The sequence below is a fragment of the Solanum dulcamara genome, chromosome 6 (assembly GCF_947179165.1).
Source record: "Solanum dulcamara chromosome 6, daSolDulc1.2, whole genome shotgun sequence".
In the NCBI taxonomy this organism is placed as follows: domain Eukaryota; kingdom Viridiplantae; phylum Streptophyta; class Magnoliopsida; order Solanales; family Solanaceae; genus Solanum; species Solanum dulcamara.
Window position 1 is genome coordinate 71,403,282 of NC_077242.1, and position 72,089 is coordinate 71,475,370.

At 33.7% G+C, this 72,089-nt stretch overlaps 3 protein-coding genes across 3 annotated transcripts; 2 read left to right on the forward strand and 1 right to left on the reverse strand.

Moving 5' to 3' along the window:
• Positions 1 to 11,246: 11,246 nt before the first annotated feature.
• Positions 11,247 to 33,582, reverse strand: LOC129891388 (nuclear pore complex protein NUP155). The gene is made up of 13 exons (XM_055966734.1): positions 33,245 to 33,582; positions 30,039 to 30,208; positions 28,961 to 29,087; positions 24,322 to 24,584; positions 22,452 to 24,099; positions 22,163 to 22,375; positions 21,752 to 21,999; positions 21,246 to 21,657; positions 20,834 to 21,039; positions 14,176 to 14,509; positions 12,723 to 12,941; positions 12,264 to 12,592; positions 11,247 to 11,621 (listed from the first exon to the last, which is right to left on the reverse strand). Exons 1-13 carry the CDS (start codon positions 33,401 to 33,403, stop codon positions 11,504 to 11,506), a joined length of 4,446 nt encoding a protein of 1,481 aa, XP_055822709.1. The 5' UTR covers positions 33,404 to 33,582; the 3' UTR covers positions 11,247 to 11,503.
• Positions 33,583 to 49,900: 16,318 nt separating this feature from the next.
• On the forward strand, positions 49,901 to 55,714 carry LOC129891390 (glucan endo-1,3-beta-glucosidase 11-like). The gene is made up of 3 exons (XM_055966735.1): positions 49,901 to 50,403; positions 51,261 to 52,300; positions 55,440 to 55,714. Exons 1-3 carry the CDS (start codon positions 50,349 to 50,351, stop codon positions 55,515 to 55,517), a joined length of 1,173 nt encoding a protein of 390 aa, XP_055822710.1. The 5' UTR covers positions 49,901 to 50,348; the 3' UTR covers positions 55,518 to 55,714.
• A 4,669-nt stretch (positions 55,715 to 60,383) lies between these two features.
• Positions 60,384 to 62,390, forward strand: LOC129891391 (cucumber peeling cupredoxin-like). Its single transcript, XM_055966736.1, has 2 exons — positions 60,384 to 60,679; positions 61,677 to 62,390. Exons 1-2 carry the CDS (start codon positions 60,499 to 60,501, stop codon positions 62,222 to 62,224), a joined length of 729 nt encoding a protein of 242 aa, XP_055822711.1. The 5' UTR covers positions 60,384 to 60,498; the 3' UTR covers positions 62,225 to 62,390.
• The last annotated feature ends 9,699 nt before the right edge of the window (positions 62,391 to 72,089 follow it).

A 72,089-nucleotide genomic window follows, 5' to 3' on the forward strand; every position in this document is an offset into this window, starting at 1 on the left:
TAGTACGTGTATTATTGGCACAATCCATGGCATGTTCACAATATTTAGGAGCCAAACATGTGGAATTAAGTGATTTTTCTCATTTTTCATGTGACATAGCTCATGAATATTTTTGCGATATGGCTTTTGGACAAAAAATTTTCTAAACCTTGTTGGGACCCTCCGTAAGTACCCAAGGGAGCATCACATGTATCCTCAGTACTATACACGGAGTATTCATAACATCTAGGGGTCGTACGTACGAGCGGAATTAAGCGATTATCACATGGGAAAAATAATACGGGCTAGCAAACATATACTAGTTAATTAATATACATAGTTATAGTGTAAGTTAATTCCTACTCGCTGCTAACCTTTTCTTGTAATTAATATACATAGCTATAGTTATCCAGAATTTGTATAATTAAGCTCCCAATTTTATAAATTCAGAATTTGTGTATGTTTACACTAGCATGATATAATTATAATATTGATATATTTAATTTGTATAAGTTCTTAAAAATTCATAAAATATATAAATACTGAATTTATATATACTTACCCTATTTGTATATTCGCAGCGAATTATACAAACATATATGCGAATTATATAAACAGTTGTTATAGCTATAGTATGAAATGTAATTACCTAAACTGTAGTTATTTTGACCTATTAAGTTTTAGGACTAAGCTATTTATGAAAATTCCACTTTTCTCATTATTCGTGTGTGTTAGCCCATTAATTTTTTAGTGATATGACTCTCAGTCAATTTTTTTCGGAACCTTCATGGTACCCTCCGTAAGTACCTGAAGGATCCGTAAGTGGAGCCTCATCATGATTCACAGCATATTCATAGCATTTAGGGACCGCACAAGCGTAATTAGACAATTTTCTCATATTTTGTGTGTGTTAGCTCATGAATATTTAGATGATATGGCTTTCAGATATATTTTTTTGAAACCTTTATTACTCTCAGTAAATATTTGGGGAGCAGGCTGTGTAGCCTCAACATGATCCACAGTATATTCATAACATTTAGGGGATACACAAGCAGAATTACGTGATTTTCTTATTTTTTGTGTTTCTTAGCCCATGAATATTTTGGGGACATGAATTTCGGTTAATTTTTTCCCAAAACTTTTTAAGGATCCTCTGTAAGTACCCCAAAAGAAGAATGTGTAGCCTCGACACGATCTGTGGCCTATGCATAGCATTTAGGGATTGCACAAGCGAAATTAGATGATTTTCTCATTTTTCGTGTGTGTTAGCCCATGAATATACATGTAGCATTGGCACAATCCAGGGTATATTCATAGATTTAGGGGCTGTACAAGGAGAATTAGATGATTTTCTCATTTTTCGTTTGTGATAGTCCCCGAATATTTTGATTATATGACTTTTGGTCTTTTTTTTGAAACATTTATACGACCCTCCATAAGTATCTAGGGGAGCAATAAGTATAGCATCGATATGATCCACGGCGTAATCATAGCATTTAAAGGTCGCCCAAACAAAATTAAGTGTTTTTCTCATTTTTTGTATGATAGCCCATGAATATTTTGGTAATATGAATTTCGGTAAAAAAAATTCCAAAACCATGATGAGACCCTCCGTAAGTACTCGGGGGAGTAGTACATGTAGCATCGACACTATCCACGATATATGCATAACATTTAAGGACCGCACAAGCGAAATTATGCGACTTTCTTATTTTTTTTGTGTTAGCCCATGATTATTTTGGTGATATGAATTTCAGTCAGTTTTTTTTTTCTGAAACCTTTATTGGAACCTACATAAGTACCGGGGTGAACAATACTTGTAGCACTTCACGATCCACAGTATATTCACAATATTTAGAGGCCACACATGTGGAATTAGGAGATTTTTTCATTTTTTGTGTGTGTTAGCCCATGAATATTTTGGTGATATAAATTTCTATAAATTTTATTCTGAAACCTTTATTGAACCCTCCGTAAGTACCTGAGGAGCAGTAAGTGTAGCCCCATCATGATCCATAGCGTTTTCTTACCATTTATGGGGTGCACGAGCGAAATTAGACGATTTTCTCATTTTTCGTGTGTGTTAGCCTATGAATATTTTGGTGATATAGCTTTTGGTCAAAAAAAATTCAAAAACCTTTAAGGGACACTCCATAACTACCCAAGGGAGCAGTGCATGTAGCCTTTACACAATCCACAGTATATTTATAGCATTTAGAGATCGCACAAGCGGAAAAAGATATTTTTTTTAAATTTTCGTGTGTGTTAGCTAATAAATATTTTGATGATATAGTTTTTGATCAATTTTTTTCGAAACCTTTAGGGATCCTATGTAAGTACCCATGGGAGCAGTACGTGTAGCATCGATACGATTCACGACATATTCATAACATTTAGTAGCCGAACAAGCGAAATTAAATGATTTTCTCATTTTTCATATTTGTTAGCTTATGTATATTTTGGTGATATGAATTTTGATCAATTTTTTTTCAAAACCCTTATGGGAACCTCTGTAAGTATTCGGGGAGCAGTGAGTGTAGCCTAGGCATGATCCACGGCGTATTAGTAGCATTTAATGGTCGTACAAGCGTAATTAAGTGATTTTCTCATTTTTTGTGTTTGTTAGCCCAATAATATTTTTGTGATATGACTTTCGATCTATTTTTTTTCAAAATATTCATGGGAACTTTCTTAAGTATCCGAGGGAGAAGTACGTGTAAACTTGACATGATCCATAAAATATTTATAGTATTTAATGATCGCACATGAGAAATTAGGCGATTTTCTCATTTTGCGTGTGTGTTTCCCTATTAATATTTTTGTGATATGACATATGGTCAATTTTTTTCGAAATATTTATGAGACACTCCATAAATACCGGCGGGAGCATTACATATAGCCTTGATATGATCACGGTGTATTCATAGCATTTAGGAGCTTCACAAGCGAAATTAGATAATTTTTTCATTTTTCGTCTGTGTTAGCCCATTAATATTTTGATAATATTACTTTTGGTCAATTTTTTTCTAAACTTTTATGGGACCCTCCATAAGTACCCGGGGGAGCAGTAAGTGTAGCCTCGAAATGATGCACGGTATATTCATAACATTTAGGGGCCGTACACGTGGAATTAGATGATTTTCTCATTTTTCCTGTGTGTTAGCTCATGAATATTTCGGTGATATCATTTAAAATAATTTCGAAATCTTTATGGGACCCTTCGTAAGTATCCGAGGGAGTAGTACGTGTAGCTTTAGTATGGTCCATAGCATATTCATAGCATTTAGGGACGCACAAGCAAAATTATGCAATTTTCTCATTTTTAGTGTGTATAAGCTCATGAATATTTTTGTGATTTGGCTTTCAGTTACTTTTTTTCGTAAAACCTTTATGGAAACTTCCATAAGTATCCGAGAGAGAAGTTCTATTAGCCTTGGCTCGATCAATGGTATATTCATAGCATTTTGGGGCCGCACAAACTGATTTAAGCAATTTTTCTCATTTTTCGTTAGTGTTAGCTTTGAATATTTTGATGATATGACTTTCGATCAATTTTTTCTGAAATATTTATTGGACACTCCGTATGTACCTGAGGGAGAAGTACTTAGTCTTGGCACGATCCACAGTGTATTTATAGCATTTAGAGGTTGCACAAGCGAAATTAGATTATTTTCTCATTTTTCGTTTGCGTTAGCCAATGAATATTTTGTGATATGGCTTTTGATAAATTCTTTTTTAAAATCTTTATGAGACCCTCCATAAGTACCTGAGGTAGAAGTACTTGTAACCTCGGCATAATCCTCGGTGTATTAATACCATTTGGGAGCCGCATAAGAAGAATTAGGCGATTTTCACATTTCTTGTGTATGTTAGCCCAATATTTTGGTTAATTGACTTTCAGTTAATTTTTTTTGAAACATTTATAGGAACCTCTATAAGTACTCGGGGGAGAAGTTCATGCAGGCTCAGTATGGTCCACGACATATTCATAGCATTAAGGTTCGTACAAGCGGAATTATGTGATTTTTCTCATTTTTTGTGTGTGTTGGTTCATGAATATTTTGGTGATATAGCTTTTGGTCAATTTTTTTCTAAACCTTTATGGGACCCTTCGTAAGTATCTAAGGAAGTAGTACTTGTAGCCTCGGCACAATCCACAATGTATTCAAAGCATATATAGGCCGCACAAGCCGAATTAGGAGATTTTCTAAAAAAAATCGTATGTTAACCAATGAATATTTTGATAATATGACTTTCGGTCAATTTTTGCTTGAAACCTGTATGAAACGCTTTGTAAGTACCCGTGGAAGAAGTACGTGTAGCATCGTCATGATCCACGTCTTATTTATAGCATTTAAGAGTCGCACAAGATGAATTAGATAATTTCTCATTTTCCCGTGTGTTAGCCCATAAATATTTTGGTGATGTGGCTTTCGATCATTTTTTTCCAAAACTTTTATCGTACCATTTGTAAGTACTTGACGTAGTAGTAAATGTAGTTTCGGCACGATCCACGACCTATTCATGGCATTAAGGTGACGCACAAGTGGAGTTAAGCAATTTTTCTCATTTTTCGTATGTGTTAGCCCATTAATATTTCGATGATATGACTTTCAGTCATTTTTTTTCAAAACCTTTATGGACCCTCAATAACTAGTGGAGCAGTACATATAGCATCGGAATGATCCATGGTGTATTAATAGCATTTATGGGCCGCATAAGCGAAATTAGGCAATTTTTTCATTATTCGTGTATGTTAGCCCATTAATATTTTGGTAATATAGCTTTCGGTCAAACTTTTTTTGACATCTTTATCAAAACCTCCAAAAGAACCCGAAGGAGCCGTAAGTGTAGTCTCTTCACGATCTACAACTTATTAGGTGATTTTTTTATTTTTTTTGTGTGTTAGCCCGTGAATATTTTGATGATATGACTTTTGATTAATTTTTTTCCAAAATCTTTATAATACCTTTTGTATGTACCGGGGGAGCAGTGTGTGTAACCATGGCACAATCCACGTTGTATTTATATCATTTAGGGGGGCGCACAAGCGTAATTAAGTGTTTTTCTCATTTTTCATGTGTGTTAGCTTACTAATATTTTGGTGATACGACTTTCGGTTAAATTTTTTCTAAAAATTTATTGAACCCTCCATAAATACCTGGGGGAGCAATAAGGATTGCCTCGGCACGATCCAAATCATATTCATAACATTTAGGTGTCGCACAAGAGGGATTAAGCGATTTTCTCATTATTCGTGTATATAAGCCTATGAATATTTCAGTGATATAGCTTTTAGTCAAAAATTTTTGAAATATTTATAAAAATCTTCATAAGAACCCAGAGGAGCAGTAAGTGTAGCATCGGCACGATCCACAGCTTATTCATACCATTTAGGGGCCGCACAAGAAAAATTAGACAATTTTCTCATTTTTCGTGTGTGTTAGCTAATGAATATTTTAGGAATGACTTTGGGTCAAATTTTTCCCAAAATCATTATGAGACCCTTTGTATATACTGGAGGGAGCAGTATGTAGCCATGACACGATCCACGTTGTATTTATATCATTTAGGGGGCTGCACAAGTGGAATTAAGTGATTTCTCATTTTTCGTGTGTGTTTGTCCATGAATATTTTGGTGATATAACTTTTGGTCAATTTTTTTCCTAAACATTTATGGGACCCTGTGTAATTATCTGGGGAGAATTACGGGTAGCCTTGGTATGATCCAAAGAGTATTCATAGCATTTAGGTTTCGCACAAGCTGAATTAGGTAATTTTTTTATTTTTCGTGTGTGTTTAGCCAATGAATATTTCGGTAATATGGCTTTCAGTCAATTTTTTTATAAACTTTTATAGGACCTTCCGTAAGTACGAGGGAACAGTAAGTGTAGCCTTGACACGATTCACGATGTATTCATATCATTTAGGGGGCCGCACAAATGGAATTAGGCGATTTTCTCATTTTTCATGTGTAACGCCTATGAATATTTGTGTGGTATGACTTTCAGTCATTTTTTTCTAGAAACCTTTATGGAACCCTCCATAAGTACACGGAGGAATAATACGTGTAGTATTGACACGTTCCACGATGTATTCATAGCATTTAGGGCCTCACAAGCAAAATTGGGTGATTTTTCTCATTTTTCGTGTATGTTAGACCATGAATATTTTGATGATATGACTTTCGGTTAATTTTTTTAAGATATCTTTATACGATTCTCCGTATGTACCGGGGCAGCAGTATGTGTAGCCACGGCACAATTCACATTATTTTATAGCATTTAAGGGTTGCATGAGAAGAATCAAGTGATTTTCTCATTTTTTCATTTGTGTTAGCCCATGAATATTTTGGTGATATGGCTTTCGGTTAATTTTTTTCCTAAACCTTTATTAGACCCTTCATAGTATGCACGGGAGAAGTATGTGTAGCCACGGTACAATCCACAGTGTATTCATAGAATTCACGGGTCGTACAAGCAGAATTAAGTGATTTTCTCATTTTTTGTCTGTGTTAGCCTATGAATATTTTAGTGATATAGCTTTCGATTATTTTTTTTCAAATCCTTTATGGGACCCTTTGTAAGTACACAGGGAGCAATACGTGTAGTTTTGACATGATCCACAAAATATTCATATCATTTAGGGGTCGCACAAGCGGCATTAGGCCATTTTCTCATTTTTCATGTGTGTTAACCCATTAATATTTTGGTGATATGGCTTTCGGTTAATTTTTTTTCCTAAACCTTTATTAGACCCTTCATAGTAACCATGGGAGAAGTATGTGTAGCCACGGTACAATCCACGGTGTATTCATAGAATTCACGGGTCATACAAGCGAAATTAAGTGATTTTGGTGATATGGATTTCGGTTAATTTTTTTCTAAATCTTTATGGGACCCTACCTAATTACTGGGGTAGAATTACATGTAGCATTGGCATGATCCACGAAATATTCATAGCATTTAGGAGACGCACAAGTGAATTAGGCAATTTAAACATTTTTCGTGTGTTAGCCCATCAATACTTGGTTTTTTTTCCAGAAACCTTTATGACTCTTTGTAATTACCTAGGGGAGCAGTATGTGTAGGCTCGTCATGATCCACGATGTATGTTTAGCATTTAGGGGTCATACAAGTGAAATTAGGCAATTTTCTAATTTTTAGTGTGCGTCCATTAATATTTTGGTGATATGGCTTTAAATTAATTTTATTCCAAAAACTTTGTGAGACCTTCCCTATGTACGGGCGGAGAAATACGTGTAGCCACGACACAATCCACATATTATTCATAGCATTTACGGAATGCACAAGCAAAATTAAGTGATTTTTTAATTTTTCGTGTGTTAGCTCATGAATATTTTTGTGATATCAATTTCAATCAATTTTTTTCCTAAACCTTTATGGGACCCTCCGTAAGTATCTGGGAGAGTAGTTCGTGTAGTTTCGACACGATTCACGATGTATTCATAGTATTTAGGGGCCGCACAAGCGAAATTGGACAATTTTCTTATGTTTTGTGTGTGTTAGCCCATGAATATTTCGGTGATATGACTTTCGATCAATTTTTTCCTAAATTTTTATGGGACCCTCCGTAAGTACACGGGGGAGCAGTAAGTGTAGAGTCGGCATGATGAATGGCATATTCATACATTTAGGGGTCGCACATGTGGAATTAGGAGGTTTTCTAGTTTTTTGTGTATTTTAGCCCGTGAATATTTTGGTGATATGACTTTCGTTTAATTTTTTTTCAAAATATTTATGGGACCCTCTGTAAGTATATGGAGAGCAGTACATGTAATCTCGGCACAATTGACGTCATATTCATAGCATTTAGGGGCAGCTTAAGCAGAATTAGGCGATTTTCTTATTTTTCGTGTGTGTTTTGGTGATATGTCTTTCGGTAAATTTCAATTTGCTTAAAAAGTAACTCTTGAAATTATACTAAATGGAATAGTCCTATTTGTTTACATAACAAACATATCTATTATTATTCTAATACAATGATTGAATTCACTTAATAAGTTATATTTTTTAATATGGAACAAACGAGGAGTTTTATGTTTGATATAATAAAATTATATTTTGAAGGGAGTTCATTCGACTAAACTCCCTTCTCTTACTCTTAAGACTCAAAATTACCAATTTCTTACGCTCTAAATTCTCTCAAGCAGTAAACTAGGATTATTCATCAAGCTTCAGTTCAAGAATTCTAGCAGGATTTAAAAGGGGTCACCCGTCAAATCAGGCTTGACACCTTAGTTGTTTTGGACATCAGTGGATCCGTGTCAGCTAGTGTTCGTACCCTTGGCAAGGTACGAAACTCTCTTTTAACTGGAGTACAAGTTGGACTCCACTTAGCTCAGACAGAGCATGTCGGTTATTAGTATCTCCTATAGTTCAGTCTTAGATATTGCATGACCTTGTATTCAGTTATTTCAATTCAATATTGACCGGTTGCATGCTTATTACTTGGTCATTGCATCAAATTGCTTATTTCAGTTCCTTATTCAGTTTAGCATTTCAGATTTATCATGTTCTACTTATTAGAATGGTAGTGCATATCTCACGAACTCAGTACATTCATAGTACTGACCGCATACCTTCTTGCGTTACATTGTTCATAATATAGGTTCCGATGCTCAACATCCAGCTTGCGTTTAGTACGATTTCCTATCACCTCAGCAGTAAAGTTTGGTGAGTACCATCTTTTGAGGACAGGACCTACTTTTATTTTACTATCTCAGTCATTCAATTTTCAGATAGTTAGAGTTACTTGGGAGCTTGACCTCAAAGGCTTTCAGCGAATCAAATAATAGTTGATCAGCTTTATGGTTTTTTCAAATGATTTCCATTTGACTATTCAGTTGTTTTGAATTTACTCATGTTATTCAGTATTAGCTTCCGCGCAGAAATCATTCAGTTTTATATAGTAATCTTAATGTCATACCAGGCCATGGATTAGTTTGGGGTCACTTGTGACTCTAAGCACCGTGTTACAATTAGGGGGTAGTCTTGAATCATGACAAGTATTTAACGTGAAAAACTCTCTTTCCTTAGGATTCTAAAACCACAATCCAACTCTCCCCTATAATTTAAGGTTTACAACCGCCCTTGTAACACCTAAGGAATTGTTCCCAATAATTTTGTCTTTTCTACCCTTTTTACTTTTATTCACAACTTCTACCTTGTCAAGGAAGTCACTTTACAACTCAATACAACACTACTACAATCTAGAAGAATGTGATCAAGATTTTGTCTCGGAACCTCTCTAAGAAATTAGCTTATTACAAACAAAATAGCTGAATTGATAAAACTTGATAGGAGTAGATTCTTTATTGCGGCAATAACTTCTTCTTCGAGACACTGTGCAAAATTGGGAACACTCTGAGGACTCCTATCTTTGGATGTGGTTGAACTCGCTACCTTCCAATTCTTCAATCTAAGTTAGATTTGATTCAAGACTTACCAAGAATCCATTCTAATTTTACTTAGTCTTCCTCTTGTTGACAAGAATGAGGCTTCTTCATCTCCTTTTTTGAAACTAATTCCATATGCAAATTTATGGTAACTTACCTGTATAGTTTTTCAGATCCCTGTAGAGTTAAAATTCTTCCATGTTGCAACCGTTCAAAGAAATCAGGTGCATACGTGAACAATCTCAATCTTCTATCTTCGAGAGTCTCCTTTTGTGCTCAAAGGAACAGGTTCTCAGATGAGTTACTTTAATAGTGTTGGTTTGTGTGTCTTCTATTTGGAGATCTATGAGGACCTGGTTCTTGATACTTCTATCCTTCTTCTTTAGCATGTGAATATCATCTGCATACAGTTCGTCAATCATCAAAACTTTATCATAAATTTACAAGATTTAGAGTATAGATTCAGAGATCAGTGCATGTGTTTCAACATATACAATTAATAGTATCTATGATATTAAGGGTTTATATATCATAGTCCATAGATACATTTTGTTCATTTATATCCTCTGATATTTCTGCGACTTTGCATCAGTTTTTGTATCTCTTTCGATTGTTGAATAACTTTAACATTTGAGGAATAGTCTGCCAAATTCTATTGAGGTACAAGACACTCTCTGCCCTAGAAATTTGCATATTATTCAATATCATATTGCTCTTATACAACCTGATCTTGACAAGGTAATCTTTTTACTTAATTTCCTACAAAATGGATGATATTATTTGGTCTCTAAAATTCCATTCCCTCCCTCTATATTCTGTATATTAAGCAAAACCTATTTATCAAAATTTTAGTGACACATTAGGTAATTGTTGTGATGTTTGGTTGTCCATGGTTATCTATACATTGGCATTTCTCTAATTTATTAAATAGAATGCATAAATGGTCTGTTAAAATTAGAACTGTCAATGTTGATAATTGTGATGTTTTGTAGCATTACTGTGTCAAGACTCAAGCTGATCATAAACTAATACTCTTACCGCATCATGTTAAGAGTATTTTTGGATTATTTTAGCATAATAATTGATAGAAGAGTCAATAATTCAGCAAGACGAGTATGAAAATGACGGGGTGATATCATGGACTCCAACTTAGTGTTTACAAGCCAATACGCTATTTTACCCATAACTTTGAAGATATATACACACAAGAAAAAAGTCAGTGGGGCTTTAATAGCTATAAATAATCGGTTGATGTGTGTGACATACAATTATTCCCGAGATAAGCTTATAAAATGATAGGTTATGTTGAACTTAGTTCAAAAGGAAGATTGTTGGATTTACGGACAAAGTCCCACATTGATACTGAATCTTTAAAAAAAAAAAGAGAGAGAGAGAGAGAAGGCTACTTATAAAGTGTTTGGATACAATTAATGACACGAGACCTTTTTTAAAAAATCATACAAACTTGACCTAAAACAGACTATATCACACCATGTCAAGATTCAACAATAGCATTTTTCTCCTTTAGGATAATAGTGTCCAACTATGTTATTCTTTTTCCTAATTTTTGTGAAACTTTGCCTTGGAACATGTCCATCCCAATACATCCATTGAAGACTTGGACAAGTTTCAACTCTTCTTTCGGTATCTATGTTGCAGGAACAGTGAATAGGGACAACATGTTTACTTGGAACATGATGTTTTGTGGCATTGTTTATGTCTCATTTGATTGTTATAAACAAAAATATGCAGAAAATTAATTTAATAATTTTGTGTACCAAAAAAAAAAGTAATATATTTGTTAAGCAATTCAACCAAAGAATGTAAATACAGTATAAATGTAAAAAAAAAAGACAAACACCGGTAGTTTTTCTTCGTGTGATACTTCTATCGACCTTTAAATCGATAAAATACCATTTTCCAATTCTAGAGCAACTCCGTCATTGCTGTATTATCACACGCTACAGGAAGTAGTATCAGGGCAATGCTAAAATCAGAACTAATAAAATACAGTTCTAGAGAAAAAATTTATATTGTTCAAATCGGTATGCAGTGAGGGAGAAAGACAAGGCAGGATATTGTACAACCATATGACGATCACAAAAATCAAAATCGTTCAAAAGGGAACGGACTTAACAATGATTCTTCAAGTTCACGAAAACCTCGATAGACAGCTTCAGTCTGATTTTGTGGAAGAGGTAATCTTCGCACTTCTGTCATATATCTGCTTAAACAGGAAGAAAAAAAAACATGAACGGGTTTAGATATGCACAAATGAACATATGTAACCATGAAATGAGATGAGTACACAAATCCTAAGAGACACGTAAGGTGTTACTCGAATTCATGTGAAATATAGACGCCCTAATACACTTATTCTGTAACCAACAAGGTCGTTACCAACCTTTTTCTTCTTCACGCATTTCCAGCTCTCTTCTCTAGTAAACCCCCCTCCCAACACCCACAACATGGCAAGAACAAACAACAAAAAAAGACAAAGGAAGAAAAAACCACTAAAATTACACACTTGAACAAAAAGAACAAGGAAAAAGAACAAGGAAAAAGAACAAACAAAAGAGATTCTCAGTTCCATCATAGCACATACGGTAGGCGCATGTGAATCATAGATTAAGTTAAAAGTAATGATCTAACAACTCCTCTCTCCTAGGCCACCCAGAAAACAGAGAAAAAAGGCACTGTTAACTGGTAAACTGTTAAGCATTTAATAAATTCTAAGCTATAGCAAACCAGCCAGATTGGTAGAACCATAACATGCAGAAGATAACGAAAGAGTAGAAAAGCCTATCTAGGATACAGCTGAAATGAGTAAAAGACATATATTAGTAACCTCCGATGGGAAACTAACCGATTCGCTGCACTTGTTATTTTATCACGAACACCTTGATTAACAACTGCAGTCTGTCCTAATGATAAAGTTCCACCAAGAATCAGAGAGGCTCCAGTAACACTTGTACCCATTCCCAGTGCGAAGACAGAAAGTGCCCATTCACGAAGTAAAGCCAGCACGGAACGCAGGAGACGCAATCTAAGATTTGGAGATGGCAACACTGCCCCACTGGATAACAGCTGGTCATAAGTATTTAATACAGGCTCTACTGCACCCTTGCATGCAGCTAAAAGAGCCCTAGGGATATCTTCATCTCCAACAGATTCAGCACCAGAAACCACTTGCTCCTTCACAGTAATAAAGATTCAATCAAGTTTAAATTCCAAAATGAAGCATTGAAGTAGTTGAAAGAACATGCAAAGGAACTAACAGAATGAAAATAGGCAGGAGCAGCTCAAAAGGGGAAACAGCCCATACCAGTGCAGCCTTCTCAAGGTGAAGACAGAGAGTATCAAATGGTAAAACAGCTCCATCACCGGGATACACATGGGAACCAACCCTCTTCAGTACTGCACAAGCTTCAGCAATCCCACCCCTCTTAAGAGCTTGATCAATGAGCCTAGCCCAAGTCTCTCGCAGTATGCTGCTATCAGCATCACCAGAGTAGCTAGCAAAGTACAACATCTCCAGACATATCTGTAAGTCAGAAACAAGAATAAAGATACTTGGTTTGGTTGCCTGAAATTGGAAAACTTAAAATGACGACAAAATTGATCAATCTCTTAATGTTTGAGAAATGGAAGTAATTCAAAAGTACCAATTTTCGTTAGCTGGGGACTTTATCTTTCTGTTTGATTCTTTTGGGAGGCTACTCAACTATATTCAAATTATAGAGTATTTTTTGCACATTAAGCAATATGCCCTAGCCGATCACTACCAATGGTGTATGAAAGATCATGTTAAAATCCCACATCGGTGTAGGATGGGGGTGTTTGCCTCCTTATATGGTCGGGTGCAACCCTCACCTCATGAAGTAGCTTTAGTGTTGAGTTAGGCTCAAGATCCACTTATTTACGTGGTATCAGAATCAGACCCATCCTAATTATTGGGTTACCCAATGTTGGGTCCCATTCTTATATTGTCCACGTTCCAGATGTCCAGTGCTAAGCATGCTAGGGGGTGTTAGAGCCCCACATCGATGTGAAATGGGATTATTTGCCTCCTCATGTAGTCGTCATCACTCATCAATACTCATGGATGTCCAGTGCAAAGCATGCTAGGGGGTGTTAAGAGTTCCACATCGATGTGGAATGGGATTATTTGCCTCCTTATATAGTCGTCAGCAATACTCATCTCATGAGCTAGTCTTTGGGTTAAGTTAGGTGCAGTATCCATTTCTTTACAAATAGGATGTAAAAAAAAGAATGGCATTGAGCCATTGACAAATCTTTGGCATGATCTTTGGGAAGCATCCACAAGCTGAAATGTCACCCATTTACAAACTGTGATGTTTACATATGAGCTTTGAGTTGTCCTCTGGCACTGCTGCACAGAAACCCCATGTAGTTCCTCTTCTTTTTTTTTGAAATCGAAGAAGTCCATATAGTTGCATAGTGACTCTTATAAACAGGAAATTTGGTATTGAAAAGTTACATATAACAGCAGTCGGCCTATTCTATTGTTCTTATTAGTTTATAATCCAGAAGTCACCTCTATGGTCTCACTTGTTATACAATTCATGAATAAAATCACTTTTTGAAATACACTGATGAAGAATAGACCTCTTCAAGATCTAGAGTTATCTACAAGAGCATTCATGAAAAAAAATAAAAAGAGTACAGCCTATTCTAAGAGTTTCTTTAAGAAAACAAAAAAGATCATCCATACAGTAAAGCATAACAAATAAAAAAATAAGTTGATTATTTCATACCTCCCATATCTCAAATGGAACAGCATAGTCATTATACAACTGTGTAATGCTCTTCAATTCCATCGATAACTCCTTGGCTTTTTCTCGAAGAATGTTACTCATATTAGGTGATGTTTCACCAGAACCAGATTCAGATGTGCTTGTAGATGTCTCTAACCTGGAATACATAGCCTCCAGTTCATCTTTAATTTTTATTTGAAACTGAAGAACAGCAAGCTTTCCTTCGAGCAAATCAAGCAGCCCATTGTCAAGAGCACCCCGGGCAGAACCACTCATACCATCTGTGTCATGGGCACTCTTTGCTTGCAAAACAGCATTACTCAAGTATTGCCGCCTGTCATTACCCAAATTAGACAGCAAACTCTGGTCTCATGACAAATTTCTATTAAATACAAAAAAGTATTTCTTCCATTCAAATATGTATCAACATTCTTTCCATCTTCAATACATCCCAAAAGTGGTACCATTCCACTAACAAGATGATTTCATAAACTTAAAGTCTTTCACAACAACAACCATGCCCCAATCCCAAACACGTAGGGATCGGCTATATGAATCCTTGCTAACCATGTTGCTCTGTTTAGCTCATTTCAATAGCTTTCCCAAATTTCAAGAATTTAATTACATTTTACTAACATATTTAGACTTTGTATTTAAACTCTACCGTGATGTTTTATTTATCAAACAAACTTTTCAACTACTATATATTTTCTTCCAATACTATCAAGAAAAATGTAGTGCAGAATCAAATAGAGTGATACAAGATGGGACAGAAGAAAACAAAATGAGGTCTGTTCTGAGTAACATAAACAGCTAAACAATGAGAAATTAAGAATCCCTCCTTAGAGGAACAGCAGGTCTGGCTTTCTGAGCCAGACCAAAGAGAATAGGCAATTACTTTCTCTCTTTCTATATCTCTATGTTTGAAAGAATCAGTAGTGCTCCCACCCTCAATAAATCTAAAAGTACTTTATCACAAAGTGATAACAGCACCTAAGTTTATGAGAAAGCTTTTAACTTAATGAGCATTTGTTTCATCTTTCCTCTAAAATTTCGTATTTGCAACAACAGGAAACTGCCATGCTAAAAAAAAAAAAGAAATTCTTAGGGCCCTCATTAAATGTTAATATGAATGTGAATATTACTGTTAGAATAGGAATAGGTATATACAATCCTACTTAGAGTAGGAATATTAATATAAATATAAATAGTAAATAGAATCCTACATGGTAAAGAATTGTATTGTAGTGTCTATAAATAGGGTTTCTATGTAATAATGTAGATACACAATTCTATAATATTCTTCTCAAATATTTCTCACACATGGTATCAGAGCGAAGTTAAAAATGGGTGTTCATCTTGGTGGGTTCAGTTTTAGCCGCAACTTTTTTGACAGTAATGAAGATTTTTGTTGGAGAAATTTTTCAGAGAGGTTCTCTGTGTCGAAACATAGATTTGATGGAGGAGATTTTGAAAATAGAGATGCAACCTGTTGAAGATTATGTGGAAAAGGTTGAGCAAATTTATTTTGATAGAAATTCGAGCCAAGGGAGAGAATTGTTGGGTGTTTGCCCTTACTTTCCTAGTATAATTGGATTTTTCTTTTTCTAAAAAAAAAACACAAAGTCTTCAGATTTGGCTAATCCTTTTTCTGATAGGAAAAGGTTTATGATTCTATAAATAAAGGTTCATTCCTTCTAACTTGGTAGCATTTACAATGTAGTCCTAGGGGCTTTGAGAGTTTTGTGTAGGAAGAGAATTTGTGAGACACGAGTGTTACGTTAATACTTGTGTGAACCTCTTTGTAGTCCGGGTGAATTGTATAAGGTTATTTTTCTTGATATTTTTTACTCTCATATTTATAGTGGATTGCTCATCTCCTCTTGTGGATGTAGGTCGGTTGACCGAACCATGTTAAATATTTGTCTCTTTTGGTAGATTTCTCATTTATCTTCTTACTCATGGTCTTTCGAGGTTTGCTTTACTAGCTTCCGCATGACACCTGATTATTTATAGTCTTGACAAGTGGTATTAGAGCCTCTACGATCTTGGTAGAGAATCAAAGAGCTTCCGCTGCCGACTATTACCCATATATGTCCTGTCTGGCTAATGATTATGTTAGTAAAAGTTGGGGTCACCGTATATCTTTCTAGTGACTATTTTCTCATATCTAATTTGTGTAGCACCGTATAGCTTTCTGGTGACTACTTTTTCATATTTAATTTGCCTAGTACCATGCATTTTTTTGTACTACTTTATCATATCTGATTTGTGTAGCACCGTGCATCATTTCGGTGACTACTTTTTCATATATTATTTCTGTAGCACCATGCCATCTTTTTTCTTTCCAGTGACTACTTTCTCATATCCGATTTGTGTAGCATCGTGCCATCTTTTTGGTGACTACTTTTTCATATCTAATTTGCATAGCACCGTGCCATCTTTTCGGTGACTACTTTTTTATTTGTGTAGGGTTGTGCCATCATTCCGACCCTACCCTTATCATTCTCTTTCTCAGTAGGATCATATCATCATTTCGACCCTACCCATATAATTTATTTCTCAGATTATGACCGCTTTCAGCCATCAAATCTAACAATCCAACGCATGAGCATGTTCCGGTCAATTTTACGATGACTTTCTTCTTTAAGATCTACTCATCTCTTGATTTCGAGACGTTCCATAAGTTTTATACCAAATTTCGAGTACTTTCTAGCGACCATTGCATTGTTTCTGAGAGATTTGAGTTTTTCTGCAGTGTTTTCTTTCTGTCTCAGATTTACTTTTGCCCAAAAAAAAGAAGGTATACTCAGATATTTGGCCTGGATTACGGTGATATTTTCCCTCCCGTGGCTAATATAGCATATTTTCGTCTTTTTCTATCTATAGTTGTCGTTCTCCATTGGCATTTTAATCAATTGGATATTAAGAATGTTTTTCTCCACGGTGATCTCTAGGAAGAAGTCTATATGGAGCAACCACCTGATTTTGTAGCTCAGGGGGAGCTTGGTAGCCTTGTATATCGATTGTGTAAATCACTTTATAGTCTGAAACAGTCTTCTCAAACTTGGTTTGGAAAGTTCAACACTGCATTTTAGAAATTTATCACTCTTGTGTCTAATCGACATTATTCCCGAAATTCAGTATTTCATAAGAAGACCAAGTACATTGAGATTGACTGGCATTATGCATCAAATACAATATTTCATGAGAAGACAAAGCACATTGAGATTGACTGTGAATTTTGTGAAGTCAAGTGATCAATTTGCAAATATCTCACCAAGCCCCTCATCAGTCCCCGTATTAATTATATTTGTAACAAGCTAGGGACATATGAATTGTATGCACTAGCTTGAGGGGAAGTGTTCTAATAGGAATAAGTATATAAAATCTTACTTAGAGTAGGAATAAAAATAGAAATAGGAATAGGAATAGGAATAGGAATAGAAATAGTAAATAGTATCCTACTTGATAAAGGATTGTATTGTAGTGTCTATGTTAGAATAGAAATAGGTGTACACAATCCTACTTAGAATAAGAATAGAAATAGGAATAGATTATAATATCTTACTTAGAATAGGAATAGAAATATGAATAGTTTATAGTATTCTACTTAGAAAAGAATTGTTTTATAGTGTCTATAAATAGAGTCTTTGTGTAATATTATTCTTACACAATTCACTAATATTTTTCTTCAATATTTCTCACATGGTATCAGAGCCTCTACGATCTTGGTAAAGAATTAAAGAGCTTCTGCGGGCGGCTATTACTCATATATGCCGCCCGTCTGGCCAATGATTATGTTAGCAAAAGTCTGGGTCACCGTATATCTATTCGGTGACTATTTTTTCATATCTAATTTGCGTAGCACCTTGCATCTTTTTAGTGACTACTTTTTCATATTTAATTTGCGTAGTACCGTACATTTTTTTGGACTACTCTCTCATATCTATTTGTTTAGCATCGTGCATCATTCCGTGACTATTTTCTCATATTCGATTTGTGTAGCGTTGTGCCATCTTTCAGGTGACTACTTTTTCATATCTGATTTGCGTAGCACTATGCCATCTTTTCGGTGACTACTTTCTTATTTGTGTAGGGTCGTGCCATTATTCTGAACCTACCCATATAATTTCTGTTTTCCAGTAGGGTCGTATCATCAGTCCGACCCTACTCATATCATTTTCTTTCTCAGTAAGGTCATGTCATCATTCTGACCCTACCCATATAGTTTTATTTCTTAGATTGTGACCATTTTTAGTCATCAAATCTAATAATCTAGGGCATGAGCATGTTCCAGCCAGTTTTACGGTGACTTTCTTGTTTAAGATCTACTCATCTCTTGATTTCGAGACGTTCCATACATTTTATACCAGACTTTGAGCATTTTTCAGCGGCCATTGCATTGTTTCTGAGAGATCTGAGTTTTCCTGCAGTGTTTTTTTTGTTTCAAATTTACTTTCGCAAAAAAAGGCATACTCATATATTTGGACTAGATTACAGTGATATTTTCTTTCTCGTGGCTAAAATAGCATATGTCCGCCTTTTTCTATCTATAGTTGTCGTTCTCCATTGGCCTTTTAATCAGTTGGATATTAAGAATGTTTTTCTCCACGGTGATCTCTAGAAAGAAGTCTATATGGAGCAACCACTTGATTTTGTTGCTCAGGGGGAGTCTGGTAGCCTTTGTATGTCGATTGTGTAAGTCATTCTATGGTCTGAAACAGTCTTCTCAAGTCAATCTATGGTCTGAAACATTTTTCTCAAGCATGGTTTGGAAAGTTCCACATTGCAATTCAGGAATTTATCACTCTGTGTTTTATCGACATATCGCATCAAATTCAGTGTTTCATTAGAGGACTAAGCACATTGAGATTGATTGTCACTTTGTCAGAGAAAAGATACTCTCAGGAGATATTGTTACAAAGTTTGTGAAGTCAAGTGATCAACTTGTAGATATCTTCACCAAGCCCCTCACCGGTCCTCGTATTAATTATATTTGTAACAAGCTAGGTACATATGATTTGTATGCACCAACTTGAGGGGGAGTGTTAGAATAGGAATAGGTGTACACAATCTTACTTAGAATAGGAATAGAAATAGGAATAGATTATAGTATCCTACTTAGAATAGGAATAGAAATATGAATAGTTTATAGTATTCTACTTGAAAAAGGATTATTTTATAGTGTCTATAAATAGCGTCTTTGTGTAATATTGTTCTTACACAATTCAATAACATTTTTCTCCAATATTTCTCACAATCTATAAATAGGGTCTCTGTGTAATAATGTAAATATACAATTCTATAATATTCTTCTCCAATATTTCTCACAATCACGTTCAGAATTCAGACCGCAAAATTGCAAGTCCTTGGACTTACAACACAGGTTATAAAGGTGCAGTAGTACAAAAATTATTTTGGAACACCAACTTAAACATCTCAAACTCCTTGCCCAGTCAAATGGCAACAAATAATTATGGATAGACGGAGCACTTTACCAGTTTCAAAAAAAATATGGATGGATGGAGCACTAAATAAGGCAAGAACTGCTTCACATGTAAGAACTAGTAGATTGTGATACATATGCATACTGAAACTACCTTTATTGCAAATTTAGTGAAAGAAAAAAAGTACTCATACATAGTTTGCAATACAAATTCATCAACTCTAGTTTAAAGGTATATCTCCCTCAATTTTTTATGATAAAGGTATTATCATACAACTCTAGTTAATGAAATGCAAGTCTTCTGTTGATACTAAACAATTTCCCATGGCTATCTGATGCAGCTAACAGAACAATATGGAAGCTTCACAGCAAGGGCATGTTCACTGTGAAGTCATGCTACTGGAACAGAAATGTTACTCATACACAGTCCACAACATGGCCTTGGAAGCTAACGTGGAAAACCAAGATTCCTCTAAAAATCTCTTGTTTTGTATGGTTAGTGTGTAGGAAAGCTTGCCTAACTCATTAAGTAATACAGAGAAAAGGTAGACAGATTTTCTCAAGGTGTTTTATGTGTACCATTGGATGCAGAAGTAAATAGTCATCTGTTTCTTCAATGCAAAACAGCTGCAAATCTGTGGAACATGTTCTTCTGTTTGCTTAGAGTGCACATGGTGACTCAAAACACTACCAGAGGAATGCTTAACAGTTGGAAAGGGATTGGAGGAAGAGAATCAGAGGAGGACTAGTGAGAAATGATACCTGCATGTATTTGGTGGACGTCATGGAAGGAAAGAAATGTGAGATGTTTTGAGGACAAATCCAACAACATGTAAGCGACTTTCCTCATTATCCTTAGATGATGAGTACTTTGTGAATACACAGTTACCTTTTCTCAAAAAAATGAATTGCAGCGCTATGTCGAGACATAAATGAAACATTCAAGCAAGATTGTGAATCAATAACATTAGTCTTCTATTTCAGTTTTAACACATCTAGATACAAAGTGCAATCCGCAGTCTGCACACCCATCCCTGTGGTGGGGTGATGGGGTGGTGGGGTGGGGGGTGGGGGGTGGGGGGGAGCATAAGAGTGTAATCTTAAGAATAAGTTTCTTTCTTTTGTGCCTTCGCAGAATTAACTCACACAAATTATGCTCAATCCTGAAAAATAGGCGTAAATATTAATTAGATCAGTTGGAATAAGAACCTTTGCTCTAAAGTAGGAGCATCCCCTGCATCAGTGGAGCGCCTTTCTGCCAGCCTCACCAAAACATGGGCTGCAAGAACGTGCTGCCGCTTCAAAACATAATAACGAGCCAAAAGCTCAAAATATTTTGCTTGGTGAGATGGCACAGATACTCTAGCATGAGCTAATGGTGAAGTTGGAGATGCCACTGCAGAGGCAGCACGAACCTGTGAAACCAAGTGAAGAAAATGAAGAAAATGAAGAAAATGAAAGAACTCATGGCTCAGGAAATTGGTCACCTATAAATGTCAATAATTAATGCAAGAAAAACTGGATGCTTATAATGTGATGAAGAACTAGTTAAGCATCAATGACGAGTATCACACACGAGAAACATAAGCAGCATAAAAATAGAAAACCACAATAGACAAACCTCATTTATAGGTTCACGACCAAAATTTTGCAGAAAAGGTACCAAATCGGGGCCACCATATTCCAGTAGTTCATCTTCCAGGCCCAAATCAATTAAGGTTTGATACAGCTTCAGATGAAAAACTCTGTCTGAAGATTGCACACCAAGTTGGACAATCTGGCGTATAAACTTTTTCTGAGAAGTTTGATCAAGAGTAGATTGAGCAATAGGTCTGATAGGAGATCCAAATTCCCTCTTTGAAGCTTCACCTTTTAAAGAATGCAAAGCACTGAAAATAATCTCATAGCACTGCTCCCGTTGAGCAAGTGCAAGATCTCGAACTCCAGCATCTATTTGCTCATTAAAAGCGTCACCAGCAGGGTCAAGGGCTTGTGCCTTTTGCAGAGGTAATAGGACCACAGCTTCATAAAACCTGCAATATTATAGCACGCTAAGCATGAGACACCACTAATCTAGGTAATGACTGAATCTAAGATGAAGGAGAAGATGGATCTAAATGAACCAACCTCAGATCTTCAAAACGTTTACATACAGTCCGCAGATCTGCAGACTCTGGAACTTTGCTTAGATAATTGAATGCCTCTCTCGCAAGGTTTTCTCTCTCTTCTGCATCTAATGTAGCAGCAGCTCTATCAAGAGATTCAACTGCTAAGTAGAACTTGTAATCAGATTCTTTATAATAACTTGGACAACCCTCTCGTAGTCTACCACTTATGTCGTCAACAGTTCCCCTGCCATCTGAACCAGTGTAATGCTGGAGAAGCAGAAAAAGCGTACTTGAGATGCCTTTAGTGCAAGCAATAAACATACTAATATGGAAATACAATTGTTCCCTTAGTAAGCAAGAAACAAGTCCTTTATACCAAAGTGGAAATCACCCGCATTCGAAAAGAATTTTATTGTGCATGTTAAAGTACCTCCATGAGGGCAGATACAAGTCTCGTAGCAAGTCTATCTCCCTCTTCCGAACAAACCAGTTGATGGAATGTCAACTGAACTATGGCCTGTTTGATATTAGCTTCAAAATTCTGAATCAAGCGTGTCATGTGATGTTGTGTAAGAAGTTGCAGCAAAAATAGGGCTTCGCCACATCTAAGGAGCAATTGCCTGATACACTCCATTGCTCTAACCTGTAAAACAGTCCGGTTGGCTTTGCAAGTGAGTATGCCTTGGAATAAAAGAGAACCAATTCTTTGAAACATTTACCTCCATGGCAGCAAATTCTGCAGAACTATAAGGAAGTCGTTGCCTTTTGTTTGAAGGTCCACCTTCATTGGACTCAACATTGCGAGCATAAGATCCAAATAGATTTCTTACCATACTTCTGTCACCAGCCCCCATATCCGAGCCAGTTCCAATCAAAATTGAGCCAGTCAAGTCACCTAGGCCAGCAACACAACCATAAAGTCCCCTTCTCTGATTCCTCCTAGATCTCAGGAACTTCTCCAAAGAACGTATCTTGTCTTGCAGGATTTGCATTGTCTCACCAGGAAGTCGGCAGACAATTACTACATTGTCAAATGCGTCTGATGAAGCTATGCTTCCTTTCGTGATGAAAACAGGAAGCTCCCACAAAGGTAGAAGTAACCTTGATGAGCATAAGCAGAGACCTTCATGAGCACCGGAGAAAACAGGCTCAGCTTCCTGCACAACCTGGCCCATGCTAAATCCTCCAGCTGGAGCTCGAGTATTTGAAAATGCACCACTACCTTCTAGCTGTGGTACTCCAACAAGTCTTGGATCCTCATATGCTTCAGCTGCCCTCTCAGCAGCAACATTACTTACTAAGGTCTCAGTATAGATTATCCTCGCAGCAAGCATTAAACACATGGAAGCAGACTCTCCAGATCCAAAACGACTGAAGAAATCCTCTAATAGTGACCTGGGCGAATTGGATTCCAATAGTCGCCTGAGTACATCAACTGGTCTGTTAAAAACTACTTCCATCATACCCATAGTGCTGAATATGACAATTCTCCTTCTTGGTAATATATGTTGGGTTGAAAGATCACCTCTAGCCCAAAGTTTACCCGAAGTTCTTCCACAGGATTCCCCTGAGTTATCATAGCCGAACTCCAGCTGTAAATAAAGTGACTGCACCGCAGCTGATGTATCTGGTAGGGGTAGAACATCTGCCACGAAGAGCATCCTTCCTTCAATGGGCAGGGATGACACCAATTCACGGAGTGGGCGGGAACTCCTAGCAACTGCTCCCAAGATACTTGAAGAAGATTGAGAACTTGAATCCCGATTTACAATAATAAGAGAAGAAACAGTTGATGGAGATGAATCAGAAAGGACAAGAGTCCCAGCAGAATAATAGGCTGATTCTATTTTCAGTGACAGATCTTCACTCTGTGATCTACTAGCAAGAGATACAGCTCCAAAAGGAAGCCCAGTACCTGCCCCTAGAGGAGGAGCTGGCCTAGTCGTTACAACTTTTAAGCAGTTTGGCTTCTGATTGTTAAGACCACCGAAACTTCCAGCAGTACTATTGTTTCCTCCAGAAGAAGAAGTGGAAAGATACATCCTTCTGCCATCTGATAGAACAGCAACAAGGTGTAGCCACTTAGATTCTAAGACAGATAACGGTGAGATGGAAACAATGGTTGTTTTGGCTGATCTAGGACCCCTTGAACCAGCTGGTTGCCTACCACCATAAGAATCCCTCTGATTTATCAAATTTCTCTCTTCTGCTACCTTTTTAAGGGGTCCATCCCCATTTTCTCCAAGAGAAAACATTAGAATTTTCATCTCTTCGGTACGTGCATATAAGATGTGTCTCTCATTATCAATGACCATTTCAACAATGGGGTCTACGGCTCCAAACTTGAAAACATTTGGCACCACCCACCTGCAGGAAATAAAACAGCTATTATTCTTACACCTCACTCCACACTCAGGCCTCACTTCATAATTCTAACAAGGCGGACAAAGTTGAGAACCTAGATGCTTTTAAGACTCTGGAAAACCATTGATGACTATGCAAATTGCAAGACCAAAAAGAAAGGGAAGTAAAATATCGTTTCATGTAGACTACTGAAACAACCCCCACTACCAAAGAAAAAGGGAATACCTTGATATGACACTTCCGAGACCTGCAGTTAGACAGAGCTTGCGGCATCGCTTCTGCCACCCCGAACCAGTTGAGTACTGCAATTCATAAATGTGTCCATCACGGCCAGCAAGGAAAATGTGACCTCTGTCTGTGGAACTGATACATGTCATGGTCACTCCATCAGACGGAATTGTATAATCTGGTAAAGGCTGAAGTGACACCTCAGCATATGGATCAGTTCCGTCACTGCTTGCAGAACAACATACACCTACAAGGATCAACTAAGTGCAATAGAGCTAGAGGTAAATGAGAGGACCAAAGGTAGAACAAATTTATATTGTTATGAGATGAGAGAGGAAACATGGACTAAAAATCAACATCTAGTTCACAGGTAATAAAGCAAACTAATGCATATATCACAAATCCATTCGTATTCCGATACTGCTTTTGATAAAGTAATAATTTTATTGATGTGGAGAAACTCTCTTATACAAAAGGTATACAGAAACCCGGGGAACCTACACAAAAATACGGTTCTTTACAAACGTAAAAAAGAACTTCTATACTAATAGGGATCTTATGGGTGCAGAAAAAATTAACTATAAACTGGAGGCTATTGTTTAGACGTACAGGGTCATTCTCCACCAGATACTGATGACTTGAATAATATCTCCACTGTTCCGTGTAAGAGATCCAATATCTCCAGATTTATAGGCAATATGGCACGGTAAGCCCACAGATATGATTGAAGACAAAAACAACAAACAAAATAAACTTTGAAACTCTTACATCCTTAAATTACTAAACTACCGTTGTATACAGACTTGGCTCATTTTGCAATGACCAATTTAGTGCGCAAATTGCATCGTTTGAGGTTTCATATGGATCTCAGTATGGTTCATGGGTCAAGTAGCTTACACTCGCAAAACAAAGCTACAATTAAAGATTAGCTCAATAGGCCTTGGATAAGGTCTTCTTGGAACAAAATAGAGACACCTCAATGCAGTCAAGAGTTCTTTCCCAACAAGGAAAATCCATGACTTAGAGATATGGTGTATCTTAGATGGTGTAATGTAATCTTGGAAGAGTGTTGAGTTTGAATAGAAACCTGTGTATGGGTAGGAATTTGGCAATGGATAAGGGATATAGTGCATAATCATGCTATCGTTATTGAGGTACTTGTTTATCATGCAACTACATTTCAAAAGTATGTTTATGACCCACCTAAGTCATTTAGACTGAGACAGTTCAAATTCACGAAAATCGGACATTTGAGGAAGTTATGTGTGTCAATGATGGGTTTCTAAGACTATGTTGATAGCTGTTAGATAGCCTTTTTTTGCCTTCCTGTAGGCGGGAGCAGATAATTTCTTTCTTTCCAATGCTTGCATCTTCTTGATGTTTTTTGTTAATGATATCCATCTTATTTTGTTTAAAAACATGATGGGTTTCTGAGATTATGGGCAAAAGTTGAAGAGGAATCTTCAGTTGAAGTGTTTTAGCAGAACTATCGGTGTATAGGTCACACGAAAATACTAGTGGTATGTACGACGAGCTTATAAAATTGTTCGATAGTTCTGGTATAATTCAAAGCACATTGGAGATGGGGGGAGAATGTAACGATTCAACCCCTCTTTTCGATTTAAAGCATTTCGGTTCATGTTTTGAGGCTTCTCATAGGTCTATATGATGTTTTGGGACTTGTTAGTATGGTTTGGACTAGGACCCAAGGGGCTCAGGTGAGTTTTGGCATCGTTGGAGCAAAGTTGAAAAGAAATTTAACAACTAAAACAGGACCAAGTGCGGCCAACATTGTGGTGGGATTTTTCATTTGTAACTTGGCCAATTCTTACTCGAGTGCGGCCAGCACTGGGCAAGTGCACCAAGCACCGCAAATTAGAGTTTTGTATAAACAATTGTGTTTCGTGATTTATTTCATTCTTCATCATTTTGGGACTTGGGGAGCTCGAATTTGAGCGCTTTAAAGCTGGGGTTTCAAGTACAAGCTGAGGATAAGTGATTCTACCATAAACTTGAGTTTAAATCATGGATTTGTCTCTAGAATTAACAAACATGGAATTAGATGGGTAAAATTGGGGATATGAGACAAACCCTAAAAGCACAAATTGAGGATTTAGGCATGCAAATGGACTTGAAATGAGAATGCATAGATTTTGAAATCCTCAGCTAATTATGAATTTATTTCCAGTTTGACTGAGTTGACTAAGGGGTAATTTTTTGGTTGACTTTAGCCTTGACCGAGACTTTAATTATGGAATTAAGTCCAATACCTTGTTAGAAATCATTAATTAATCTTTTGCATAGATTGGAGTCTTTTAATAGACTTGAAACGTGGGAAGACTATATTTGAAGGTTAAAGCTTCACTTGGATTGAGGTAAGTTAAGACTTTGACCTCAATAAGGGTATTTTTCCAAATTGATATTGTTTTACATATACAATGTATATGAGGGTACCATATCTTTTTTATTGATAAAGTAAGGTATTTCATTCACAAAAGGGCATCAAGATGATGCATAGTTACAACGTACAATGAAAGAAAAATTGACAAAAGAAACTGGGATAAAGAAAAAGGAAGTTCTTTTACAGTTAATCAATCAAATAGACTAAGACAAGGGAATCAGTGAACTCCAAAAATTGGTCGGTACTAGATACATTAGCCACTTTAGACCAGCAAAAAAGTAAGACTAGGCATCTGACTTTGAGAGAGTGATTTGGAGCTGAGGTTCCATCAAAACACCTCTTATTCCTCTCATTCCAAATACTTCAAAAGATAGCAGCAGGGATCATTAGCCAGATCCTTTTGATGGTTTCATCAACTCTCCACATGCTCCAGTTCATATGTGCCTCTTTTATGGTCTGTGGCATCACCCTTTTCAGCCCAAAAATGCAGAAGAACATGTTCCAAAGATCAGTATCCATCTTGCAGTGCAAAAACAGATGATTCGCAGTTTCCAACATGTCCAAACATAGGTAGCATCTGTTCACTAACTGGAGACCTTTCCTTTTGAGGTTGTCTTGTGTCAAGCTAGCTTCATGGAGGGCAATCCAGTTAAAGCAAATAATCTTAGGAAGCAACTTTGTCTTCCAAATCAATTTCCAGGGCCTATTGTCAACTACTTGGTTTTGTGTACCAATCTTCCTGTAGCATTCTTTCACCGCAAAAGTGTCCTTCCTTCCCCAACACATAGTATCAGCCATGGTCACATCAACATTATATCTTTCGACATCTGCTAGCAATTCCATCAGTTGGCCCATCTCCCAATCTTGACTGCCCTTCTGAATAGGATATCCCAATTGTTTCCATATCTATTATGAGCTATGGTGGAATTCTTATTCGCAGCACTCTGATACATATAAAGGAGCTTCTCCATAGGGGTAGTATATGAGGTGACGGATATATATGTAGATACCGAGGCTATACCTATGGGATCTCTATGTGTTGTATCTTAGTTGTTACATCTCATGACTAAGTTACGCATTCTCACATGCTAGGATGATGTTAAAGGCATCTTATTTGAGCTAGTTTAACGTTATGGACGTTCATGTGGTGTCAACGGTTATGGAGCTATGGCTCAGGTTATTGCGTGTGGATATGGATCTGTCCGTCGTGAGTCATGGAATAATTCAAGCATATCAGGCAGCATGCCCGAAGGTTGATAGAAATGACGAGTTTCTGGTTTGTTATGGCACGGGGAGTGCTGATTTGAGTAAAGTTTCAGTCTTTATCATGCATTTTGACTTACACTCTTGTTGATGCATTTTTCATATAAGTATTGAGTTGTGCATATCATTATATATGTCGTTTTGATGCATTCGATACATGCATTGAACATGAATAGTTGAGAAAGTGTGCATTCTATCATATACTTTGGTTGTGCATATTTAAATTTGTTGTTTCTGAGCTTTATTATTATTATTGTTAGATATAATAACTGCACGAATTTGAAAGTGATTATCTTCTGTATTAACTCTCGCCTTCTATCTTGTTGCGGCCGGTAAATGATACTAAGTACTTGTTGGTGTACTCATACTATACTTTTGCACCGTCTGCAAATATAGATTCAAGCTTCAGCAGAGTCCACGAGTGAGTGTTGAAGATCTATAAGCGTCGATGAGAATCAACTATTTTCGCGTTTTATTTCACTTAGTGTTATCTCATTTATATTATTCCGTTAAGACTTTATTACAATATGTTGTCTTTGTATTGTGTTTATTTGTATGATTGGTTCTCTTGACGGATCGGGTTAGGTATCATCATGGCTTTGGTAAATTGGGAGTTCTATCGGCATTCCTTATGAACTGCCAGCTAGTTCATGGTAGCTTAGGGTTTTTTATTTCTGTTTTATATTCCACACAGTTGTATTTCCTATTTCTAGTAGTTCATGACTTGTGACACCAACTACTGGGGGTTAAATTGACTATTACCGCGTTGTATTTGACTTGGTATTGCCTCATTTATATTATTTTGTTAGACTTTATCACAATATGTTGTTTTTGTATCATGTTTATTTGAATGAATTGGTTCGCCTGACGGGTTGGGTTAGGTGTCATCACAATTTAGGTAAATTGAATCATGACAAATGTCAATCACAGAACTTGGATAAATAAAGTTTAACATTCAGGAAGATATACTACCTCAACAGGAGTTGCCAAGATCAGAAGATACTGGATGGCCTCCACGAAAATTCCAGGTCTGACTTTTGCTAGGCCAACAACGCATATAGCTTGTTCATCTCCACTATATTCAGGACAGTTGCCATCCCTAAACAAAACATGATACCATCAGCAGAATAAGAATCCACAAAACAAAATATAATGAGATAACAAACCATAAAAAACCTAAAACTTTAGTTTTTATTTTATAAATTTTTTATAGGCAAAGTAAGGATTGTCTTGGTGAAAACAGCATCATAAAAGGAATGTTGTTAGGAAGTACATCCTAGAAAAGGACATTAATAACTAAATAAAAATAAAAGAAGATCGCACACATCATGGACCATATGAACAATAAACTTCAATGTCTTTAACTTTATTACCACAAAAAAATCACATTCTGAAATTACCCTGTGCGCACCCAAAGGGTAGCGGCTGCGGGTTTCCCTTGTCATCAAAAAAAAATCACATTCTGAAATTCTCAATACATAGCTCGTTCCACCCATAACTAAACTTCCTGAACAAATCTAAAAGATCTCACTTGATACAAACAGAACCTTGACTGTGAATGACTTAAAAGGCCCATGCTTTTCCGAACTTGAAAGATAAATTATAAAAATGGTCTAAGGATTCGACAACAAATAATTTGGGGTTTGGAGGCTAGCACATAAAAGTAGTTGATACCACAAAGGATATTCAGGTAAAAGAAGATCTAACAATGCTCAAAGATTAATGCCTAACAATTAAACTTGAAAGACAAGGTCAAAACTCATAAACAATGGAACTCAAAAATGTTTATTATATACACATTCACCAACTAAGAAATATGGATTTAAAACCCCGGGAAATGCAAATATTTTTTTTATTATTCTCAGCATAGTTTGGTAGATGGTTGTGGTCGAGTTACTCACAAGCTTTGTGCACATTTTTTGCACACCTTGGTGTGATACTAATGAATATAGTTAAAACATGCCTGGACTATTGCTGATAGGATATTGAAATACCCGAGCTGGTATATTAATGATATACGAATGACTTGTCAAATTTTGTTTATTCTCACCACTTATCAAACCGCCAAAGAAACAATGTGTTGTCTACTGATGCCCAAGCTCTGCGAATTTCAGGAAATATTCCACATAATGCAGTTCCTTCTCCACTGGATGCATTATATCTCTCAATCAATACAGAAGGCAACTCCCAAGAGTCCACGACTTCCACTAAAGGAGGCCACTACAGCGGTAACATGAATGAACAGATTTAGAGCCTTTCCAAAGCAAGATAGAATAAAAGATGTTTGATGTGGTTAAGAATTGCAATATGAAATCATAACAGGATTGCACATGTTAATGTCTATGAATATAATTTAAAGCTGTTATATGAAAATAGTAACATAGGAAACACGATCCGTATAATTGATGAGTGTGATTTAGGACGTTAAATAATTGAAGACCCGCCAATCTTAAAACATGCTACAATCACTTCTTTGGTCAGCTGTCTGAGATTAGATTAACGCCTTTGTTAAAGAACATGACTTTTTTTAAATGAAGTAAGAGAGATAACATTATCAAAACCATCAAGAAGACGCACAGATCACAAAAAATGGAAATATCAGCTCAAAAAGAGACAAAAAGCTATCAAAGAACTAAGGAGCTGAAAAAATCCATGGAGTCGAGACTGATTACAGGGGTGAGATTGGGCCAACTAAAAATGTTAAAAGAATATGACATTTGGAACATGCACTATTGGAACTACCAATTACTAAATTACTCCATTAACACTCTTGCTTTATAAATATCTTTACTGTTTTCTTATACAGACTTGAGAATATATCCTCCCACCTTGGTTAAACATATATGTTTTTTTCTATTTTCTTCTTTTATAAGCCTCTGTAAAATAATATGTTCCAAGGACAACCTACTTTTTTACTTCAAACAGCTTCTTCTACCACTTTTACTCCGTAGAGTGTGATCGGCGAGAGTTACTCCATGCTGCCTGTGAACGTTATTCATAACTGATTTTAAATTTCTTCAACAGAGCACTTTCAGCTGATTCACGAGAACAAATGACATCCTTAATAAAATATTACACGCTAAGAGGCAACACTACAATATGAAAACTCATTAAAAATAAATTTCATACTTCTATTATTAATATAAGAAATCCATATTAAATATATAAAGGACACAAAGGACATGTATGAAGGAGCAATCACTAGCATGAAAACAGCAGTAGGTGATACAGAAAAATTCCTCCTAATAGTGGGTTTACACCAGGTATCGGCATTGGGCCCCTACTTTTTTACCCCAACAATGGACAAGCTAACCAACACAATATAAGATGAGGTGTCATGTCGTATGCTAATTGCTTATGGTATTGTGTTAATTGACAAAACTAGCAATTGTGTCAACTGTCAACCGAAAGCTTGAACTATGGAGAAGCACTTTAGAGTGTATGGGTTTTAGGATAAGTAGAATTAAGACTGCATACATGCATTGAAGCTTTAGTCAGCATGAGAAGAGAGAAGTGGATGTGAGATTAGACGGGATTGCAGTGCCAAAATGCAAACAATATAGATATGTTGGCTTGGTGTTTCAAGAGCATGGAATGATAGATGAAGATGTAACATTGTTACTCCTAGGATTAAAATCAGATGGTGCAAATGGAGAACCGTTGCTAAGTTGTTATGTAATAGAAGACAAAAGTGAAAGACAAGTTCTATAGGTCAGCTAAATGACCAGCATCGTGTTATGGTAGTAGCTGCTAAAATCCAACACATCTGCAAGATTAGTATTGTAGAGATGTGAATGTTAAGATGGATGTGCAGTCATACAAGATTGGATAAGAGTAAAAATGATCACATTCATCAGAATGTGCAAGTAGCACACATTGAGGATAAAATGCGAGAAAATCGATTCAGATGGTTTGGACATGTCTTGCATTGAGATCTAAAGTTGCACCGGTAGTGAAGTTGTGCTAAGTGAATGTGTTAAAAAAGAGGACAGGGTATAATTTAAAATCACACGGAAAGAAGTTATCTCAAAAAATTTACAAATCTTAGGTTTCAATGCAGACTAAGCTAAAAATAAGACACAATGGAAGAAAAAGGTTCATATAGGTGATACTTAATAAATGAGAATAAGGTTTAGACTTGTTAAGAGAACTTCTAAGATTATTATAAAACTTAATTTTTCACTTTTATATTGTTTAGTATAATGATGATATGAAATAAGCTTAAATGAAGATTGATGATTTTTATAACCTACCCCGACTTATTTGGGACTTAGGCATAGTAGTTGTTGTTCTATTAGTAATATAAATATACATAAGAATACACGAAACTATGCCTAATTACGGAAATTTGTCACAATAAACTTCACTTCGACTGACATTACCACTTCCAAAAGTAAACTTCACTTCGACTGGGTATCAAGTAAGTAAATAAACAATCCAAATTTAGTGTTCAACCAGTCTGGAATGAGAGAAAAAAAGGGTTCACAAACCAAAATAGACCAGGTTGATCTTTTTTGGAAAAAAGACCGGGTCTTTTCACGGGAGAAACACAACAACTTTTTACCACAATGCAGCAACAGTCCTTTGGCTGGAAAACTCTTTACAATCGAAGACTGAAGATCTTAGGGAGTCTCAACTTCCAATTCTAAGGGGCTCCATCGGGAATAACAAGAAGCGTACTGTTGGGGATGCTCGCGCGACATCAAAGAAATCAAGTTATGTTGACAGACAAACAACGAAACTTTTTCCAATCTTTAGAACTTTATAAATTGACAAACAATACGGATCATACATCATAAATTGACAAACAATATCATTAAGGATAGACTCTTGAGAAAATAACATAGAATTTAAGGATAGCCATTATAAGTGTTTTTCATATCTATAGCATTTGGATGGAAAAAAAAAAATGGTTGCAAAATCTTTTTCCAATCTTCATAACTTTGTCTGTTTTGGTTGTTGTTTTTGGAAAAGAAGAGAACTTTTTTGTCCAAGCTTTGTTATAAAAATTCAACTCCTCCTAAAAATTGAAAAACTACAATAACAACAACAAAAGGCTTCGCTAATAAACTAAGTCCGCCAAAAATTCGAAAAAAACTCTTTTGCGAAAATGTTCCCCCACCTCTCCAACCAAAACCCAATTTAGCTTTCCACACAAATTCTGGAATCTTCGAAGATAATGATGCCAACACATTTAACAATCAATGAAACCTATAATCCCAAAATTGAATGAGTTGTATGAAACTGGTGGGTTACCTCACGTGGTTGAGCAGTATAGGGATGACTGGCATATCTAGAAGCTTCCAATGCATCTTCAAGATCGATTTGAGAAGCTACATCACGGCCAATGCGGTCACTAACTACAAGTCCCGCATTAGTAACATCACGCATTACAATCTCGTTGTCCCCAGACATATTCGCTCCAAAATTCAAGATTCCCCTAGGGCTTGAACTGAGCTTAGCTGTTGTAGTATTTATCCAAGCCCTAGATGGAACTATTAGTAAATTCTACAACAGTGAGCAACTGGAAATTTGAACTGGAGAGTAGGAAGGGAGTAGGGTTTTAGTGTTTGAGGTTTATTTAATTGGAAAAGAAGACACACGTTCGGTTCACCTCAATATTATTAACATTTGAATATTAAATAATTAAGATTATTTATTTTTTTAATATTTGAACTATAAAAAAAATTATTTTTTTGAAAAATAAAAAAAATATTAAATTAATTTAATATTATAATAATAAAAGATTCTAAAATTTTAATATAGTAACTGATGATGATTATAAATAATAATGGTTATTGTGTTTATGGTTTTGGGATGATGTTAATTGGTGATATTGTGATTATTAATGGTGATGGCTTATAATTAGTAGTGTATTGAGTCAATCCAATTTAGGTATTCACAGAAATCAATCAACCCAATCTAGATATTCATAATATACATCATAACATCACATATTTATCTCATCTCAATCTGCACCTCAACACACATATATATAGTATCATTATAGCATTTCACACTCAAAGATCATCAAGTCATAATTATGCACTTGAAAACTCATTCGGAACTTCTCGAACACAACCAAATATGGTACTAGCTTGAAAATGACATTTCAGACTCAATAAAATTATCAAAACATTGGGTCATTTCGTTATCGTATGAGAGAATTATGACTTTTTTAATGTAAAATTTAAGTTTTGGTTTCTGATGCAAAACACTGTTGTTCAAGTATTTAAATTTTCGATTATGTTCATTTGATATTTTAATCATATTGGGAGTTTTAGATCTCGAAATGGAGTGATTCTTGCAGTTTTCTTCTCGATTTAATATGGGGTTAGTATACGATACTCAATTCGACATTCTCTCATGATTTCTTCATCTGGTTTTCTTTTCATGTCCGTAAATTTCTTTGGGAGAATTGGAATTTTATTGATTTTGACTCTGGTTTTTGTGTAAAGGGTATATTTAGGATCCTTACATTACGAGTAAACTGATTTTGGCATAAACTTGTTGATTCATCGATTATTTTCATCATATTAATTGCATATAATTTGAAGTTTTTTCGATAAAGTTAAAATTTGATAATGAATTTCAAGTTTTATTTTAACTCCATTTTCGATTAAATTTCATATTTGAACTTTTCTAAAAAATTATAAGATATTTTTCAAGAAATATTTCAAATTTGATTTGGCGTTCCAGATCCGAGTATTGATTTTTTCCCAATAACATGAATTTTTAGTAAAATTGAGATTTCAAGCTCGTTTTCAATTCTTTTTCCATGTGGTTTTCACTATTGAGTTCCAAAATCCTTGGTTAACGTAATTTTATATAAATTTCTAAACTTAACCCTAACCATCGGGAATGAATTTTTTGATGTCATTTGAAACCCGTTTTTGTAACAAGTGGTTTTCTTGGTTTTTATTCCCCATTCTTTCTTTTTTCAAGTCACGATCCGAAAGGTTGTGTAAAATCAAATAATTTTTTGATATAGGCATTGTTGGTTTCGAATTCTTATTGTGATTCCGTATTTGATTAGGTTGTGTTGTGTTGGAGGCCCAACGAAAAGGGAAAGCTCAAATATCGAGTTGGTTGATTGTGTCTTTGAAGCAAGTGGACTTCTTGATCCCTTGTTTACTATATAAAATTTATGTATTCCTCCTTGTATATTTGGGGAGTAATGAAATTTGGTGAAGGGTTTGATATTTGTGGTCTCATGCTCATATTAAATGATTCTAACAATAAAAAATGGATAATGAAAAGGCAACTTTATGGTATATTGGTGTGTGATTTGTGGTGGATGATTTGAATGGTTATATTGACTATTTATTGGTGATATGTAACAATTATGTTGATATGGATCGTGTATTGATATGGAATCTGTCATTTTCATTATTGTGTGAACATGCTTACTGCACTTAGTTTCGAGATAGTATTATGAGACTTGTACCATTGATGCTAATGGAAAATACTTCTGATGAAAGATTTATGCCGTGCTTCTTGTGCAACAGTGGGAGATTTATGTCATGCTGCTTGTGCAACGATGGGTGCATGGACTTAGGAGTTCCTCATGGGTCCCACGATGCTTGTGCAACGAGTGCGTATTGTTAGGAGAGACATGCATCATCATATGTGACATTGCACTTCATCCTTGATTTTTTTGGTTTCACTAAGTCGTTGTTTCAGCAAATTGTAGCAACTAAAAGATTCATTATTAATTTTAAAGATTGAAAAATTATTTCAAAACTTCTGAAAGTTTGTACATGAATTATAGGACAGATCTGCAAAGTTTGGTGCATTTTTGCTAAGTCAAGATTGAACTTTTATTGCAAAATATAAAAAAAGGGCAGCCCGGTGCACTTAAACTCCCGCTATGCGCAGGGTCCGGGGAAGGGTTTTATTGCAAAATATGAAATAATTATTTTACCAAGCAGAAATAATATCTGACTAGGCAAGCGAGCACGAAATTGAGCTTCAATTGAACGTATGGGTTCGTATGATTATCCGATGTTGACCAGAGTCAACTTTAACTTAAGAATCTTCAAATTTTCAAATATAGACATGAAACTCATCCAAACATTTTGAGTCCCGTCTAATGGTTCAAAATCAAATAAAAAGTCTTGGGACCCAAATCAACTGTCCATATAGATTAAAAAACATATTCCGGAGCTAAAGAAACTTTTGAAATTCCATTCCAAGTTTGCTATCACCAAATGTTGAATTTGATCGACTATCTGATGCTTTCAACTTTCAAAACACCAAAACTCATCTAAATACCTCAAGACCTGAGCCAATAGTTCTACTAATCCAAAAGTGATGTTCTGAAGCTGATGAAATTGACAGTATTTCATTTCGAGACTCAGAATTACAAATGTTAGCTAAAGTCAGCCATTTACTGACTTTAAAACCTCCAAAACTTTCAAAAATCTCAACTTTTCGATACAGTTTCAAATCTAATGACCTCATATACTGATCAAAAATAACCCGAGACAACTATCAAAAAAAAAAAAAATGATAATTTTTCAAGATTTTCTAAAAATAACCTTCAGGTCATTATAAAATCTTCCTCCCATAATTTTAAAATGTATGGCGTCTCTTTTTGTTGTTTTTAATTTCTTCTTAACTTTTATTAATATTTTTTTCATTGTTAAGCTAGACTGCTAGAAAGAGTTTTCTAGAATGAATTTCTACAGACACAAATTAAGATACCTGCTCCTTCCTCACTCCTCAGTGCTTTCTCCTCTCTCAATCAGTAAGTGTCATTTCCTCTTCTAATTTTTCCTTTTTTATCTTCAGAACTCTTTCTTTCATCTTTTTCATGAAATGAGTCTCGATTCTAAAAAATGATGACATATATGTTTTTTGATGTGTTTGTGTGAGAATTCAAGCGATGACAAATAGAAGAATGTCAGTGCATCATCTAGGTTGTATTGTTAATAATGCACATGTGAAGCGGTAATGTAAAATTATTCTGATATGGTAACGCTACAGTCATAAAACTAAATCTCTAAGGATCAACCTATCTGATGTCTTCTTCTTCCTCTAAATATAACAGAGTTCTTTTTTGATAAGCTTAATTTTAACTAGGCCTTGATGCAACTTTTAGTGGATTGTCTTGTTAATTGATAGAAATTCACCTTTTACTTTGTGTTTCATGCGAAAACTTAGCGTTGTTTCTCACACAATGAAATTAGAATACATAAAGCTTACTTAATTATGTGATTTCTTCATCTGGTAGATGTATCAGAATCAAATGACATTTGAATGGTAAGGTAATTGTCTATATTCTGAAGCTTGGTTGGTTATCAGGTTCTTACTTTCTCTGCATGCTACTCTTCATTAAAGATTCCATTCGAGAACATACTTCTGACTCTACATTTAAGCATTATATACTCTCTTTCAATAGGAGAGTTAGCCATACAATTGATGCACATATTTTATTGCACCAACAAAAAATGATACCATGTTGTCCAAATATGGGGAAATTATTTCAAAACTAACTGTTGGTCACCAGAGGGCAAACATATTATTAAGAAGAGAATTTCATTTAATCAAAAAGTTAGATTGGACAGACTTCAAAAATCCAATCTATCTAAAGATCTGTTCCTTTTCTTTAATCCTCTTTAAAGAGTTATAACACATCTCCTTGAGCATCCTTCTCTATAAATGAATAGTTGATTTGCAGTAGAGCTTGGGTGACCCCATTTGTTCTGTTTCTGTTATATATATATATATATATGGGTAAATCATTTTCCCCGGAAGTTTGGTTTAAAAACCCCCGAAATTTCAACAATAATCATTCTCCATTCTTATTCTAATTAATTTTTTAAAATATCTATTTTACCCTTTGTATTATCAATCTTTATCTTTTTTTTTACTTATTTAAAATCATGATTTTTTATTTTTTATTCTAGGTAACAAATTTTCTATTAAAAATAAAAATTATTTTTTCTATTCGAAAAAACTAAAGGAAAAAAATCCTAATTGAATATATAAATTATTAACGTTCTATAATAAAATAAATGAGTAGAGTAAAAAGTGAATATTTTAATAATAATCAAAATTCTAATGTATACTATTTATTTTTCTTAATCTCAGTATTTATAGATTTTTATTTAAGCACATTAAAATTATAAGTAGAACAATTTTTTTATCAGTTTCTAATTAAAATTTATGTTATTATTTATGATTATTATTTTAATATTACATGCATTTAATATGTATATGTATATAAATGCATGATTCAATTCTCTCTTATTCTTAAATGTCTGAATAGATAAACGATTTTTGTTTGTCAATAATAAAGTATTTTTTAAATTAAAAAATAAAAAATTACTTGCAATACAAACAGATAATCTTTTAATTTTTTTTATAGGATATACCTTTATTTTTATTAATATTTTTGTATAATTTTTGAAATATATTTAAAAGCTATTATATTACCTATTATTTTTATTTGTATAAATATGTGATGGAAGATAAAAAAATCAAGAGCAAAATAGACATTTCATGAAATAAAAGGAAGAAAATGATTATTATTGAAAGTTGGGGAGAAGGGGGGTTGATTTTTAAACCAAACTTCGGGGGAAATGATTTTGACCATATATATATATATATATATATATATATATATAGGCTTGGAACAAGGACTTCAGAAAATAAAACGTAGTTTCAATAGCAGTGAATTTGTGATTTGTGAATCAAGAATGTTGTGACTTATGGATTTGTGATTAGTGAATCCTGACTATTATAGTGATTTTATTATCAAATTTCTCGTCGTCTTTAATGATCTAAAGAAGTAATTTTGTGTTTTTTCATTAGGAAATAAATTTACTTTGCTAAAATTTAATTAAGAGTATTATGAAATTTGGAGTTCAAATAAAGCGGAAAGCAATGTTATAAAGTTTAAAGTTCAAGAATATTTTGCTTCCTCATAGATTTTATTTCATATTTTTTTAATTTCCGTCTTACGATAATTTAACCTGTTCTAAATTTGTTAAAATCTGCTAGATTCATACTATGAAGCAAAATAGACTTGAGCATCATAGACTAAATATTCTAGTTTATGTAAGATACAACACTATATTAAGAGAAGAAGCATCAAAAAAAAAATTATTCAATATTATTGATGAAGTTGATTCTGTTAATGAATGAATTACTGAAAAAGAAGATCCCTTAATGAAAATATTTATTTGATATTAATGTTGTTAGAATTGTGCAATTGCACCATATGAGAATGACTTTATACATAAATCTGATATTGATAGCTTAAGAGATACAGGTGAAGTAGGTCCCTCTACTAAAAAATAAAAAGACATTATGTAAGTTATGATATTCTATTATTTTTTATTAAAGTGTATGCTATTTTTTAATATATTAAATATTACAAGAAAGTATCTTTTTCTTCTCTTTTGATCTACAAGAAAGAATATCAGTGCAAGTTGAGGTTGATGACATTAATATAGAATTAATAGGTGTGAAAATTGATGATAATGATCTCATATTTGATAGCGATTGATAAATATGATACTTTTGAGATTTTTCGATAAAACTGCTCCACCAAATGCAATTGAATTTTAACTCCAAAGCTAATATTTGAATAATAACTTTAAAAAAAAATAAAGGTACATCGTTTAGGATATTTGAGTGTTTGAGATATAGTTTTTGTTCAAGTGTTAAATATTTATTTGTTTTCTTATTTATTAACATAAAATATATTGTTACTTACTTAAAAGTCAAAAAAAGGGAAGTACAGGCAAGAAAATAAAAAAAAAACAAAAAAAAACTTTGTGGCTTTAAAGAAAAACTGTTAATGAAGTTCTGCTTAAGTTTAATGAGGCTCTTGACAAGGAAAATAGAATTGAAAATCTTAATGTTGATACTTGAAAAATAATATAGTTATTTTTTCTGTGCAAAATGAGTTAGTTGAAAGTTTTCTTTCAAATGATGTTGTTTTTTACTTATGGTTATACCCCGAAAATTATCAAAATATCTTTAAAGAATAGTACACTCGCATAACGTATCATTCCTAACTTTGCCAATTCGAGGTCGAAATATCGATGAGGGGGGAAAATCACATGAAAAAATGGTCTCGGTTGAATTTTAGGCGAATTGAATCAAAAGATAATTTTTCAGGCAAAATTGTTTAACTAGAAGAGTGCGCGACAGGTCCGCGGACCTGCCCCAACATAGCTCATTTTCATCAATTGTTCATAAAACGCATATGTGCTATTTTCAGTTTTCAGTGAGGGGCATTACAGACTTTTCTCCACCCCTCCTATACTTAACCCCCGACTTTCTTAGGCCGTTTTCTACCTTAAAACAGTTCCTAAACGCATTCCTAATTCTTTTTACACAAAATTAATTTAAGAGTTAGGGCTAAGGAGAGGACAAGAGGTTAGGATTCAAGAAATTCAAGCAAATCCTTTGCAATTTGATTGCCTAGTCTACATCCCGGTATGTAAGGCTAACTTTTTCTACATGAATAGAATTAAATGTTGTCATAAATGTATATCTAAACTACTCTTGAAAGATGTGATTGGGATTGATTGGATAGTATAATTGGTTGAAAGGTTTGATTATGATAGAATTGATGAATTGATAAGAGTCCAAATGAGACTTGTCGAATGACCAGATTGAGCTCATTGAATAGAGTTTTATGAGCATTGAGTCTTGGAAAGAGTATCGAGCACCAAATTGGGTGAGAGTAACTAACAATTCGAACTCAATAACTACGTAGCCAACGTAGGTGAGGATTGTACCGTATGAATTCCCTTATTGTCCCTAAAGTGGACTTGACTGGTTGATTGTGGATCCTTGATTGGTTGATTCGTCCCTTACCCTAACAAAGTATTAAACGGATGTGGCAACAATGTCGGCTCGTTGTACCTCACCGGATCATAGGTGAAGGTTGTCGAATAAAAGAAACTCCCAGATAGGTCTTGATAGTACTCTAAATGATTGGTTTGATTGACATAAGATTGTTCCTGTCTAAATCATATTTACTTTAGACTTGTGATACCCTGATGGAGTTCCTTATTCTTATTTGAGCTTATTCTATCTTGATGGTTATTATTTTCCTGATGTTTTACATACTCATACATTTCATGTATTGACGTCCATTTGGGGCTGCATCTTTTCATGATGCAGAGACAAACATTAGAGATCATCGACATGCACTTCATTGAGGATCAGATTTGTCATCAGCTTTGGTGAGTCCTCCCTGCTTTCGGAGGATTCCACACTTATTTTTCATTATGTTGAGATAATACTTTCTTTCATTGAGGTAATCATGAACTTGTCATGAGCCCCATCTAGATTGTAGAGGTAGAGGCTTCACACACTAGACATTGATAGTTTGATTTGATGTCATTACATCTTGACTAGTTACTCTCAGACTATTCTTACGACATAGATTTAAATTTGATTGTTGGCCTTTGGCCTTTATTCTTTGAGTTATTGATCGTGTTACCCTTTATGAGGTGTTTTTCCTTACTTTTGAGTCTTCCACTATAAGATTGGACCAGTGATGAAGACAAGTGGTTCGCTTAGGAACAAACAATGGTTTCTGAGTGCCGGACACATCTAGGATACCCTTCCGAGGCGTGACACTTATTTTGTTTGGTTTTTTAGACGTACTTTTATAATTGCATTATTGTTAAGATGTATCTCATGTATTTTATATGTCATACTTTTGTGTTACTAGTTTACTCATGTAATAATTATAATAATTTTTTATATATTTATTTTTATGTATTTTCTATTTTAACCTTATTTTATTCATTATAAAATTGAAGATTCACGGAAATTATGTTCTGTATCACGATACTTACGCCTCATTCCGTAGTAGATAAAATGTCTCATTTCGATCTTTCGCCTTTCAAAATACTAATTGAAAGATTTGAAAGGACAACAAAATTGTTATATTTTTTATAAGGAGGACATATGAGCGCGTATATGAAATGCTTGATGTCTTTCATTGTATGTTTAGGACGGTGAATGAATCCCATCCCCTAGCGAGTGAAGTGCTTACGCCCCTTTAGAGATAGGGGCGAGCAAAAGAGGGTTGGGTGGTTTGCTTGAGGCAGATTTTAAAAAAAAGTGGTCGATTATTCGGATTAAATTCGAAAAGTAACACGGCACTGAAGATCGATGAAAGTGATAAGTTCAAGTACTTTTTAATGATCTATAGAGCTTGAATTCTTGATTTTGCTTATAAGAAGAAAATCATCCGGGACGGGATATTTCTGAAGAGTAAATATGCGGAGTGTTGTTGTCTGCTTGCACAGGATGCGGAGAATCATATCTTTCTGATGGCATTTTGTGTAATAGACTTTGAGTGTGATGTCTCTTATTAATATTTTTTTGACAAATGAACAATTTTGTACATGCTCTGAATTATGCATAATTTATGATAGACACTCAAGTATTAAAAATTTGGTTTCAAAAGTCTACTCTTCATTTCATTACTGTTGTTGCATGAGACACCTCAAAATAAAAATTTAAAATAGATTTCACAATAAAAAGTCATCTACCATTTTTATGAAGCAACAAAAACGTATAAGATTGATGTGTTCAATGATGTCTCAATAAAATAGAAGATATGATTTTAGGGTCCGGCAAATATTTTGAACCTGTTGAATTTCATAAATAAAACAATATATTCTTTTTAAAAAATAAGCATATCATATTAATTATTATTGTTATTATTAAAATTATCTCAGCTACATATGTTTTAGCAACTGATGTATTTGTTTTAGCAATTACTATAATAGTTGCAAGATGCAACAATTATGAAAACAAATGCAACAGTGACTGATGTTTTAATTATTGTTGCATCTGTTCATATTATTTAGTTATTTTTTATTATTTATTTTTATCGTTATAATATTATGACGACAAACACTGTTCAATCGCTTAATACAATGTTTGTTGATGAAAAAGAAATTTTCATTACTACTCTATTTGATTAAATAAACAGAAGATTTGTAGAAAAATTTCACGAAAAATGTATAGAATTCATTGACGCACCAACCGTCTTTGTCCATTTGATAGAGACCAATTTTTTTGAATATTACAATTAAATCGTCTAAAGAGAAGAAGCCTAGTTTGGCTAAGTTACAAAAAATAAAAATAAAATTGCACTTCACTCGCAATATTAAAGATTGAATGATCATTTTTTGTAATAAACAATAATTGAATTATTTTGAGTAAGAAAGTTTGATCCAATGAATATTTTATCCAATTTTCTTTATATAATATAAGGTCCAACAACTCTAAAAACAAACTAGCATTCTAAAATGCAAAGTGTGATTTTAAAAATCACTATATTCAGTTGACCCCAACAAAGTAGGTTGTATACGCTAAACTATTCTATTTGGACTTCTCAAAAATATTGTCAAACGTATGTCTGATCCTTAAAAAATGCACTACTTTTGAATAATCTGACATGCACCCCGTTGCCATTTTGTAACACCATAAGATTTCAAAGACAATTTAGTAACTATGATAGATATCTCAACTTACAATTTGTAAAATTGGTAGTTTGGGCTGATTTGAAGAACATTTCCTCCAAGATTTTGGCTAAGGTTTCATAGCAAGTGTGAGAACTCAAATCCACTTTTCTTCCAATTGTCAATCCATCCATATTCACCTTTATAAAATCTACATCATTATTCTTGGTATTTCCATGATTAATTTTCTTGGTCCATATATAGTCATTATTTTTAAAAATAATATTTTCTGGATTTTTAATTTTCTTCAACCAAAAAAAACTTTTTAAGATCATTACAATTAATTAAATGACCGTATGAGAAGTCAACTCTAAATTAATTTCATGATCATATACTTAATCCATCCCAAGGTAAATTTAATAACTTTGTTCTAAAAAAAATATCGATGAACTTTAAGTTACTTTGAAGAATGAGTATACAAAACAATTATTTGCTAGTCTCTTTCAACTTTCTTATCATTCTAAGGCTGATGGATGTAAAAAGTAGATTCCATTATGTGGATGGAAGTTGTTGGTAATGAGGAAAGGAGAATAAATTTAAATTCAGATCGAGAAATTTTATATTATGAGTAAATTACTTTTTAACAAAGACAATATCTTATCTAATCGGATTTGAATGGGAAATTTTTTATTAAAATTAAAAAAGTACTCATCATTCCACTTCGATTTTTGTTGGTGAATCAATTAAAAGCCCCATTTGATCATAAATTTTGGTTTTCAAAATTAAAACTAATATTTGGAGATTATTTTAAATAATTATTTGATTATTCAATTGATCAATTATTTCTACTTCAAACTTGGAATATTTCTTAAAAGTGTTCACTTACATAAAAAAAAAATTAAAAAAATCAAATTTCAATCAAATCATGTTGAAACGTCTTCCAAGTATATTTGTTACCTTAATACCAAAGTAGACCAAGCCAACACTAAAGTGAAAAAAGCAACATACACATTTTTTTTCATTCTTTTAAAAGGTGATCACTTTCAACATAACAATTCCAATGTTATCATACTCCCATTAGTACCCAAAGAAGTACAGACACACAAACTTTTTTCCTTTTGGACAATTAAAAAAAAATAAAAATCCCCCAACCCCCTTTTTTCATGTCATTTTGTTATCCTTTTATTCTTCACTAGGTTTTTGGTCCACACACCTCCTAGAAAATATTGAGCCCGTTTGGATTGGCTTACCAACTTAAAGCTCCTTTTCAGTGGACGTGTTTGCCTAATGCTAAATTTAAGCCAGAAAGTTCTTAAAGTCAGTCAAAAATGAAAAGTTAGGATTTCTAACTTTTTTTTTTTAAGTGCTTAAAGTTATTTTCTTTGACCATGGAAATTACTTTTATATCCCTTATATTTTAACTAAATTCCCAAACTACCCTTTTTATTCTTTTAACCCTAAAATTCACATAATTTTCCTCATTTAAGCACTTTTATCCAAACACTCAACTGCTTATTTATAAAAATAACTTTCAGCACTTTAAAGTTCTAAAAACACTTCATACATAAAAGTTACTTTTTTTAAGCCCATCCAAACGGGCTCATTGACACAAGACTTACTTTAGAGGTTCATTTGGTACGAAAAATAAGGGATAACTAATTTCAAGATTAATTTTAGGATGAATTTATTTCATATTTGGTTGGAATAAAATCGCCGATAGCTTATCTCGAGATTAGTTATTTCAGAATTATAGTGTTATTTTTATTCCACATTGAGGATGGACTAACAATCCTGAAAGAACTAATTCCAGGATAACTTGTTCTCTAACCAAACAAATCTTATAATAGTGCACAATAGTTACACGTAAAGAGGAAATTTTGTTTCTTGGTATCAAGGAAATTATTTCCATGGAAAACGATTTTCAAAAAAAATTGTTTTGATATAAATAAGTTAAAAATATTTATTTATAATCCAAACAAATATTACGAAAGTGAAATGGGAATTAGGGGTGGAGGAGGGTGTAGATGGGGATAGAAGTGGGGGTCGGGGTGACAGGTCGATGGGTGGTGGGGTTTGGGGTTGAATGGTAGCGGCCTAACGGAGCTGAGAGGTGACCACTTATGAAACTTATTTTTCTTACTTCAATTTTTTTTATATTTTAAAAAAAATTAATTGTCAAAATATTTCGACCAATCAACCAGAAAGTGTTTTGATCCCTACCAACACACCGTTTATGCGAAATAAGTGAAAATGTATAGCACCAAAAATAATGCAAATAACTTTTCAAATATTTGATGTAAATATTTAACATTATAGGTAACCTTTTCAAAATTTGACATAACATTACTTTTTTTTTTAAAAAAAACTCTGATAAAAGAATATCTAAAAAATGCTACTCCTATGATATTAATTCTTGGTAGGAATTATGCTACTTATGGTGAAAGTAAAAGTTTACTTAAGTTGCTGTATATTCTCCAAAACATTCAATTGAACTTTTGTATACCTAGTAATATTGGATCATGAAATTTATTGAAAAGGAAAAGGTTAAAGATTCAATTAGAACTCTCACCTTTTGGTTTCTAAGGATGGAATTCTTTTTATTTTGAAGACTTTAGAAAAAGTGCAATGCTTTGTTGTGGATGTTTATTGAGCTAAGCAATGTTTTCTTTACAAAAAAAAACTATGATTATTCAATAAACAAATATGATTAGTTATTTATTTATTATTTATATATATTAGAAAGTTGATCTTTAGAAAGCAACACTTTGGAAGACAAAATTTTAGGTGGAGAAATAGGTTTTATTTTTAAAAATTTAATACTATAAAGATAAGGTCATCAGCTAATCAATACATGGAAGTTGCTCCTAAACTCAAGTCCCCACCACATCAAAGGAGAATAAAATTATTAATGTACTCTACATAATTGTCTTATTCTATTTTCATTCAAGTTATCATACTGTTTTCTTTCTTAGAATTAGAACTTTGAAGGCCTTACAGTTAAAGAGACTACCTTATAAACATGGAACTAATTTTATCAGTTGTATGTCGTACTTGACCCATCTTCATTAGCTGTCTTTGTTAAGGGCGTCACATAAACCCCCATAAGGATTCAACGTCCTTGTGGAGGTTAATCCAACAATCAAGAAATTATTGTCTTGAAACTACATTCATCATGATCCAAACTCATGTCACATATCGTTTATTTTGAATTTATACTCCCACACTATATGATTTCAAGTTAAAATATAAAATTTAGACTTCACTAGAAAAGAAATATCATTGTCAAATAGATTTAAATAATATGTAAAATGACATGATTCTATGTAGATCCAAGTCATTCATATAGAAGACCAAGACTAGAAAGGCACACGTACATTTTAATTATTAATATGAATTTGACGTCCATTTTCTCCTCTAGTGCTTCCTACTTCATTTGTCCTTTTTTAATAAAAAAATACTTATTTAATTCATTTCGATACGTATTGAGTATGTGACTAGATATGCTAAAAGAAATTAAACGATTTCTATTTGAAAACTTCTTTCTACTTAAAGTTCGAATTTAAAATTTCTGATTAAAAAGTATGGAGACCAACCATTGAGGAACGATTTAGGAGAAGGGGAGAGGGCATTTACCCTAATTATGCTATGAATGGTGAAAATAATAATTGAAAGTCGTGTGACATAACACAAATAGAAAGAAATTATTTTTAGAAAAAATTGAAAGAGTCGTGGATTCGTTCCCAACTAAAATAAAAGGCCGTTTGAGTGAGCCATCAATGAAAATTGTTTGTTGCTGGAAGTCCAATGCTTTGTCCTGTTGGTCCAATTGCCAAATTCGTTGTCCCTTTTGACATTTTAGCTTTAAAATGTGGCTCTTTCGACTTCAAACTTATAATAATTGCCTCTGCTATTATAACTAGAACTAGAATAATGGTATAGTATAATATCAAAAATCATTTTCAAAGAAAATAAAATTGTTAAACCAAAGTCTTTTTCCCCACTTTTTTTTTTGATTTCTCACCCGGCATTCGTTATCCACATTAAAGTTCGATTAAATTTATATTCATGTCAAATTTTTTTATATCAATTGATAAAATACTTCCTAACAAAAATAATTTTGTATTCAAAAGAACTTGAACTCAAGATTTCTGACTAAGAACGAAGAATATTTTAATCTTCTTTTTCCACTTTATTATTATGAGAAAAGTGGTATAAAGATTCCATTAATTCTGGTTTTCCATTGGACATTTGTAACGCAAAGAGGTGAAAGACGTTGCACTAACTCAAATGGCCCCACGCGCTTCCCCTTTAACTATAATAAAATAATTGTTTGTAATTTCATTAGTAAATTTTATTTTAAATTTTAAATTATAATTTTTTTGATATTTAAACATATAATAAATTATTTTTATTAGATATGCTTTACTTAATTTTTTATAGCTTTTGAGCGTGTATTTAAGTACTATTACGTACGTAAATATAAATAAGTTAATTACTTACATTTTTTTTTAATTATATGCATTAATCTTAATAAATCAAAAAAATATTGTATCATTCCAATTAATACTGATGTGTATAATTTAATGAGGAGACATATTTTATGTGATTCACTTATTGAACACTTGTGAATATGGCACAAGAACAATTTTTTTCCTTCAAAATATGAATCAAAAATGTATATTAGACACACTTTTATTATATGTTCAGATATTCACCAAAATTAAATGAAGGTCCTATGTCCCCCTCCCTTTCAAACTTTTTTTTTTACGCATTTTTTATCCCCCTTTAATTGGTAAGAAAAATAAGGCAAAGCGCAACATGGGCAAAAATGCATTTATTCAAAACTAAACAAAGGGTCTTAATTGTTATAAAAGAAAGACTATAAAGTAAATGCACCAGAAAAAAAGTGTATAGAGAGAGATTGATATTTTATTCAACTTTAAATTCTAATGTTCAAATAAATTGAAATGACTTTTTATTTATAGAAGAATTGAAGCCGCCGATAAAACTGCTATCAAAGCTGCTTAGAGAAATTCGATTGTAGAACTGCTACTGCTTATAGGCCTTCTTGCAGAGCTATTTCTAAGCTGTTGATTAAGGAACCTACTTGCAGAGCTGCTTATAAGAATAATAAATAAACGTCCACAATTAAATTAAATGTATTCATAACAATAATGTCTTTTTCACTTGATTTTTTTAGTCTCAAATGACTTGAACCTCATGCTCTCTCAAACTCTTCGCCCTTATTCTTTCAATGTTTCAATTCTCTATTTAATTTTCTGAATCATTTGATCAAATTATCACTTTTCATTATCCTTTTGTGTACTCAAGTTTATTTCTTAGTTGCAGTTGTAATTTTATCAATAAAATAAAAGAATTAGATGAAGAGTTTAAAAGAGAATGAGGTCGGCAATATGAATTTAAAAGAATCAAATAAAAAAAGATATTAACACTTTTTTTTTTAGTTTTGAATAAGTGTGTATTACACACATTGCTTTTTTTTTTATTAGGTGATTAGCGAAGAAAGTAAATAATATGAAAAAAAATAAATTCGGGAACCTCACATAGTATAGGTGTGTAATTGTTAATTTCATCATAATTTATATATGTTTCTATATCTTATTTTTAAAATTTACTAATAAATTTGACGGGTTGGAGTCGTTGATACTTAAAGCCGTTTCATTATTATTATGATGAGTTTTATTTAAAAGTACTCTATTAAAATATCTCTAGTAAATAGCTTTTAGAAAATATGCATTTTAGTGATATTTGCCATCACGATTAATTTAGAATTTTTAATTTTTGAGCATTTTATATTTGACAACTCAGCATAAAGCTTTTACACAAGCCATTACTTATAAATATTGACAATTTGGACATAATCATGAGGTAACAACCTAATAAAATAATTAGCTCCATAATTTCATTATTGTTTCTTCAACACCAAAAAACATTTTGCATGTACATGCCACGTACTTGTATTAAAGTTAAAAAATTAGAACTTCAACCTGCTTAATTAAAAGTACACCAAATCAATTTTTGTTAGATGAGTGATAATATATATATTCAATGAAATTAACTCAATTACCATTTATTGCTTCTAAATATTTTTCTGTTGCTGTAATGGCTTGATCAAAGTCTAATTTATTAATTTTCTTTGGAAAAAAAACAACCTTTTTAGCTTATAAAAACAACTTTTGCTACTGTTTAAAATATTTAAATTTTAAAAAAATAAAAACTCAGTTCTTTAAATCACTTTTTTTAAAAAAAATACACTTATGGATTCTCACCAGGAGTTCGCATTGGTATGTTGATATTTTAGTTAAAAAAAAAGAAGAGAAATCCTTCTTTAAATGAAAAGGAAAAAGTAATAAAAAATTCTAAAATCAAAAGAGGAAACTGCACAGCACTGTCTGTGCTGGACACAGCCTATAAAAGCGCGTGGAGAAAACTTAGCTGCAGACACAGTAAGTCCTCGTTTGGCAGTGAGAATATTTTTACACAGTTTCCAAGATTTTATAAGAAAATTCAAATCCAAACACTAACCAATACATGAAATTCAAAACTTTAGACTATAATTAGACTTTTGTCTGAAAATAATTTCACAGCCAAAACCCCTCCGTCCTCAGCCGCCGGAAACCACAGTGTGCCGCCATTCAAGAAAACAACACAAGTAGTATCATATATACACAAAAATAATAATAATTAACTTATAGAGAATTTTTTCCCCTTTTTTTCAAGAATCTTGAAAGTTTAGAGTTTTATGATTGGGGGGTTTTTGTGAAAAAAGTGATAGGCTGTAAAAAAGGGTGTATTGGGTTATGGCTGATGAAGCTAAAAGAATGAGCTTTTGTGTTTGTTGAATTTTGGAAGGTAAAAAGGGACGACGTCGTTTTTAAGTTGGTGCAGTGATGAAGATTCTTCTCAGATTCCTTTTTATGTTATTGGTGATCTTCAATAATAATGGTACTGTTTAATTTTCATGGGTTTTCATTTTTGTTCAATTCTTTTGTTTGTTTGATGGGGTTTTTGTAGTTTTTCATATCTTTTGGATTGTGAATGATGGGGTTGTTTCTTTCTTTCTTTTTTTTGAATCTTGGCACTTTTTTTTTCCTTTCATGAAGTCTCTTTTTTGAGCTGCTGATTGGGAATCAGGTAATGGTTAGCAGATTTGATCCAAATATGCTTTATGTACTTTAGTATTACTTGTTCATGTATGATTTCAAAATTTAAACTCACTAAAAATTCCTTACTTCAAGGTAAGGATAAGCTCTGTGTACACTCTATCCTCCAACTACTGTTGTTGTTGTAATAATAACTAAAAGCTTAACAGTAGACAATAAAAGCTGGATCTTCTAATTTTGTGTTTTGTGGGGGGGGGGGGGGGGGACTCAGCTATTTTCTGTTTGATCTTGATGTAGTGGAATTTGTTTGTAGCCTTTTTCTTTGCTTATGAGAATGGATTCGTATAGCAGCCTTATATTTTGTATTTCTGTAGTATAAGGTTATTAAGATGTATAATTGATGAATAGGCAAATTGTTGTTTGATGTATTTATTGTGATTCCATTAGAAATTGACTGAAGAAGTTTCCTGCAAGTCTTATGTTAATTTATATTTACCGACCGCTTATCATGTCAAATCGATTCTTGTGGCTTGACATGCTGGTTAAATGTACAATTAGACCTGAGTTAACAGAAATAGCTTCATCTTTCATATCTGCATTGTTTCTGAGACGCTTTGGATCATTAACATTTCGTGTGGAGCTGGTTTTCTTATTCTTTTTCGTTGTACTTAGTGCGCTTTTTTCATCTTCTCTTTTCAGCTCAACAGACTGCAAGAGCGTTCACAGGAACATACGGGATTAATTACGGGAGAATTGCAGATAACATCCCTTCACCTGATAAGGTGGTTAAACTCCTTCGAGCAGCAAAGATTAAGAATGTTAGAATTTATGATGCAGAGCCCAGTGTCCTTAATGCGTTTAAAGGGACAGGGCTCGAGCTGGTGGTTGGACTTCCGAATGGGTTTGTAAAAGAAATGAGTGCTAATGCAGATCATGCTCTGAATTGGGTAAAAGATAATGTGAAGGCATTCCTTCCTGATACCCGCATTGTTGGCATCGCTGTTGGAAATGAAATTTTGGGGGGTAGTGACAATGAACTGGAGGTAGCTCTTCTGAATGCTGTAAAGAATGTATATAATGCAACAAAAAAGCTTGGGATAAGTGATGTTGTTCAGATATCAACCGCACACTCGCAGGCTGTTTTTGCTGATTCATTCCCTCCTTCTTATTGTGTATTTAAAGATGGTGTTGCTCAGTTGATGAAACCACTTTTAGAGTTCTTCTCGAAAATTGGATCTCCGTTCTGTTTAAATGCTTACCCGTTTTTGGCTTACACGTACAACTCAGATAAAATAGACATAAATTATGCTCTTTTTCAGCCAAATGAAGGAATTGTTGACAATAAAACTCATCTTCACTATGATAACCTGCTCGATGCTCAGATTGATGCAGCATATGCAGCTCTAGAGGATGCTGGTTTCAGAAAAATGGAAGTCATAGTTACTGAAACAGGCTGGGCCTCTGATGGAGACGAGAATGAACCTGCTGCCACACCAAGTAATGCTAGGACATATAATTATAATCTGCGTAAAAGGCTCGCCAAGAGGAAAGGAACTCCATTGAGGCCCAAAAAAATGTTGAAGGCATATATTTTTGCATTGTTCAATGAGTATCAAAAGACAGGTCAATCATCAGAGAAGAACTTCGGACTCTTCAAAGCTGATGGTAGTATATCTTATGATATTGGTTTCTCTGGGCTGCAAGATATTTCAGTTGCATCTTCGCTTTTGTCTTTGAAGGTACGAGGCTCTATTGTCCTCATGAAAATGTTTCTTTTTCTTCTGTTTGCTAGATCTTTTCATTCTTAGAATCAATGCTCTGTGTGTTAGTCATCCTTCATGTTCTGGATAAAGAGCGAATTGTTGTGAGCATAGTGTTTTCATATAGTTTTGGATCATCTGTGTAGCACCCGTAGTTTAGAAAAATGTGATCTTAACTGACTTAAAAAAGAAAATGGAAAGAAGACATGTTGGTTGGTCCCTTAAACTGGAAATTTAACCTCATGTTCAAGCTTAGAAAATATGCACAGGTTCAATGTGTAGCATGTCGTAAACATGCTGGAAACCTCTACGTGAATGTATTGAGTTGAATTGCATGATTGCTAATATTGGAAGTGTTGATGATTTTTTTTTATACTTTATTCTGCTACTTTGCAAAAAGGTAAAGGAACTAAGGAAGACTAAGAAAATCAATGTTGTTGGAGCTTCATGGGTTTCGTCTTAGTGCCCTGATTATGCCTCTGTGGAGAAGTAATTCAATCAATAGTGTAAACACCCGGTTCATTAAAGAAAATAGACTAATCTTTATAAATGCATATTTGAAGGGTTCAGACTTGTGAAAAAATGTTACATTTGATTCAAAAATGTATATGACCAGATACTTTTCAAGGTGTTTTGACATGCTTATAGAATGAGTCCTTGTATTTCAATGCATTTCAACATGCTTATAGAATTGGATATGTTTTTCCTACTGCTGGAAGCCCATCTTTTTTCACAGTAAAGAAGCCTTTTCTAAATCTATTGACAGGAGGAGGACTGGAAAGAGATTGAGAGTATGTACCAGAGTTGACAGGGGGGGGGGGGGATGTAAGATCCATTGGCTAGAACTAGACTTCTTTTTCTGCTACTAAGTATTTGAAAAACTTCCTGTTCTGCTACTTAAGAACTTTTGTAGAAAGAGGAAACGAGCAGAGGAAAAAAAAGAAAAGGAAAGAAGAGAGGAGGACAAGTAAGTTAGTAAAGTTCATCACTTTGAAGCTTATGGTTTAAATTGTCTTTTCAGATCTGGTTTTGATTGGTGATGTATTATGCCCATTTTCAGCATGGATAGCATGCTGTTCTTGGTGTCTCCAAGACTGTTGGTGACTGAGTTGGAACTTTGGAAATACTGGTAAATACTTATTGAGTGGATCAACAGCTTGAAAGAAAAAAAGAACTTTTATATGTTTTAAAATAATACTCTAGTCTAAGGAAATTGGGCATGGTGATTTTGAATGGGACTTCCGGAAAGATTTTGTTAGGATTAAACGCTTACCATCATGCCACAAACTATAGCTGATAGCAAAGGCACAATTTTATTTCTTAACTAAGTCCACCACGCAAGCACCATGTTCGATCATGACACTGACACGGGCCAGCCCAGGCCCTAGTGGGCTTTGCCATAGGCAAGATATTGACATTACCCAACAACCCCCTCCCAACACCTGCCTCATGCAGCATTGCTCTTGGGAATCGAACCCATAACCTTGGCTCTGATACCACTTGTTAGGATCAAGTGCTTGCCATCATGCCAAAAACTATAGCCGATAGCGAAGACACAACTTTATTTCTTAACTAAGTCCATCACGCTAGTGCCATGTTCGATCATGACACTGATGCAGGCCACCCCAGCCCCTAGTGGGCCTTGCCATAGGCAGGATGTTGGCATCACCCAACAGATTTACTAGGTTTTTTTTTCTCATTTGGGAGCATTATATAGGTGCTGATAAGCTGACATGAAGAACTTAGTCTGTGGTGAGCCTGTTGAAAAATAGTCATTCATGTACTTTATGAAGAGATAGGTTAATAGATTTGTCATGGAAGCAGAATTATGTTGGATCTGCTGCTTTCTTTTGTTAGGACATGTCCTTCTTTAGTGTTTGTCAATCTAACAAACAACTCAAATAAGTTCATGTCAACTCGTCACGTGTCATCTTCCTGCTCTTCCGCTGTTGAATCCAGGTGATGAATGTGCATTCTATCTCGTTTTATGTATTTGAGAAGCATTAGCTATCCTACCAATGATTACTCAACTTTAATTCTTTTTCATTTTGGATTGCGCTAGTCCTTAATCATTTTGGAGGAAGCTAGTTTTTCTTTCTCCCCCCTAATTTCTCCCTCCTGCTCCTTTGTTTGGGGCTTTCACTTGGATGAGCTTGGTTGATTTGTGTACTTGGAGTATCTTTGTCTGTGGACTTCTAGAATTTGTTGCAGCACTTAGAATAAACTTTTAGGAACATGTATCTTTTGAGTTTCTACCAGGCCCTTCTATTTACTACTGTAGGTCATTGATAAACAAGCTGTTATTATCAAGATTGAAGAGTTATGTTTTATGAAATATAGTCTTTATTTGTCGACGTGGTCCTGCTCCTTCTATTCACACATGAGGTTGTTACTTCAGAGTAAATTAGATCTGTCCTGGTGTTTGAGTTGATTGAGACCAATCTTTAGGGAACTTTTTATTTTACACACTAATGTCCATCTATGTTGGTAACTGGCATTTTTTTTTTTCATTTGATGAATCTTATTATGTTATGCAAATATGGATTGACTCTTATCCTCTCATTTGTTCCTTTTTGAATTTCTGCTGCTCCTTCTTAGTTTTGTTTTCTTTCTTTATGTTCTTTTCCAACCCAGTGCGCGCAACTACTCGACCTTTTTGGCTATTATTTCTTCTTAGTAGAAGATATCTCATTCTGTCTTGTGCTTCGATTTTAGTGTTACCTGTTGTTTCCTTTGCTTCAGTCTTAGTAATATTTGTTGTTGCTACTTGTTCTCTTCTTAATTGTTTTCAGCACAACTTCTTCGCTACTATATTTGCTTTACGTATTTGATTTTTGATATGCTTACTCAAGCCGAGGGACTATCGGAAACAACCTCTCTACCTTTCCAAGGTAGGGGTAAGGCTGTATACACACCACCCTCCACAGGCCCCAGTTTAGATACCCTTTCATAGTTTTGAAGTTTGATAAAGGATTCCTGAGCATATTCTTAACTAGCCTAGTTAACAAAGAATATTTAACAATCATAGCCGATGTGTGCATTTAGTGTTCTCTTCTGCAGATTTTATGTCACATATCATTGTGGACTTACACATTTTACATGCACACAAATGTTTCAGGGAATTCAAGCTCAAGGGTATTATTTATCAGCGATAGCAATCACAACTTCAATATCGATTCTGCTATCGAGGTTGTGATTTTTTTTTTTGATCTCATCTTATACGAAATACCAGATTAGCGAATTTCCTCGTTATAGAAACTGCTATATCGACAACATTAGGAATGCAGTCTCTTAGATATTCATCGCTAGTCGACCATGAAGGTTGCTGATTGTTTTTGAATTTTTCAGCAATGCAGAATTAGTATATATGAAATAAGTTTCTTTCTTGGTTCATCTTGTCTTAATCTTGCTGTTTCTTAATATTTTTATTTAGATTTACGTTATATGCACTGGCGATATATAGAACTTTTACACCATCAGTAAAATTTAAGTAGTTATAGCAGATTATACGCCGTGTTTAGACATTATATCAAGACATGATATGAAAAATTACCTGTTGTTTTAGGTCAACTAAACTTGATGAGGTAAAGAATCTAAACATTATTGGTATGTTGATTCAGAAACATACGCTAGGGCGGTTGGGCGGGGAGTTAGATCAAGCCAACGGTCCTGCTCTGCTTTATACTAACAGAGTGTGGTTGGGTCTGACTCCGTTATCTTGTTCATGGATAAACAAATATGTATAAAAGCTCTATTTGTCAGTGCCATTTTATTAGTTTCTTCTTTCTTTTTGCGTATGATATCGCCACTCCCTTTGGCAACATCCACTAATTTCATATTTCGATTCGGATATTTTCAGAATGCTGTTAATAACAAACGAATGACAAATGAATTTCCTAGTGTTGATTCTATTTCAATAGAAACATGATTTTTAAACTCTTGTTATTTCTCATAATTAAAATTATATAAGTAAATATCAATGTAGGAAGGTTCTTTAATTTATTTTCTTCTTATTCAGACAAAAATATTGACTAATTATTAACAGACAATTTTTGCATTATCATTGTTGAAACTTGCTTGAGATGGTGGCTATATTATATTATAATTTGGTCATCAAAATTTAATAATACAGAAAGACCACGTAAAATTGTGATGATTCATGAAAACTCTCAACTGATAAGTCAATTACTTGTTAAAACTATAACTTGATAAAATAAATTGTTATCTAGAACTATTCTATAGTCAAATTTGAAATGCAAAGTATCTAGTACTTTGAAAAGTAAACTCAACAAGAAATATTCCTAAAAATTTCATTGAAATAAAAATGCTTGGCTCTAAATGATTTGAGTGACCTTAGATTAAGATCTTAACAACCAAGGTAGGGACCCTAATAATTGAAATGTTCAGAGTACGAGATACCGTATTTACTTTTACTTGTTAAATTTAAACTTTATATATTTTTTTAAGAAATAATAATTGACGCTGGTATTTTATCATAATATTCAAATTAATTGATGTTTAGTCTTAGATTTTGGAGAATAAATAATTAATATTAAGAATAAAACTTCAAAAAAAAATATTTTTTTCTCTTTACATATATGCTAACAGTGACAAGTAAAAATAAAAATATATTTTCAATATAATAGATAAGTAAAAGTGAACGAAGAAAGTATAAAATGTTCTATTTACATACAAGAAGTTTATTTCATTATTCTATTTCATTACTAGAAATAATGTATTTTTCCATTGCGAATCCAAGAGAAATTGTGTTACAAAACATGATTTTTCATCCATTTTTTACCGAATCAGTTCATTGAGAAAACACATGATGAAAATTAAATAATTTTTCACCGAACTAGCTTATTATTCTTGTTTCTATCGCACTTGCATATAAGATAGTATATATTATTCTTTTATATTGTTCAAAATGTCTTGATTCTTTTATTTTATTCTTCTCAATTTTTCCCCACCTTTCGAATATTGTAAAAGGGCATTTTCCCACTTTAATTTCATGTATTGTTTTTTTCGACTTCAAGGGCAATTATTGGCCAATAAAAATCATCAAATTTGCTCTTAATACTATTCGAAAATGAGCAACTTTATTATACTTCATGTCTAATCAAAACTTCTAAAAGTGTATCATTTTTCGATTTTTAAAGAAACTTTTAATAAGAGGATAATTTAAAGCAGTCAATATTAAAAATAAATATGAACCTTTCTCTAAGTGTATTTTTGATACATAGAATTCATTAAACTTTTGAATCGAAAATATAACCAAACCTAAAATTAAACAATTTCAAATGGTAGAAAGACAACTTCTAACATGGTAATTGATGTGATGAATTGGAATACTTCATGCTGCTCTTTTGTGGTCCAAAAAAGTTGTTCCTCAAAGATATGATAAAATATATTAAGATGCCCCTTTTGATTAAGTCTCTTTGATTGTTCTTATTTCCAATCATGCAACCCCCCCCCTTTTTTTTTGCAAGTGAGTTTCATCATGATTAGGTGTGAAAGATGCAACAAAAATAGGTGGAGTTTTTGGTGATATACACAAAGGCCACCAAGCAATGTTTGATAAGTAGTTGAATTGGCTTTAACTAAACTGACACAATTTATATTTTGATATATAAAATATATAATGAAAATAATTGTTTTTTTTGTTGGTCTGAAGTTTGATATGACTTGTCAAGTTAATTTTAGATATTTTAATTGAAGTTGTGAATTTGACAAGGCTAAACTTTAATATTTTTTATTGAAATTGCGATCTTGACAAGGCTTCAGTAATATTGGTTTACATATACAATTCGAACATCTCTATTGGTATTAATAATATAATATTGGTTTCCAGATTTTCATGCATTTAAAGGATTTAAATTTTTTTAAGTATTTAAATTTCAAGTTAAATGCAAGTATCTATTTTTTCTACTAAATTGACTAATGTAGGGTGTGTCCGATTCAAATATTTTCATATTCAATTGACTTAAATATTTTGAAAAATATTTTTCAAAATTAAATTATTTTCCATCAATTTAAGAAAGCATGAAAAATATTTTTCTAAAATCTCATTCTACCTCACAAACCCCTATAATCCACCCAAACATCCCGACCCCTAGCTCCTCAACCTTACCACCTCATAATGCCACCCACTCCAGCCCAGACCAACTCAAGACTCGACTCGAGTCACTCGATCTGAAGTCCGCCTTGACTTGAGACCTTATACCAGACTTGTCTCTAGCCCGACCCTAACCCATATTTGACACCTAACTCGATCGAGACTTAATACCGACCCAAGACTCGATCAAGTTATAAGTTGATGTTAAGGTTAGTTCTCAAGGTTATGTCTCATATCGGGTCGATTCTTGGGGTTGGGGTTGGGGTCGGGTTCAGGTCTCATGGTTGGTCTTGAGGGATTAGATCAAGGGTTAGGTTGGGTTCTCGGGTTAGGGTTGGGTCTCGAATCTCAAGGTTGGGTCTCGAGTCTGAGGTTTGATTTTGGGGTCTGGTTTCAAGGTTGGGGGATCCGGTCTTGATGTTAGGCTCTCGTGGTAAGGATTAGGGTCGGGGTAAGGTCACGTATAAGGGTAGAGTAGGGATTGGGTTTCGCGGTCGGGATCTTGAACTTAGTCTTGGGGTTGGAGTCAGGTCTTGAGGTTAGATCTCGGGTCTCGTGATTATGATCTCGAGCTCAATCTCGATCTCGATCTCAATCTCGGGTTTGTGTCAACATTGGGGTCGGGTCTTAGGTCGAGGTCAGTGTCCATTCCTGGGTTGATATTAGGGTCGGGTCTTTGGTTGGTGTCATACCGAGATTCAGGTCCTGCGTTGAGTCAGGAGATAGGTCTTGGTCCAGAATCATACTCCCTCTGTTCACTTTTACTTGTCACTTATTTCTAAAAGTAGATTTTTATTTTTATTTGTAACTTTTGACATATCAAGAAAAAATAATTTTTTCCATTTTTACCCTTAACATTAAATGCAATTCTCTAAAATCATTTTTCAAGACATAATATCAAATATCAATTAATAGGAATAGTATGATAAAATACCTATATCAATAATTATTTTCTTAATAAATGTGCCAAATCTAACAGTGATAAACAAAATGAGCGAAAAAGAATTATACCTAAATACTTTTGCGATGATATTTTTTTTTTCCTTACTAACTAAACATTAAAAATAATAATAGGAAAACCATTTTTTTTTTCATTTTTCTACTTACAGAACATACCCGTAGCGTAAAATAAGATGGGAAGGAAGTATTTTTTTTCTTTAATTTAATAATTAAAAAAGAAAAGAAGAGCCAAGACGACTTGGAACGTTATACATTTCAAATATGGGGACCAAGTTGAATTAGCATCATGCCAAGTGTCTTGAAGTTGACGCTTCTATTTTGATTAATGAACTCAGTATTTTTTTGGTACAAAATAATCTTTTTATCTCATAAAAATAAAAGTAAAATTTAATTTTATAGAGTACAAAAACAAATAACTTAATATTTTTGTCTTTATTAGAATATCTCATTAGATTAGTTATATTATTTTTTATATAAAATAACTCATCTCATTATTTTAATATAAATAATAAGATAAAATAATTCTAAAATTAATTAATTTTCATAATTAAATATAAAATAAAATAATTTTATATTTTATCTAGAATTTATTATCCTTGACCAAATTACTCTTCAATGAAAACACGTGTGATGATAAGTGTAAACATGACATATGAATAAGTTTTTTTATTCTTTTTTTTCCCATTTTGACTAATTGGTGTAGATTGACTTAACCCATAGATATTAATAGTACTATTAATTATATTCATTTCTAGGAAGTTGAGAATTTGGCAGAATTATTAGAACTGTTCCAATATCCAATAAAGAGTAGTTCAACTTCCAAATCATGCCACGTGTATGAATCAAAATCTTTCTAAATTCCACCACTTTCCTAATCGTGCTCATGATATTATCTTTTTATTTGACATAGTCAAAATTCATCAACATATACAATTGAAACATCCTAGATACTTCCATAGATTAAATAAATCTATAAATACAACCTTGTATTGAACAAATATTCAAACTGAAACTTTGCAGCTTTTTGTACACAAAAAAAGAGGAAAGTTAATTATTAGCAAGAAAGATCCAATTGGGGGGCTACCTGAGAACACACAAAAATATGGTTACAAGGATGAAAATTGCTCTAGTCTTGGTAGCTATTTTGGCGGTGTTGCCGGGGAATATAGTAGCAGTTGATCATGTAGTTGGTGATAGTATGGGCTGGACAATTCCCTCAGGTGGCCCTATATCTTATCCAAATTGGGCTTCAGGACGTACCTTCAGAGTTGGTGATATTTTAGGTATGTATAATATTACGTTTATTACTGTTATTGTTATACCTTAGGTGTTAATTAGCAATAGTAAGGACTATTTTGGGTCTTTATTTCGAATTACATAAATGAGAGTCCTGTCTATTTGAAAGGTAACTTGAATTAGAAGTTGGATTGAATATTGTCAATCTTTAGGCCTTCCAATATAATTGATCTAAAAGAGCTCAAGAAACTCTATATTTTTCCTTTCTTGTTCAAAGTTAGATATACCATGAATCCATGATAGTTGGTTTATAGCATAGAGATGATTAGTTTTGGCTTTTGATTCAATCTATACCATTTAAGTGGAGGAATACATTCATTGAATTCATGGCAAAAGAGCTTATTTATCTATGTTGGTAATGGAGAGTTAAAAATTGGTCCTATTTTATATTATAGGTACATATCATACATCCTGATTAAACTTGGTTGCTATTAAATTTTCTTAAAACTTGTAGAAATAAGAACAAGAGAAACAAAATAGTTTTGATTTCAAAAGCAATCTTTAATATGTTATGCAATTTCTTTGAGTAAAACCATAAAGTTTAACTATTCATATGTGCATACATCACCATGTCATCAATAATCCTATCATCAACGACTGAAATGCCTTATGTCTTTTAGTCATGCCATAGATTTCTATGTCAATAGAAAATACGCAAAACTTCTAGTACTTTTTTTTTATAATATTGAACTAAAATGAATTTAAATGGAGTGACATGGGTAATGACGATTCATATAATCGACCTTAACTTGCTCTGCATTGAAGGATAAATATTGTTGTTATTATTGTTGTTATTTTTGTTGGTGGGCCTTTTAACTTCTTTTTTTCCCGCTATTGGACCATGATGTCTGAGTTTAAATGAAGCGATATGGATAGTGAAAATTCATATGGTCGAGCCCAACTTACATGGCATTGAGCCATTATAACTCAATACTTGAAATTTTGTGATCTTAACTTGAAATTTTCTCAATTTCAATTTTGCAGTGTTCAACTTTACAACTGGAGCACATGATGTAGCCAAAGTGTCAAAGAGTGCATATGATTCTTGCAGTTCCACTGGTCCTGTTACACTTATTACTGTTGGACCAGCCAATATTACTCTAAATTCAACAGGAACTGAGTATTTCATTTGTACTTTTGGCCAACATTGTAATGCTGGCCAAAAACTAGCTATCAATGTTACAACATCTTCTACTACTACTCCTAGCCCTGCCCCATCCCCTGCTACCTCCCCTGCTCCATCACCCGTCCCGAACCCTACCCGTGCACCAACCCCAATGCCAACTCCAACGCCAAGTCCATCACCATCAACCGGACCATCCGGACCATCTCCTAGTCCTAGTGGTGGTGCAGGAACTTCACCATCGTCTGCACCACCACCTGGACCAGTCACACCGGGGGCTACTACTCCTTCATCCGGGGCACCATCCGATGGTCTAATTCCTCCACCGCCTCCAAGCTCTGCCCCGCGAAGCGTTTTTGCTCCTGCCTTGATCATGTTCATGTCCATTGCTATTAGTATCATGTGGTAGATTCATGTATTTATTTATTTATTTATCGAGAGGACTTTTCGTTACGATGATTTTAGTGTTTGTATAACTTTTTACATGAGTTGAGATCATTATTGGACATGGTCATTGTATACTTGTAATATTGTTCATTGATTTGAGTAATTAGTGATTGTGTGAGTTTTAATAAGAGTGCTGTTAAATCTTTAGTTTTTCATACTTCTATCAGTATATATTGTATTAATTCCCTTAGTAAAATAATAAAAAATCATCCTCTACAAACAAATTAGTTTTCCGACAAGTTTTCATTTCATGATTACTATAAACAACATGCCTAACATTATTTTAAATAGTACTTTTTATATATTTACACTATTCTAATTTTGATATTAGTCCATAGACGATATATATGATGGTTTGATCATGCACATTACGTGCTAGTTTGGTGGCATATACGTTCTTTCCAATCTACACACACATTCCATTAAAAGGAGAGAAAATAGTGGGATTTCGATTTCCTCTTTTGAGATAATATCTAACTGTAAACTTTTCTTAATGCACTTCATGATCTTAAACACGATAATCTTACAGAAAAACGTTATAAAAAATGTACCTAACACGAAAGACATTATCACATAAAAGAGTGAAAGCATTAATTAGTCGCAAAACTGATTTCTAGCTACCTCCTCGTCTTAGACTTACGTTACCACAGCCACCAATGACGAAAAAGGTGTAGAAAATATGTGGTAAACTTAATGGCTAATGAAAATATCAATTCATAGAGATTAAGATTAATTTGGTATGTTAATCAAATAATTGGTGTACGAGCAAGATCTACTCTTTAATAGATATTATTTGTGGGCATTAATTGAGCCACAAATAAATAATAGGGAAAAGTTATACCCAAAAAATGAAAAGTATTTACCCTTAACTGTCACGTTACTTTCATACCCCCTTTTTATTTTAGAATGACATAGATTTATTTTAAAATTTGCACTCTGATGTCATTGTGACATCAGCGCCCACCCTATATGATACCGATAGGGTATTGTTGTATTCACGTTTTGATGTATTAACAAACCATGAGACCCGGTAGACAGACTTGGTCCCATGAACAAGACGATTCACAGATAGTCTGGAGACCAGCTGTAAAGCTGGCAAAGTTGTTGTAGTTGGTGGCACTACAGCAGAGGCGCTGCAACAGCAGAGACCTCGACCAATGGCGTGGCTCCAAGGTTTTTTTGTCTCTTTTATGAAGAGAACATTGTGACAAAAAAATCAAGCTTTTGCAAATCAAGCATATACACAAAGTAAAAGCCATCTTCAAAGAGGAACATTGTTCATACTTAACAGGAACCTGATCCAGCGTTGCAGTATCTTCATTTGGGTTTTGAGGTTTGTATCTTTTGTGCTAAATATTGTAAGATCAGTTCCTACACTACAAAGGAACATTAATCAGTTTATTTGTCATTTTGACTTCATTGCTAGAGTTAGCTTTGAAGTGGTTAGAAAAGTCTACATTAACCTAGGAGTGGTTGTGTAGTGGGTAATAGACTTATTGCTTAGTTTCCGAGTCATTGCTAGAGTTAGCCTTGATCGGAGTGTTTAAAGTCTACGTCAACCAGAGTTAGTTGGGGTACTGGGCAATAGAGATATTGCTTAGGCTCAAAGTCTTGTAATAGAGATATTGCAAGCCGAGGAGTGGAGAGGGTTAATGTTTAGTTACAATAGGTTGTAATAGACTACTTTGCTCATGCATCTTAGTGAAGAATGGTCGGTGAAATCCTGTTTGACAAGTCGTGGTTTTTCCTCCCTTGAGCAAAGAGGTTTTTGAGGTAAAATCGTGTGCATCATCTTTACCCCCTAGTTCGTTTTAGCAGTTACATTTCTGTCAAGGGACCTGGTTCATTGACACAGTGGTGGACTCGTATAAGCTAACAAGTATGAATACACCAACGGATTATCATACAGGATTAAACTCAGTGTTGTATGATACCGATATGATATCAATATACCGACGGAGTATCACAAAGAATATATTTTCTACTAATTTAGAGTTTAATAAATAAGAATGTGATTTTAATAATTTTCTCTTAATTGTTTTTTATTTATTTCTTAAAAAAAAACCCAATCATATATGATACTGATAGGGTATCAATATACCGACGGAGTATCATAGAGAATTAAGCCCAATTCTATATGATACCGATATAATATCAATATATTGACGTAGTATCACAGAGAATTAATTCATAGGAGTGATGCTGACATCATGCACGAAATAGAAAAAAAAGTGGGGTAAGCGGGTAAATAGTTTGGGTCATGAGTCCATTAAACATAAATAGTTTGGGTTGAATCCAATTTAAATAAATAGTTTTACAATTGAGTCTATTTCATTTTATTTCCCTAAATATAATTAGTCTTACACTTGAAAGATGCAAAATGATATATGGACAAACACTAAAGCCTATGTGAAATTCAGTGCTCGTTACGTGCTTCGTTGGTGACATATATGTGTTTATCAAGTTTTTAGTTTTTGGTATTTCTATCCCTAATTTTTTGATTTTATCATATTTAATTTCATGTTTAGATATACAGTTTTATCACAATATGTTAAACAAATTTTAGGATGACCCATTTTGACAATATCATGTTAACTATAAATTTTAAATGTGAACTTATCTTTACTTTTAAAGCTACACAGGTTATATGAAATCTTTGAAATCAATTTTTTCAGTAAGTACTTATATATTGATTCGACCTGGAAAAAAAAGACATAAAAAGCTATTAAAGTAATTGTAAAGAAAAAGTCAAAATATTTTGTTCTTTTCACTAAATTCTTATCAAGAAAAAGGTCAGATCAAATGTCAAATCTTTAAACATTTGTTAGCACCAATTGTTCCTTCAAAAGTTCTATCAAAGATACAATTCATTTATTTTTTTGAAATAAATATTTTTTATATTGAATTCTCATTTTATAATCTATTTCTAAAATTTTTAAAAAAGTGTCACGATCCTGACCTGTCGTGACTGGTACCCACACTAACCCTCCAGTGGTAGAACCATTATTACAACTCAAACTAACAGTACTCGCAATGATATAAAATATTTAAAGATGCGGAAGTAGGTTTAATAATAAAGAAAAGACTGAGTTTCCATAAATTCAAAAATATACAGTTATCAACCTCGAATATGCAAAATTTAACTCTTAGGAACTGAAAGTCGAATGTACCAAAACTCCAGCAAAGCATTAAGTTTAGAAAAAAGGGGATAACAACCTCGAAAATTAGTAAAACTAAATCAATGTTTAGAAATCTAAGTCCCGGAAGAGGGATTAGGGTAAGGAGAGTTCACAGTAGCCTGAAAGAGATGGCTCACCCTTGAACTCGAACAACTATCATTTTTTTATGCGTGGTCTCTCCGTAGCAGGCTGAATATGCCCTGTACTCAATACGACAGAGCAAGTGTAGTATCAGTATACAAAATTAACAGCGTACTGGTAGGATTACGCGGCTAGCCAGTAAGCAAATCATAGACAAGTAAACACAGCACAATAAACACATATATCATATCATAACCAATACTCAATTATATTACAGTTCATCAGTCTCAACATCTTGCAAATTCACATAAGGGTCCTCTCATGGGACCTCCAAGCACCTATCTATATGTTGGAATGTGACACTTAGTCCAAGGTTTGTATCAGAATGTGACATCCGATCCAAATGTGTGTGTCAAAATGTGACACGCTATTCAAATATGTGTTGGAACGTAACACCCGATCCAAACATACAAGTCAACCACAATCACAATGAATAGTCAACTAACATGTCTACGAAGAACAGGTTCATTACAAGTCATGGCTAGAAAATAGTCATTTCACATAGATCATTTCATGCTTCCCTATTCATAGCACATGAATCACATATGAAAAGACAAATCATCACCTACCTCGAAATCAAGCTTTGACAGCTCTAAAGTGCAAGAGTTTTACCTTTTTGGGTTTTTTCAACTTGTTTTTGATTTAAAGACAGTAAATACATATAAAAGATCAATACAATGACTTAATTTACACGACTTATAGCATAATTCTCCCTCTTATATCAACTCATGATCCTAACCTCCATTAAGGGCTATTTTCCACCACTATTTCCAGGCCAAAACCCTCCCCCAAATGATTACCAACCATAATCCTAGGTTCTAGGAATTGAATCACGAGGTAGAGGAGTAGTAATCTTACCTTTGGCGTGAGAAATCGTGGAAAAATGATCAAAAGAGCCCTGGGTCACCTCCTAACTTCTTAAGAATAGTTTTGCAGAAAGAATATCATTTTTGGAGTTTTTCCCGACTTAAGTCACGTCTATCCTGCCACAGCGGGACCATTTCGCTCTGATAGCCTCGCCTTGGCAGGAATAATCCCGCTCTGGCGGGATAGGCGGAGATAGAGATCTCGTAAAGAGTCTCAAAGTCTCCCTTTTTAAAAAACACATCCTTGTCCAAGACGCCTTAAAATATACCTTTCACGTCAAGATCGATTTCAGGAGTCTTACTCACCCGATTGAGATTCCGTAAAGCTGTTCATGCTCCGGAACGTCTTGGCTATCAATTAAATCCATCAAATTATAGGTTCACTCCTCCATCCATTTTCGAATCACCCTAGACCTCACCTGACTCAGAATTCGTCCAATCAAAATTTTCAAGTCACTACCCGAAGTTTTCTGGCCCGATCGTTACAAAAAGAGAATCCACTTTCATTCATACAAATTTATTTCAATAAAAAATATTGGTATCAAATTATGGTCAAATATTTTTTATGTTTAAATTATTCTAAATTTGATAGTAATTCATAAGTGAGATATATGATTGTTGGTCGTGCACTTTACATGCTTGGTTGGTGACATATGTGTTTATCATCTTCTAAAAACAAAGTTCTACCTGATAAGTTTTCATGAATATTATTATAAAGAGTATTCCTACAGTATTTTAAATACTTTTAAATATTTAAATTATTTTAATTTTGATATTAGTCCATAAACGAGATATATGGTGGTTTGACCTTGCACATTACGTGCTAGTTTGGTGACATATACGTTCTCGTCCAATCTACACACAAATGTGGTAATCCTAATGGACAGAGAAAACACCAATTTATAGAGGTTAAGACTTAATTTACTACGTCCATCAAAATAACCGATGTACAAATAAGCTCTATTTTTTATTAAAAATTATTTATGGGCTTACATTAATTAAGCCACAAATAAAATAATAATTATCTTTCAAATGCTATCGATTTTTGGCTAAAGCAACATAATTTTACTCATCACGATTTCAATGTTTTTTCACCTTAAATCTCTATAATATGGACCATATTTACTTATTTTGAATTTATTTAGAATTTAGGTCTCATGTTTTTGTTTTAAATTTGGTTTTGTATTACATAGGTACCTATTTTTATGGCAATATTTGAACTTAATTAATTCAATGGGAAATTGAATTATTGTATCCTTTATCCTTTTTATGAGGGTTGTTTCAATATTGTTACAAAATATTAATTTTTCTCATTGTACTTATATATGACATTTCACAAATTTTTAGGGCCAATTAGTTCTTATTGCATGAGTAGAAAATTGATAGGATTATTAGAACATAGGAATTTTTGTAATTTTTTTAAATGGTAGAGAATTTTAGAGAATATAATAAAATAAATTGTGTATTTAAGTAACTTTTTCATATGTAAATGCGAGTCTAATTATTATTGTAATTATAATTATCTTTAACTTGTTGTCTCAATCTTATTTAGTTTCATGTTTAGATATGCGATTTTATCACATTCCTGGTTGTGACACATAAACTTCAGAAAAAAAAAGAAGAAAAAAAGCAATGTCTGTCTATTGAAAATTATTATTATCATTTAATAGATAGTAATCAATGGATTCGTAAATTTGAGCTTAAACAGAGTCAGTCACACATATCACGAAAAAGTCATGGACTAACACACTAAAAATTAAGATAATTCTAAATTTCCGTTTCGTGACAAATAAACTCTAAAAAAGCAGCTTTCTGCGATCCGTTCAAAAACAAAAAAATATCGTTTAAAAAAGGTTGTTATCAATAGACCCACAAAATTTGATCTCAAATTGTGTCAGTCACACATATTCCGGATAATCATGGACAAAAACACAAAAAACATAAATAATCTTGAATTCCTGTTTAATGACACAAAAACTCCAAAAAAACGATGTTCGCCTTTTGAAAACAACTAATAGACTCATAAAATTTGGGCTCAACATAGTTGGTCACACATATTTCAGTAAATTCATTGACTAATAGTCTACTACACACAAAAAATTGAGATAATCTTGAATCCTGTTTTGTAACACAAAATTCAAAAAAGCAGCGTACATGCACCTTAATAGGATTTTACCAATGGATCCACAAATTTTGAACTAAAATAGAGTTGGTCATATATATTTCAAAAAATTTGTGAACTAATACACACAAAATATTGAGATAATTCTGAATTTTTGTTTCGTCATAAATAAACTTAAATATAAGCATTGTTTGAAGAGTAATATGAACCCACAAAATTTAAGCTCAAACATAGTAATATGAAGAAGACAAAATTATTTCAAACACTAACAAAATTAAAAGCATGCTTTCTTTCTAAGTGAGGAGGCCTGGTTATTCACATTACATTTGATGGTTAGAGTTGAATCGAAATTTAAGCAGTGCAAATTCTGAAAATTCGCCGGAGAAATATATCTCTTACATTATCCATAATTTATGAAAGTATCGACGTAATATTATAGATCTGGTAACTATATAATAAGTGAAACTTTGTGGGTACGATGAAGGGTACTTTCAATATTTCTACTATTTCATTTTTAGTTTCAACTCGTTTTATCTCTCGATGACACGCATTTCATAATTAAGTGTGATACAATTTGGTTTCAACTTTCATTCCACATCCGGATCAAGCTTCTCACATGCCTCCAAACTTCCTGTCAAACAACAATTGACTTGAGATATAGTAATATGTAGAAGATAAAATTATTTCAAGTATTGACAAATTAGAAGATTTCTTTTTTCAAAGAGAAGAGAATGGATCATTCACATTTCATTTGATGGTAAAAGGCGAATCGAAAATTAAGTGGTGAAAAATCTGAAAAATCCTCAAAAAATAATAGAGATGTCTTTCACATTTCTCATAATAGGTGAACGTATTGATGTAATTTCATAGTTCATAAGCTTAAAGAAAAGAAAAAACAACCCTTGAATGATTCGCAGACCTCAGAAGCTTGTGGGAAAATTTAAATATATCTTACTATTATTAGATCTGACATTACATATGTTATGAGATTGATAAGCCAGTAAATACTTGCTCCTTGTCAAATACACCGTCAAGTGCCTATGTGACAATATGGCCAAGATCTTGTTCTATTTGCTATATGGATGATGATTTATCTTTGTAAATACATTTGTTTTTTTTTCCTATTCTACCAACCCTTTTTTATTTTACGTTTCTCATTCAGTATTCGGTACCTGTATATATATTGAAACTTAGATTGATCTAAATTTGTGTTGTGTAAGGCTTATTTAAGAAGAAAACGCTTTTCAACAAAAAAAATTCATATCTAAAATTCAAATTCGAAATCTCTAATAATAATAAAAAATTCTATCCATTCTACCACAATTCTTAATTAACCCGTTTTTAGCTTTTCTTTAGGATTATGAAAACACGTTTGCTTGAATTTTGCACTATGCATTGCTGACTTTTTGTTTGAGCAGTTGCTACGAATTTCTTGAATGCATATTGCTTTTTTTAAAAAATTATTATTATTATTTTAACACTAATAACTATAAGAGGTATTAGATTAAATTATTTTTCTCTCTTTCTTAAATGAGTAATTAAGAATTATATGCATTTTGAATGATTAAGATAACTTTTTTTTTTGGTAATAGAAGGAATTATATTACTCTACCGAGAGTATTGCAAATGGTTTCCGGGCTGTACCGATACATAGTTAGGGGCCGTAGCTTGGCCTAAGTTCTTAAAATTACATGCTTTGATACACCTAGTATAAGTAGTTCTCAGAATGTCTGCCTCAAAAACATCTATGACACACATCTGTGGAACTTTCAATAGGCTTGTTTCTTCCAAAAATGAGCACCTCGCTCCCTCCTTAGCTAGACTGTCCGCCACTTGATTTTCTTCCCTGAAAATGTGCCTAATGGTTGTGACCTGCAACTCTCTCATAAGGTACCTGCATTCAGAGATTATATTGTTAAAACATCCATAGTTGTTAGAGATCATTTGTATAGGTTGTAACGAATTACTATTGACTTCCAACGGTCGCAGATTCCTGGACAAAGCTATTTGCAAGCCATAGAGGATGGCTAGCAACTCTTCTTGTGCCACATTAGTGTGGGCACATGATTTGATGTAACCAATTACCCATTCCTTGTTATGGTTTTGAATAACTTCTCCTATCTCACCTATCCCAGGTTGTGTTGGAAAACCCCCATCAGTGTTTAGATTGAAAGTGTTTTTTGCTGGAGATTTCCAGCGCATTTGGACTTGAATTGGTTGTTCTTTTCCGAGGGGCTCCTTTTGGTTAAGGAAGTAGTATTCTCTTGCCTGTGCGATAACATGCTTAGTGCTTGTGGAATTTCTTTTATTTTGAAACAAGTTCTCATTCCCGCTTTTCCATATTTTCCACATACAGAAGGGCAGGATTGCTTCCTAAGGGATCCAGGCATCAAAGGATTTGTTTTCCAGGAGGTTCCAGTTATCATTCCAATTGTTGGAGTTCATTTGGGATGAATCAATGTAGTCCACAAATGTGCTGAGACTTACAATGTTTTCCCATAAAGTTTTGGCTCTGTTGCATTGGAAAAAGATATGGTCTATATTTTTAGAATCTTGTTCACAGTATTTACATATATGATCGACATTTAATCCAATCCTAAGGAGGTAATGGCTGGTGGGAAGCCTCTCATGTGACAGAAGCCAGAGGAAGGTTCTTATTTTGTTTGGGGCTTGGATGTTCCATATCCAGAATTTATCAGAGGTGGTGTTATTCTAGCATTGATCTTGATTGTCAATGAGTCTGTAAGCACTTTTAGTGGTGAACATCTTATTTTGAGTGAGGTCCCAAGTGATCAGGTCTTCCGCTATGTTAAGGGTTGGGAGGAAACTATTCTTGATAGTTCTAATTAGGTGTTCCGGAAGGGTGGAGGATAGAGAGGATAGACCCCAGATTCCATCTTTACACAGGGAGCTGACCATAAGACTTTGGTCTTGCTTAGTTACAGGTCCAAAAATGTGACTTCTGATTGTTCCAAGAGTTGGGATCCACCTGTACTCTATGAAGTTGACTCTATTTCCTTAGTTTATAATCTATCTAATACCTTTGGTGCATGAAGCCCATCATTTCCTTAGGCATTGTCAGGTTCTAGAGAAAATGGGTTTGCTGTTTGGGGAGAATCTATTATGACAATATTTATGATACATAACTTTGATCCAGAGGTATTGGGAGTTGTGGTACATTCTCCAGGCTAGCTCAACATGCATTGATTTATTCTTGACCTCACATTTTTTCATTCCAAGTCCTTCTTGATTTCTAGGCTTTGTGACAGTTTCCCAGTTCAGGAGATGTATTTTCCTTTTAGTGAAGGTTGTTTCAGATGAAGTCTCTTTGAATTTTATCAATACTAATTCTTAGAAGTCTTGAAGGGGAGGCTAAGATATTGTTTAACATGTGAAGGGATGCTGGAAAGGGAGGCTTTTGCTAGAGTTATTCTACAAGCCATGTTGAGAAAGCTTGCTTTCCAACCATTACACTTGGCTTGAATGTTATCAATAATGAACTGCAAAATTCTTATGGGT

Coding starts and splice junctions, on each gene's coding strand:
- LOC129891388 (XM_055966734.1), bottom strand. CDS start 33,403: ATGTCTGGGGACAACGAGATTGTAATGCGTGATGTTACTAATGCGGGA. Junction 24,100..24,321: donor CTCGGAAGTGTCATATCAAG/GTATTCCCTTTT, acceptor TATTTCCTGCAG/GTGGGTGGTGCCAAATGTTT. Junction 22,000..22,162: donor TTGTATCTGCCCTCATGGAG/GTACTTTAACAT, acceptor CTGCTTCTCCAG/CATTACACTGGTTCAGATGG.
- LOC129891390 (XM_055966735.1), top strand. CDS start 50,349: ATGAAGATTCTTCTCAGATTCCTTTTTATGTTATTGGTGATCTTCAAT. Junction 50,404..51,260: donor GGTGATCTTCAATAATAATG/GTACTGTTTAAT, acceptor TTCTCTTTTCAG/CTCAACAGACTGCAAGAGCG. Junction 52,301..55,439: donor CTTCGCTTTTGTCTTTGAAG/GTACGAGGCTCT, acceptor CAAATGTTTCAG/GGAATTCAAGCTCAAGGGTA.
- LOC129891391 (XM_055966736.1), top strand. CDS start 60,499: ATGGTTACAAGGATGAAAATTGCTCTAGTCTTGGTAGCTATTTTGGCG. Junction 60,680..61,676: donor CAGAGTTGGTGATATTTTAG/GTATGTATAATA, acceptor TCAATTTTGCAG/TGTTCAACTTTACAACTGGA.